Source organism: Crotalus tigris, unplaced genomic scaffold, assembly GCF_016545835.1.
Source record: "Crotalus tigris isolate CLP2741 ecotype Arizona unplaced genomic scaffold, ASM1654583v1 scf7180000024167.7108832, whole genome shotgun sequence".
NCBI lineage: Eukaryota > Metazoa > Chordata > Lepidosauria > Squamata > Viperidae > Crotalus > Crotalus tigris.
Window position 1 is genome coordinate 6,671,108 of NW_024100417.1, and position 72,089 is coordinate 6,743,196.

At 40.5% G+C, this 72,089-nt stretch overlaps 1 long non-coding RNA gene across 1 annotated transcript; it reads left to right on the forward strand.

The window, feature by feature from the left end:
- The first annotated feature begins 3,235 nt into the window (after positions 1-3,235).
- Positions 3,236-48,763, forward strand: LOC120299012. The gene is made up of 2 exons (XR_005554300.1): positions 3,236-3,329; positions 48,324-48,763. It is a non-coding gene; the product is annotated as an uncharacterized LOC120299012 (long non-coding RNA).
- The last annotated feature ends 23,326 nt before the right edge of the window (positions 48,764-72,089 follow it).

The following is a 72,089-nucleotide window of genomic DNA, read 5'->3' on the forward strand; positions in this document are numbered from 1 at the left end:
AAAAAGTCTGGATAGTGGACGTGGCAGTGCCTGGAGATAGCAGAATAGAAGAGAAAGAACTGGAGAAGATAACAAAATACAAAGACCTACAAATAGAAATAGAAAGACTGTGGCAAAAGCAAGCAAGGGTAGTACCAATAGTCATAGGCTCCTTGGGTGCAATCCCAAAACAACTGGAGCACCACTTGAACACCATTGGCATTGACAAATTCGCTATTAGTCAATTGCAAAAGGCAGCCTTATTAGGAACTGCTTCCATCCTGCGACGATATCTGTAATACCATCAAACATCCACATCTGCCTATCCCAGGTCCTGGGTAAGGACTCGATAGGTAGACAAAATGCCAAATCCAGTCTGAACATCTGGCTGACTGTGCGATGATCCATATAATAATAATAATAATAATAATAATAATAATAATAATAATAATAATAATAATAATAATAATAAAGTTGGAAGGGACCTTGGAGGTCATCTAGTCCAACCCCCTGCTCAGGCAGGAAACCCTATACCATTTTGGACAAATGGCTGTCCAGTCTCTTCTTAAAAACCTCCAGTGTTGGAGCATTCACTCCATTCATTCTGGAGGCAGGTTGTTCCACTGGTTAATTGTTCTAACTGTCAGGAAATTTCTCCTTAGTTCTAGTTTCTCTCCTTCATAGTTTCCATCCATTGCTTCTTGTCCTGCCTTCAGGCGCTTTGGAAAATAGCTTGACTCCCTCTTCTTTGTGGCAGCCCCTGAGGTATTGAAACACTGCTATCATGTCCCCCCTCGTCCTTCTCTTCATTAAACTAGACATACCCAATTCCACCAACTGTTCCTTATAGGCTTTAGCCTTCAGTCCCCTAATCATCTTTGTTGCTCTTCTCTGTACTCTTTCTAGAGTCTCAACATCTTTTTTACATTGCAGTGACCAAAACTGGATGCAGTATTCCAAGTGTGGCCTTACCAAGGCATTGTAAAGTTGTATTAACACTTCACGTGATCTTGATTCTATCCCTCGGTTAATGCAGCCTAGCACTGTGTTGGCCTTTTTGGCAGCTGCAGCACACTGCTGGCTCATGTTTAAGTGATTGTCCAATAGGACTCCAAGGTCCCTCTCACAGTTACTACTATTTAGCAAGGTACCCCCTATACTATACCTGTACATTTGGTTTTTCTTGCCTAAATGTAGAACCTTGCTTTTTTCACCATTGCATTTCATTTTGTTAGATAGTGCCCAGTGTTCAAGTCTGTCCAGATCCTTCTGTATCTTAAGCCTGTCTTCTGGAGTGTTGGCTATTCCTGCCAGCTTGGTGACATCTGCAAATTTGACTAATTCCCCTCATCCAAATCATTGATGAATATGTTGAAGAGCACTGGACCCAGAACAGAGCCCTGGAGCACCCACTACACACTTCCCTCCATGTAGATGCAGTTCCATTGAGGACCACACGCTGAGTACGGCTGGTCAGCCAGCTATGGATCCATCTGGTGGTTATGCTGCCTACCCCACATTTTTCTATCTTGTCAAATAGTAGGTTGTGATCTACTACTGAAAAACTCTGCACCAAGTGGAAGATCAAACAGGTTCCTGGCAAACCTAGCAGACAACTTTGTCTCTCAAAAGTAGAGAAGGGAACTAGGGGATTAGCCATTTTGGATCTAATTCTCACTAATAGAGATGAAATGATAGAAGGTGTTGAAGCCATAGGAACCCTGGGAGGAAGTGATCGTGCAATATTAGAATTCAACATTATAGAAGCATAAGCAATAGAACACAGTCAAACTAGAGTCTTGGACTTCAAGAGAGCTAATTTCAATAAACTTAGAGAGGGCTTGGGAAGGATTCCATGGATGAGAATCTTCAAGGGGAAAACAACTCAAGAAGCTTGGGAAATTTTGAAAAATGATATAATTAAAGCACAGTCTAGCACAATACCAACAAAGAGGAAAAACAACAGCTCTCAAAAGAAACTAGCATGGCTGCATAAAGAACTCTCTGACAAATTGAAAGATAAAAAGGACAAGTATAGAAAGTGGAAAGAGGGGAACATAACTAAGTCAGAATATCAGCAAATAGCCGAGCCTGCAAAGATGAAGTGAAGAAAGCCAAGGCAAATCTTCCAAACAATGTAAGGAATGACACCATTAGCTGGTGCTTCTTGATTCATAGGATGGCCATCTTGGTTGAGTCTAGGATGGTTCCCTGTGACTAGAGTTATTCCCTGCATGAGAAGGCAGAGTTTATACATGCTTTCAATATTACAGGAAAATTGTAAGGACCCACCCCACTTTGCATCTTAAGAAGACAGAACTCTTGGAATAATTCTTCCAACAGGCATCCTTTATTAAGAGAAAATGGTTACAGGCATTTTAGACAGGACTTGGGGTCCAAGGTCTCCCATTCAAGGTTTTGAGGGGTTCCCCAGTAGACCCACCCAATCACCCCCCTCTTCCAGTGACAGTCTCAGGCATTACACTCCCACCCCCTTTTCCTTACTGCCGGCTGGATGGAGACTTCAAAGAAAACTACATGAAAGGTAATAGCCCCATTCTTATGGTTAGTCCTTTTGGTGATACACACATCCAGTTCCTTTCTTCAGAGAAAACTACATGAAAAGTAATAGCCCCATTGTTATGGTTAGTTCTTTTGGCGATACAAACATCCAATTCCTTTGAAGTGTATCGAAGGAAGTGAGGGCCATAAAGCCCCTTTGTTCACCCCCTTCCCTTCATCGTATGACAGAATCCATAGAAGGTAGAAATGGGGTTTTTTATAATTGATAACTAGAGATGAAATATAATTGGATTCTGACAAAAATGTTTGAATAAGACCTGGAATGAAACTGGGAACAGATTTTGAAATTACTGTTGAAAATTATTTGTAATTGATTAGAGTCAGAAACCTATTTCAAATTACAGGATAAAAAAGAGTGGTGGAACTGATAGCAAGATATCAAGGTTTCTTGATAATTCATAAAAGCTTATGAATTTTAGAGGCACTTTATGAAATAGGTTAAATTCCTAATATTGTTATACTTAAAACACATAAACTATTTTAAAAGGGGAAAATTATACTTAAGACTAAAATTATACTTTAAGACTATTATGTATCTTTTCTACATTAGGTGTAGCAAAAAGATTACTAATAGTTCTTGTTGTTAGGAAACACTTTGCGTGTTAATTTTACTGACTGTATTTTATAGGACTGACATAAAATTTTTGTCTTTTTATTTCTATAGATTTTATGTGCAGATCCAAACAATTCCAGAAATTCTCTAGAAGAAATAAACTTACTATATCTGAAATGTGGGAGTGGGAAAGTTCTACATAAATAAACTTAAGGTATTATTACTGGCTTCCAACTAGAATAGCAAGGTGTTCACTATTTGAAGACTTACCTTCTGTTTGAAAGGCTCTGCTCTGCTCACTGAATGTCTCAGCTAAATATCAGTATTCCATTGGAAGGCTTTGCAGCTCTGACTTATTAAGAGTGGATGCAAATTTGTGACGTAATCCACATCTCCTGCCAGTTTCTTTAGCTATGGGTAGGGCTTCCTCCTCTGCAAATTTGAGTTGCCCCTCCCTCCAATTAACTACAGGATTCCATTTCTTTAACCACACCAACCCCAAGACTAATGGGCACTCCATTCCAGGAGCTACGATGAAAGCTAAAGTCTCTATGTGGTTCCCCAGGTCGATGCATAAGGGTCCTGTGGCAAAGCTAGCAGGTACCTCTCCAACAACGGATCCATCCAGCTGGCAAAATGTAATTGGAATCTTTAATCTCCTGAAGAGTATTCCCATCTTCCCCACCATGCATTGGGTACCACCTGAGTCCAATAGGGTGGCTAGTTTTACTGTCTTTCCAGTGCCAGGAATGGACAGTTCTAGGGGCACTGTTATGGGGTCAATTGGCCCACTCACCAACAGGTCATCCTTGTCATTGTCCTCCCTTTCTCCAGGGTCACCAGCTTGTAGGACTGGAGCTCGACCTACTGGACTACAGTCCCAAGGGAGCTCCATGGCCTCCGCGGACTTCATACCAGTTTTTCTGGGTCATGAGTGAGGTGTTTCAGCCGACAGGCAGTCCGCTCTCTTAGAGGGCATCTTGCTGTGGCAGTCAGCGGCATGATGCCCCTCCTTTCCACACTTAAAACATGCTGTGTTGTGAGGCAGGGGGGGAGTGGCTGATGCAGAGTCTCTTCATTTCTCTGGTTGCGGCTTAAAACTTTGCCTCACCGGACAGTGTAGGTGTTTCTTCAACCCAAGAAAGCAGAACTCTTGAAACAGGCATTGTCTCAAAAGGAAACTTTTATTAGGGACTAGTGATAGCAGGGAATTCACGGTGAGATCTGAAGAAAAGCCTGTGTGAGAAATATAATTAAGCAAGCAATATGCCCCCTCCCACCAAAGTCATAATATCTATTTGAAATCCAGCCAATCCACAGGTGGCTTGGTGTGTGGTTAACTGGCATGGTAGGCACTCATCTCAAGGTCTTCTCCAGCTTTTGTTTCCTTTTAACTGTCTCCCAGATAAGGAGATGGAGATGCATGTTTGATACTAGCCCAATCCACCTCTAATTTCCAATATTAATAGCAAAGACCTATAGGGAAATTGCAACAATGAGGTTTTGAATGATAAGAATAAGCTACTACCAAAATTCATGAAGCAGAGCTAAAGCATGTCCCTGATCTCTTATCTTGCTTTGTACTTCCAAGTACATGAAAGTATCTCACTAATATTGAATCCATATGTGTTTATGTCATAACAGTAGGATCATCTGTCATTTACCCATACTATTTCAAAACCCCATCTAAATTTTATAACTACACGTGTGCAGAAAGATCTTATCCATGCATTTCAGAACCATAAAGAGAATTCTTGAATCCATACAAAGACATGGGCATTTTCTGCTAATGGATTTCTTTTCAGAATATACTGTATGTATCAAAGAGCCAAAGTTGATGCACAGGTAACATGAAAGATGGGTTCTATTTCTTGTCTGCTATCCAAGAGATTGATCAGGTTCTTATTTGACTTTTTAGAGAGGGCAGCAGTAGAAGGTAATTGTCTTCAGCCTCACAAATGAAAGATATCACTCTAGTATAATCCAAAGTTTAAAATAATCAGATGAACCAATGTCTTTCATTCAAAACAGCAAAACTAATTTAAAGTATAATGTCAAAAGTTATTTCAGTATTTTAAGATTTGCAATTCATCCCAGTTATAGTGCTATTGACTTCAATGTCTATGGAGATTCTCGGTCATTCAGGTCATGGTTGTCCCAAAGGTGCTTTTTCAAGAGGCAACTGAACTTTCTTGTTTTTCTTTGAAGACATTTCACTTCTCATCTAAGAAGCTTCTTTAGCTCTGACTGGATGGTGGAGAATGGGAGGATTTATATTCCTTGCTGAGTCATTTGCATTCTTTTAGAGAGTCCTTGAGGACACTTGGAGGTTTATCTGTGTCCTCAAGGAGCAACGTGGTATATGCCAAACAATGCAGTGAAACATGTGCAGATCTGTATATTGGGGAAACAAAACAACCACTTCATAAATGCATGGCATAACATAGGAGAGCAAACCCATCAGAACAAGATTCAGCAGTCCATTTGCATTTAAAAGACAAAGGCCACTCTTTTGAAGACAGCAAAGTCCACATTTTGGACAGAGAGAACTGAAAGAGGGATCAAAGAGGCCATCTATGTCAAAACTGAAGGGCCCTCTCTCAATAGAGGGGGAGAGATACAACATCAACTATCTCCAGTCTGCAACACAGTGCTTTCAGCAGTTCCAAGAAGTCTTTACCCCCATTTGCACCATTCAGGTGACCTTGAGGACACAGATAAACTTCCAAGTAGTCTCAACAACTCTCTAAAGAATGCAAATGACAAGCAGGCCACAAGGAATAAAAATCCTTCCATTCCCCATCATCCAGTCGGAGCTAAAGAAGCTTTTTGATGAGAAGTGAAACATCTTCAAAGAAAAACAAAAAAGTCCAGCTGCCTCTTGGAAAAGCACCTTTGGACAGTGGTGGGATTCAAATACTGTATGTGAACAACTGGTTCTCTGTGTGGATGCCACTTCCGGAAGTCCATTCTGGGCCTGGGCAACAAAGAATTAACTACCGGTTCTGCCGAAGTGGTGCAAACTGTCTGAATCCCACCATTGCCTTTGGGATATTAACTTCAGTGAACACAGAGTAATAAAGAAAAGAATTGCAATGTTGTAAGATGCAGAAAGAAAGCAGAAGAAATACAGAAATGATCATTCTGTCTCTGGGTATCTCAAAGCCTTAATAAAGCCCTGGATAAATGCCTGTTTGGCTTCTGCAATATTACAGCCTCAGTTGCTTTCAGGTCATTCACTACAACTTTGATAATATTTATTTTTAGAATGCCATTATTTAATGAATAGTTTGCAAAATACAGTCCTGCTGTGTTTTATTCCATTTCCTTAATCAAATTATTTTCATTAGTCATCCTGCTTGTTTCTAGTCTCAAACTATACTCACCAACCTCATTTATCAGTTGTCAGTCTATAAAAAGCGGGCTGCCTTTCTTAGCCATCTTAAATATCCTTGTTTATTTGTTAATGTACAATATATCTTATCAAAGGACAAGGATTCACAACAAAATGTTATCTTCCAGGTATTAAGAAATTTACCTCATTTTCTCTCCCCCCTCTCTTTAAAAGTTTATTCTGAGAATAGGACAAAAAGTTAGGATGTTCTTCTACATCAGCTAGAGCTAGATGATATATATGATAACTTTGACTTGAAACATGAGCATGTCTATTCACTTTAGTTTATGCAGCAGTACTGCTGTCATCAGAGGATAATGGTCTTTGATCCCTTAATCTGGAAGGCACACCATCTCTTCTCTACAGTTCAGCTGTGCTTTATTCTCCTTCTAACTCAAACTGATCTTCAGACTTTTTTTTTTATAAAAAAAAATTATTTTCCATTTATTCATCATACAAAATACAATTTACAAAATGAAATAAGTTCATGACCATTGGTACTGCCTGCCCATTCCCCCCAGGCTGCCTCCACCCTCTCTAAACTTTCCCTACTTCCCTCCTCTTTCTCTCCTCCCCTCCTACTCTCTCCCCTCCCCTTCTCCTCTTACCATCCTACTTCCTCCCTACACCTTCCTCCCCTCTCATCCCTCTCAGACACATTGACGCAGCATAGGGGAAATGCCCAAGCAGCACCTCTCCCATAAACTACCATATCTATATTATCCTTACCCATCCACTCACCCACCCACCCACCCTCAGCTCCCCCTCCTCACTTCCCAGAGCAGAGTACAGGGTTATTAATAACAAAGTTAACAATAAAAAAAAGAAAAGAAAAAAGAAAAAGAAAGAGAATATATATATATATATATATATATATATATATATATATATATATATATATATCATACTTAACCTTTAACTCCTATTACATCATAAGCAAATCTCTACAACATTTACTAAAAAATTTACTCATAAAATAAATGAAACTTTGTAGTCTCGTACTTTTTCTGAATATAATCTATCCATCTTCTCCATACAATAATATATCTTTCTTGTGTATGATCCTTCAAATAAGCAGAAATTTTTGCTATTTCTGCAAAACTAGAAACTTTAAATATCCATTCTTTTAAAGTAGGCAACAAATCTTTGTTCCAGTACGAGCCTACTAGTAACCTTGCTGCAGTTAATAAATTCAACACTAAAATAGTTTCTTTGTCATTTAAGTCCACAAAAATACCCAATAAAAATAATTGAGGAGTAAACTTTATCTTCCTTCTAAAAATCTTTTGAATGTTCCACCAAATCATAATCCAAAAAGCCTTTACCTTTTTACAATTCCACCAAATGTGAAAATATGTTGCATCCATATTACCACATCTCCAACATTTGGGTTGTAAATTAGAATACATACAAGATAATTTTTAGGATCTAAATGCCATCTATAAAACATTTTATAAAAATTTTCCCTCAAATTTTGAGCTTGTATAAATTTAATATTTCTGATCCAAATTCTCTCCCATAAGTCCAATGGGATCGGTTCCTGGTTATTCTGAGCCCATTTAATCATACAGTCTTTAACCAATTCTGTTTCCGAGTCTAATTCTATTAAAGCATTATAAATTATTTTTATATGGGCCTGACTCTGATCTTTAATCTGAATAACCAAATTTTCATCTTCTAATGTTATTCCCTCTTTCTTATCTACAGTCCACCTGTCCATTATTTGTAAATATTGAAACCATGACTGTAGAATATTTTCTTGCCTTAATACATCTAGGGATTTTAAATGCCAGTCCAAGGCTGACCAAATTAATAATTCTTTATACGAAATTTTATCAAAATTCATCCCCTTAGAAATTCCCTCAATTGCATGTCTGGGAATCCCCCAGATAGGTATTTTATAATTTAACCTATGATAATACTATTTCCAAACTCGAAGTAAGGCATTCCTCAAAAAGTGTGATTTGAAAGTCCGATCCACTTTCTTATTAAAAATTAAATATGCATGCCAACCGTACATTAAATCCCACCCTTCAAGAGAAAGAATATCCTTGTTTGTTAAATTGAGCCAATCACTTGTCCAAGTTAAAGCGGCTGCATCATAATATAACTTCAAATTAGGTGCCTTAAGTCCTCCTCTTTCTCGGGCATCCTGCAAAATCTTAAACTTAACCCTTGGTTTTTTCCCAGCCCAAATGAATTTGTTGATACCCCTCTGCCATTCCTCCAAATTTACATCTTTTTTTAAAATAGGTATCATCTGAAACAAGAAAAGAAACTTTGATAGAACATTCATTTTTATAGCTGAAATTCTCCCCAACAGTGACAATTGCAATTTTTTCCAATCATTTAAATCCTTTTGTACTTTTGCCCATAATAATTCATAATTATTCTTATACAATTTTCCATTTGAAGCAGTTAAATATACTCCCAAATATTTAACTTTTTTACCATCTGAAAACCTGTGGCTTTAACCAAACTTTCCTTATCATTAACTGACATATTCTTGGGTAATATCTTAGTCTTGTGATTATTAACTTTAAAACCAGAAATCTTCCCATACTGTGTTATAACTTCTAATAGACAATCAACCGCTTGAGTCAGTTGTTCCAAAATTAAAACCAAATCATCCGCAAAAGCCCGCAATTTATACTCATTCTTTCTTATCTTTATACCCTTGATTACTGTTAATTCTCAAATCTGGATCAACAAAATCTCCAATGTTAAAACAAATAACAATGGAGATAATGGACATCCTTGTCTTGTCCCTTTTTCAATATTGAAAGTCTCAGTCAGTCCCCCATTAACAACAATTTGAGCAGATTGTTGCTGATATATAGCTTTAAGTGCTTGTAAAAACTTATCCCCAAAATTCATTTTCTCTACCAATGAAAATAAAAATTGCCAATCTAATTGGTCAAAAGCTTTTTCAGCATCCAAAAATATAAAAGCCACAGGAATCTGATTGTTCTTATCCAAATACTCAATTAAGTTAATAATTTGTCTTACATTATATTTCATATATCGCCCTGTTATAAATCTTGATTGATCACTATGAATCAAATCCTTCATAACCTGCATTAATCTATTTGCCAAAATTTTAGTGAAAATCTTATAATCAATATTTAACAATGATATTGGCCTATAATTCTTGGACTCTGTAAGATCTTGATCCTCCTTCGGAATCAATGATATAAACACTCTTTTCCAAGAAGGAGGAACTTGTGCTCCCAACAAAATACTGTTAAACAGCTCCTTTAATGGCTCCATCATTTCTTCAGATAAATTCTTATAATACGTTGACGTCAATCCATCTGTTCCTGGAGACTTTCCCACCTTTAACTGCTTAATAGCTAAATCAATTTCCTCCACAGGAATTAAACAATTCATCCCATTTTGCTGTTCCTCAGAAAGTTTAGGAAAATGTGCTGATTGTAAATATTTATCTATATCCATTCCCTTTATATTATCACTTGAATATAGTTTTGTATAGAAATCTAAAAAACTCTTTTTAATCAAATTTTGCTGAAAAACCTCAGTACCTTTATATTTTACTTTCTCTATAATCCTAGCCTTCTGTTTCTTTTGTAACTGATAAGCCAACCACCTCCCAGGCTTATTCGCATTACAAAAAGTATTATATCTCATATAATGCAGATTGGTAGCCACCTGATCTGCCATCAACATATTAAATTGTTCCCTAAGCATCTTTATAGAAACCTTTAAGTTATTATCAGTTGGATTAAGAACAAGCGCTTCTTCTTTTAATTTAATCTCTTCTATTTCTCTACGTTTTTGTAATCTTTTATCCCTAAAAACTTTATTTAAATGAATCAAAATTCCCCTCATGTACGCCTTACTGCTGTCCCAAACCATGGGCAACGATGTACCCTTATTCATATTTAAAGCAAAAAACTCCTTTAAATACTCTTTACATTTTTGTACAAACTCTTCCCGAGTAAACAAATTCTCATTCAGTCTCCAGGGTCTTTTGTTCCCATCTTCCAAATATAGCTCCATCCACACCGGACTATGGTCTGACAAAATCCTGGGAAAGATTTTTAACTTCCTCAGAAAATCACTAGTAATCAAAAAGAAGTCAATCCTTGAAAATGACTGATGTCTATCTGAATAAAAAGTATAATCTCTATCACTCGTATTCCTTTCTCGCCAAATGTCAATAAGCTCCAACTCTTCTTTCAAATCAAAAAAAGTTTTGGGTAATTTAGTTTGAGTAAAAGTTTTAGAAGAGCTCTTTTTATCTATAGTTAAGTCCAAAACTCCATTCCAGTCACCCATCAAAATTACAGATTTATAATCCAACTGGGATATATTCCCATGCAAAAACTTATAGAATTGCTTCTGTTGTTGATTAGGGGCATATAATCCAACAATAAGAACTTTCTTGCCTTGTAGTAATAATTCCACAAAAACATATCTTCCTTCAGAATCAGTCTCAATTAATTTAGCCGATAAATTTTTCTTCACATAAATTACAACACCCCCTTTTTTCCCTGGAGCTGGAGCCATAAAATGTGATCCCAAACGAAAGTTTATCAAGAATTTTGAATCCTTTGAAGTTATATGAGTCTCTTGCAGACATATCAAGTCATTATTATGTTGTTTCAGATAGTGAAAGACCTTTCTCCGTTTCTGTGGTGAATTTAAGCCGTTAACATTCCAGGTCAAAAACTTGGCCATCTCCACTGGCCTGAAGCCTCTGAAGCATGGCCTGTAGATCAACTGTCGAGGATATTTTATGTCTTGCCCCTCCCACAGGCTCTGTAGTAACCATTCATTCTACTTTATCACCACTCTTCTGCTGCTGCTCTTTTTCTTTACGTTTGTGGGCAGCTCATGTCATCCTTTGATCTTTTATCTCAAAATTCTGTACAGGCAGCACCGCTTGTTCCATGACCATCAGTGAGGAAGCTCCTGCCATAACAGGCTCTTCAATTCTTGTTTGTGGGGGTGAAGACGGTCTTGCCTTTAAAATAGAGTGATAAAAGTCTCTTGCCTTTGAAACTGTGGTTAATCTATAACATATCCCATCATAATTCACTACTATTCCTCTTGGAATCTCCATCTAAACTGAATTTGACGACGTTCTAACTCATCAGAGAGAAAGGTGAAATCTTTTCTGCCTCTTAAAATTTTTGGAGGTATTTCTTTTAAGATTATCACATCTTGAGCTGCAATTTGAAACCTCTGTTTATAAAAAGCCTGTATAATTTCATTGCAAATAGATCTTCTGGAAAAATAAATAACCACATCTGTTGGTAGGTTTCTCTGTCTAGCAACCCGTGAGTTAACTCTAAAAAAATTTTCTATCTCATTCCCAACTACTTCTGGTCTCCATCCAAGGTTAAAAGCAATATCTTTCACAATAAGCATCTTTAAATCTTCCTGCGAATTTTCTTTCAGTCCCCTGATACACAATGCAAACTCCATTTCTCTGTATTGTGAGATGGTTTGTTCATCCTGTGTAATTTCTATCTTATTCTCCACTTCCTCCATTCTAGCTTCCAGTCTTGTTGCATTTTCAGTAATCTCCTCCATTTTATCATCAATCCTTTCAATATGCAGAGCAAGACCTTGAAACGCAAATAGAATATCATCCCTAACTTGTTTATTTTTTTTCTCCAGTAATTCTTCTGTAATAGCCCTCTCTGCAATTATAAGATCTTTTACCTCCTCTTTAATATCCAAAGCATTCATTTTTAAAGCCTCTTGTAAGTCTTTAAGAGAAATTGCAGGAGGAGAGGACAGTGGGGGTGATTTTGGTTTAGACTGAGAAGCAGGTTGAGTCATTGGGGAGGAGATAGAAGCTTTAGGGACAGAGACCAAACGTTTTCAAGCCATTCTCTTAAATTCAAAGGAGCAATCTTGCCTCTATAAAATCACAGTTCTTTAAATAGTAATAGAAAAAAAGGGAAAAGAGAAAAAAAGAACAAGATTCTTGCCTCTATATTTAAAATATAAACTATATCCAACTTTTAACTTTGTTGCAAAATCAAAAAAGAAAGACAGTCGCCATTTTGCCTTTCACTTTCCCTTTCTTCAAAAGGGAAAGTAAACAATAAAAAGAGGAGAAGATACTTGCAGGAGTTAAAGTCACAATCAATCTTAAATCCACTTTCTCCTGGTCTGCTCCGTCTGCGTTTAAGTACTCACAAGCAACTGAAAAAAGCAGATGCGGGAGCGGCATCTTGCTTCATCCCAGACTTCGGGACAAAGACGTCCTGGAGTGCAGAGTTGGCTCAGGCTCTGCGGGAGCTCTACCCTCCGATCCCCAAAATTATAGGGATCCAGGGGAGCTCTTACCTCTACCTGAGTAGCTCTTCTCTTCCCTTTCTCCCAGGGAAGAGATTCAAGCCACGGGACAGCTGATTGTCAAAGTCCCGCCGGCTTTTACATGATCTGGGAACAAGCGGCTTTGTAAAAAACCGCCATCGTCGCTGCTCGATCCACCGGAAGTCACCGATCTTCAGACTTTTTTGATACCTGGCCTTAAAAAGTATTCATTTTCCATAGGATTTAATTGGTATTTATATAATTAATTATTATATACTGAGTAAAAAAAAATTCTTAAAGTTCTATATGAAGCCAGAATGTTGAAGTGTCACCTAGAGACAGAATGCTGAGAGTGAAATGTACTACATGAGATATTTTGCTCATTGTGCAAAATGCAAATGGTGCATCAAATGTTAAAATGTTTTATAAAATAGAGAGGCAAGATAACTATGGGGAGACATTAGGAAAAAAGAATAAGTGGCAGAAAATAAACTGAAAACAAAAACAGAAACAGAAACAATGTATAGCTCAAGGGAAAAATGTCCAAAAATAGCAAATTGAGCAAGTATCACAAAAAGACAGCAGTTGGTAGAAAATCATGAAAAAAATCATCCTTTTCAATATTTTGCAAATCCCTCAAGATTGGCTATGCCATCAGGCCAGGTTGGGGGGTCCCAGGGACTGGAAATGGCTCCCTTAATGCAGCTAATATCATCATAATTCTTGTACTTGCTTTATTGCTTGTTATAGTTTTTAACAATGATTGTTTTATTATATTTATTAATTTTCCTTTTTAGTTGTGTGCTACCCTAGTCATGTTCTTATTACATGGGCAGCGATATAAATATGAGAAGAGAGAAAGAGAAAAAGACTGCCATGAGGATGAAATATAGTCACTATGGATTCCTTCAGTAAATTTATACTGTCTTAAAAGAAATCAGAGTATAGCTAACCTAGTGTGATGGCTTACTCAGATGCCTCTCAGGATTCCAGTTGGGATGAGGAAGAGCCAGTTCCAGGAATATTGGAGGAGGATGTGGAGGAAGGTCTGGAGGTTGCCACAGGCTCCCAGCTGCAAGGCTGAACACAGTGGGACAATGACAGGAGGAGTGATTGGATGAGCAGCATCTGAGTTAGGAATAGGAGAGACACAGCTGCAACTGGGAAGCCCAGAGGCTTTGGGAGGAGAAGGCACACAGCTGCAGCTGGCCAGGAGACATGAGGAAGAACAGCCTCCTCCTAAGGGCTGAAAGGAGGCAGGGCTGAGAGAAGGCAGCCATAATGAAAATCAGCCAGGCTACTTGTGAGGAGGCAGCCTTGCCCCTCTTGATGGGTTGCACCAAAGAGCAGCTATTTAACTCAACAAGTGGAGTGAAATAATCCTGGGAACAATACACCCATTTCCTTGCCTTGCTTATGTCTTTGCCTTTTGCCTTGAACCTTATTTCCTGGTTCAGACTGTGTACTTTGGACTTCTGCCTTGTGCCTTGACCTCTAAACTTGCTTCACAGATTTTGTCTGTGCCTCACAAACGTGTTTTTGCCTCACAGGCTTGCCTTAGCCTTGCCTCTGCCTTATGAACTTGCCCTGTAGACTCATGTTGGGTATTTTCCTGGACTGAACTGTGAATTCCTAGGGTAGAGGTAGGCAACCCAAAACACTTAAAGAGCCACTTGGACCCATTTCCCACCAAAAACAAAACACTGGGAGCCGCAAAACCCTTTTGATATTTAAAATGAAGATAACACTGCATATATCCTTTTTTTACCTTTATTATAGGTGTGTGTGTGTTTGTGTGTGTGTGTGTGTTTGTGTGTGTGTGTATGTGTGTGTGTGTATATATATGTATATGTATGTGTATGTATATGTATGTATATGTATGTATGTATATATGTATGTATATATGTATATACACACACATACACATACACACACAGGTAAAAAAAGGATATATGCAGTGTTATCTTCATTTTAGACATCAAAAGGGTCTCTCTCTCTGTCTCTCTCTCTCCCTTCCTCTCTATCTGCCCTTGGTCCGCCACTCCTCTTCCCCCACTCTCTTTCTTTCTTTCTCTCTCTCTCTTTCCTCTCTCTCTCTCTCTCTCCCCCCCTCCTATCTGCTGCTCACATGGCAAGCTTCAAGCTGTTGTCCAACAAGCTCAGGGGTAAACAACCTCGTCTCTTTTATGACTCATGGACTTCAACTCCCAGAATTCCTGAGTCAGCCTAGCTGGGCTAGCTAGCTCTCTCCTGCCCTTCCTGCTTCCTGTTTCCTGCAGAGATGCAGCAAAGGGAGGAGCTCTGCCCAGTAAGCTTTTCAGCTCCTCGGGGAACACTGTGAGTGCATTCTCTTTTACACATACACACAGACACACACACAAAAAAAAAAACACAAACACACACACAGAGAGAGAGAGAGAGAGAGAGAAGCAGGGAAGTGCAATTGTCTCTCTCTGTCTCTGTCTCTCTCTGCAAAGGCAGAGGAGGCTGGGAGCCACAGGGGAAGGCTCAAAGAGCCGCATGCGGCTCCGGAGCCGCAGGTTGCCGACCTGTGTCCTAGGGGATGCATGATTGTTGGCATAAGGATTTCTGGAGAACACTATTTGAGGCTTCGAAAGCCTCAAATAAGAACTTTAGCCTATCTGTGACATGTACCTGTGTGAGTGAAATCAAGACCTATTCTTCACAGGTGTGTGTCAATATTATGTACTTTTTCAGTGTGGTTTTGAGGAAAAAAGATTTGGTAAAGGATTTCATTAAGTAAGGAAGAATATTTGGCATGAAGTTTTAAGCAGGAACTGGAACAATTCCCAAAAATGTCACTCTATCCTTATCACAACCCCATATTGTTTTGTGACATATCACCTAATCTTTTTTGCACTGTGTTCAAATAAAATTACCTTTATTGAGTCCATCTTTGCATCTTTCTTACTTATATATCAGGAATGGTAGAAAAGATTTTTGGTTCTGCTTTGAGAGGAAACATTTAAGGAATAAATATTGAATTCTGAAAGAAAACAGATATATATTTTTCTGCTATTTTAAGGATTAACAAATTTTAGACCTAATTAGCTACTGTTGCACAGTTTGAAAAACTATCACTTAGTTTTTGTTGTTGTTAGTTGCGAAGTCATGTCCGACCCGTCGCGACCCCATGGACAACATTCGTCCAGGCCTTGCTATCCTCTGCCATTTTCTGGAGTCCATTTAAGCTCATGCCTACTGCTTCAGTGACTCCATCCAGCCACCTCATTCTCTGTCATCCCCTTCTTCTATTGCCCTCAATCTTTCCCAGCATTAGACTCTTCTCCAGTGAGTCCTTCCTTCTCATTAGGTGGCTAAAGTACCTGAGTTTCAACTTCAGGATCTGGCCTTCTAAAGAGCAGTCAGGGTTGATCTCCTCTAGGACTGACTGGTTTAATTGCCTTGCAGTCCAGGGGACTCGCAGGAGTCTTCTCCAGCACCATAGTTCAAAGGCCTCAATTCTTTTGTGCTCAGCCTTTCTTATGGTCCAATTTTCACATCCATACATTGCAACTGGGAAAACCATGGCCTTGACTATACATACTTTTGTTGGCAGGGTGATGTTTCTGCTTTTTAGTATGCTGTCTAGATTTGCCATAGCTTTTCTCCCCAGGAGCAAGCACTTTTTAATTTCTTGGCTGCAGTCCCCATTTGTGGTGATCTTGGAGCCCAGGAAGATAAAATCTGTCACTACCTCCATTTCTTCCCCATCTATTTGCCAGGAATTGAGAGGGCTGGATGCCATGATCTTGATTTTCTTAATTATAGATATTTATAAACTGTTCTAAATTAGTTCTGCAGATATGGCTTATTTATGTTTGATTTACTCAGTTGCTGTTTTGATCCACATATACTGAACATGTTTAATGTGTGCTTGTGTGTGTATCCTGTCATTTCGTTGTTTATCCAAATAAAAATTAAAGTCAAAAAAATTGCAATAATGTTGGGAGTCTAACTCCCAGTTTTTGCCATTCTTTGCCTAATTTATTCATCAATTAATCCATCTCATTTCAATTAGATATATAATTATATCAGCATATATAAACATCTTAGTTTCCCTAGAAATCATAGCAATTTTTGAATCTTTCGTGCTTCAGGCTTCAGAGGTAAGGAGCCCTTATCATTCTAGAGCATATGGCTAGATAGCTGCTTTTGACTTATTAAAATTTATCAGACTTTGCACGAGTGAGCTGTTGATTGCCTAACATTAATTCTTTGAAGATTTAAACCCATGAAATAGCTCTAAGTTGTCAGCATTCATAATTTCTTAGCTTTACAGATTCATTGTAGCCACTGACTTGATGTTTGCTCCTGTTGAAAGAAAAATCTTCATCAGGGTCCAATCTAAGTTGGAAATAAACAAAATGGAGACTGCTTTAGAAAGAAGGTTCTAGTTTATTGAAGACCAGAACCACAAGAGCATGTGGCTCTGGAGCAGCTGAACACATGGTGCTGGGAGTGGTGGGTTTTTATATCTTCTTGGGCTTTTGTGTTTGGAGTTGTTCCTGTTCCTGTGGTATTGTTGTAGAAATGAGAGACTTGAGTCAGCTCTTTTGGGAAAGGAAATTGTTTATTGCGCAGGTTCAGAGAGCTAATTACAGCAAAAAGGGTTTGAACCTCGAACAGGGGCATGGGTGAACATTCTTATACCCCTTAATACGTATGTATTTCCTGATCATGAAATATTCCATACATGGTTATATTCTATAGTTCCTTATTCTAAAATAGGAAAACTACCAAGCAGTTTGCAATATAACATGTGCATAGTTAAAAACAGGATATTGGGCTGATCTGGCACTTCTAAATTTATGTGTCGTCTGGTAGACAGGAAACCTCCTTCGCACCCACAGTTTCTGCTAGACAATCAGTATTTTTCCAGCTTCCCACTTTAGTATGAACATGAGGTTCGGTGTGCCCTTCTGGTATTCTAATGGTGGTGGGTTAATCCTATTATGTCCTAAAGGTCGTGTCCTGCTTCCCTGGAGCTGTGGCTGATGGCTATGTCCTGTTTGGATTTTTTGGGTGAGGGGTTGTTGCTTCTAGGGATCTTTGTCTTTCTAATCCCATCAGCTCCAAGCTTCTTGGCTCCAGTCTTTCTGAAAGGATTATCAAATCTGCATTTCTACAGACCTGGCCTGCTGAGTTTCTGGTTGGGGCAGAAAGACTTGGTTGGGTTTCTTTTTTCTTTCATTTAGTGAGCTTGTAAAATGTAATAAAATTAAAGTAATGGTGCAAAGAGTTGACTGGTTGCCCAGAAAGTGATGTAAAATAGTATTATTAAGTGAATAAGGCTACAGTTATAAAGAAATTAGAAGAAAAATTGGTGGAAACTTAACCAAAGGTGGCATTTCTACTGTACACTTTTCCAAAAAGGTTTCCACAATTTTGGCCACTATTGTATTGCTATGTGAATTACAGCTGGCTATAATTACAGCTGGCTATAAATAATAACATTTAGGCAGGAAAAAATCAAAGGTACAAGTACAGATTAGGCGAGATCTGGCTCATAAACAGTAACTGTGAGAAGGACCTTTGAGTCCTAGGGGACGATCACTTGACTATGAAACACCAGTGTGCAGCAGCAGCAAAAAAAGCTAATACAATCCTGGGTTGTATAAACAGAGGCATAGAATCAAGTACCAAAATATTAGTACCATTTTATAAAATCTAATAAGACCACATCTGGAATACTGCAACCAATTTTGGTCACCATACTACAAAAAAGATGTTGAGACCTTGGAAAAAGTTCGGAGAAGAGCAACGAAAATGTTCAAAGGCCTGGGACTAAAACATATGAAGAATGTCTGCAAGACTTGGGTTTGGCTAGTCTAAAGAAGAGAAGAAACACGGGCAACATGATAGCAGTATTCCAGTATTTGAGGGGCTGCCACAAAGAAGAGGGCGTCAAATTATTCTCCAAAGCACCAGAGGGCAGAACAAGAAACAATGGTTGGAAACTGATCAAAGAGAGAAGCAACCTGGAATTAAGGAAAAACTTCCTAACAGTGAGGACAATTAACCAGTGGAACAGCTTGCCACCAGAAATCGTGGGCGCTTCATCACTGGAGGTTTTTAAGAAGAGACTACACAGTCACTTGTCTGAAATGGTATAGGTTCTCCTGCTCAAGTAGGGGGCTGGACTAGAAGACCTCCAAGCTCCCTTCCAAATTCTATTCTATTCTATTCTATTCTATTCTATTCTATTCTATTCTATTCTATGTAGCTGATTTTATTACTTCATAAGTGTTAATCTAACCAGGCTTATTAAAGGTTTTGCTTCAATAATATTTGTTTTTATGCAAACTGACATATAGCCTTAGCCTATTGTTTTCAGTTTTACTCTTGAACATTATTGTCTTTTACCTACTTTGCTCTGTGAATATAGGAATCTTGCTGTAATGTATTGAGGAGAATTATTTGGAAATGTTGAAAAAACGGTCATAAGACTCTGTCTGTTAAGGGCTAGACTTTCTGTTTACATGCTCATTAACTTGTGTTAAAGAGGGAACTAATACTTGAATCCTATTGGCCACCACCTAGTGGCTGAGTGTATAAGTAGAGGTGGAGCAACAGTTAGCCGGGCTTCTGTTTAAACTGTTAATAAAGAGTTGTTGTTCACCTGCTGCCTCGTGAATGCCTCACCAAGCACCAAACTTAACAGTGGTGACGAAGGTGGGATGTGATGCCAAACTCAAAGAGCTGAGTCACTAAGGGGGTAAGCCAAGCAATGAGCCTTGGTTGGGGCCGCGTTCCCCCCCATTCCTGCCAGTACAAAAACACTGGAGAAAGAGTGCTCCCAAGGAACCGTCCCTGGGAGATTAAAAGAAGTCTTGGCAGCACAAGGCATTGCGGGGCCAAAAACGCCGAAAACAACTCACCATGGCCAAACTCGGGAAACTCTCAGAGTTCAACGTTGCACATCCACAGAGGTGGAGCTCATATGTCGTGAGAGTCAAGAATTATTTGAGAGTCAACCAAGTTTGTGAAGACGGTTTGAAGGCTGCAACGCTGCTGTGCATCTGTGGCCAGGCGACGTTGAGTCTGTTGCTTATTCTGAACTTTAAAAAATGCTCAAAGAACACTTTGAGCTGAAGCTATCGGTCATCGCCTGGAGGCATGCCTTCAAACAAAGAGACCAATGATAGGGTGAGTCGGCTACAGAGTTCATTGCCGCCTTGCGCCAAGCGGCCTGACCCTGCAAATTCAATGACTTCGAGGAAAGACTGTGAGACCGCTTAGTGTGCAGATTGAGAAACAGAGAGCTCCAACAGAAGTTGTTCACTAAAGAGACTACATCGTTCCAAGATGCCCTAAGAGAGATCACAGCCGAAGAAGCCACCAAGGAAGCCATCAAGGCCTTATGGCTCTCCAGGAGCACTCCCTACATAGAGGCCGTCCATCAGGAGGGCGCTGAGAGGATTGAAGACTCCGAATCGGATCAAGAGATCGATCGGTTACAGTAGCCACTAGAAAGAATACCACAATGCCCAGTTGACAAGGCAGTTCCCTTCTCTCGATGTGTGGGGTGTGGAGGCCGACACAAATGTGTGGAATGCAGGTTCTGCACAGCAATGTGCTGGGCATGTAGCATACAAGGCCACATCGCCGCTGTCTGTCAGGGTCATCAGAGAGAAAACCCACCAGAAGAGTTTCCCTGGAAAGTTACCGGGGGTCCAGGGCAACACAGGGTTGGCTATTGCACCAGTTGAAGGAGAATGCATAGAACAGGTGGCCATCACCCACTTAGGGAGAAGTTGCGGCTCAAAGTCAAGCTGCATGGAGTTCCATGCAACATGGAACTAGATATGGGATCAGCATTCTCCATAATTTCCCAGGGAACCTTCAAACACATTTGTAGTTGCTGTGGCAAAAGAGTTAAGTTCAAGCCGTCGAACCTCATGTTAATGGATTTCCAAAACTCTTGAGTAACAGTTAGAGGGGAAGCTACACTCAAGGTTCAATTCAAGGGATTTGAGGGCCCCCTGGAAGTCATAGTAGTTGAGGGCAACCGCACAAGCCTCATCATGCTTGATTGGTTTGATGCATTGGGAATCAATGTGACTGGAATAAATAGCACACATGCAGTAGATTTATCGGCAGTTTGCCAAGAGTTCGCTGATGTTTTCAGCCCCAACTTAGGAAATATAAGGGACCTCCCATAGCCCTTCGGCTTGATCCTGCCATAACTTCAATACGGATCAAGCTGCGCAGAGTGCCTTTCACCCTCAAACAGAAGATCGATTCAGAGCTGGATAAGCTGGTGCAGCAAGGCAACCTGCAGCCGGTTGATAGCATTCAGTAGTTATGCCATTTAAGAACAACGGAGCGATGCAAATATGTGCAGATTACAAGTGCACTATCAATAGAGCACTCCAACAACATGCATATCTGGTGCCTGTAGTTAGCCACATTTTGGTGTCACTACAGGGAGGTCGCATATTCGCCAAGTTAGATTTGGCTCAAGCCTACCAGCAACTGCCGGTGGACGAGGCCACGGCGGAAGCTCAGACCATAGTTACTCACAGGGGAGCTTTCAAGTTTAAGCACCTATAATTCTGGGTCAGTGTCACCCCAGGGCTTTTCCAGGGAGTGATGGAATGCACAATCAAAGGTATTCCAGGAGTGTGCCCATATTTCGATGATGTCCTCATAGCTAGGGAATCAGTTGAGAACTTGGCAGAACGGCTCAAGGCCATCCTTCAGCATTTCTGAGAAGCAAGGCTGAAGCTGAAACGGGAAAAATGTAAAATTGGGGTAGCTTCAACTGAGTTCCTTGGATTCCACATAGATGCCAAAGGCATTCATCCTGCTGAATCCAAGCTTAAAGCAATTCAGCTGGCCCCAAGTCCTAAATCTAAAGGGGAGCTTCAAGTTTTTTTAGGACTGCTCAATTTTTATCATGCATTTCTACATCACAAGGCCACAGTGGCAGAGTCGTTACACCGGCTTTTGGACAAACATGCACAGTGGAAGTGGACCAGCATCCACAAGATATGAGCCGAGGTGGCGCAGCAGTTAGAGTGCAGTACTGCAGGCCACTTTAGCTGACTGTGTTCAGCAGGTCAGCGGTTCAAATCTCACCGGCTCAAGGTTGACTCAACCTTCCATCCTTCCGGGGTAAGTAAAATGAGGACCCAGATTGTTGGGGGCAATGTAAATATATATATACATTGCTTACTGGTGTACACCGCTTAGAGAGTGCTCGCACTTAAAGCGGTATATAAGTCTCATATATAAATAAATAAATAAAGAGGAGTTTTTCAGCAGTCAAATCACTGCTGTCTTCAAACTCAGTTTTGATGCATTTTAATGAAAAGCTGCCTGTCTGCATCGCTTGTGATGCCTCACCATATGGGGTTTGGGCTGTGCTGAGTCATTTAATGGCTGACCGAAGGCAAATTCCAATAGTCTATTACTCAAGGACCTTGTCCTCTGCAGAGCGTAACTATGCCCAAATAGATAAAGAGGCCTTGGTTATAGTGGCAGGGATAAAAAAAGTTTCATGACTATTTGTATGGTAGGCCCTTTAAGGCCTTCACAGACCACAAGCCACTCCTGGGGTTGTTCACAACGAACAAGCAAACACCCCAGATCATATCTCCTAGGACAGTGGTGGCGAACCTTTTAGAGACCGAGTGCCCAAACTGCAACCCAAATCCCACTTACGTATCGCCGGGTGGGCATGGCTATGGTGGAAATGGTAGACTGGGGGGGCATGGACATGGTGGGCATGGACATGGTAGGCATGGCCAACTCGATGTTGCTCTGATAGGTGGGGCAGTGGGCAGGAGGGTATCTTGCTCAGCGGGTGGGGGGCATGGAGAGGCTCCTGAGCCCCGCAGCTCTTCCGAGAGGGGGAGGAGGGGCTGTGCTGGGATTGGGGCTCCTCGTGCCCTCCGCTGCCTGGCAGGGCAGGGGCACGCTCAGACATGAGGACGTACATAGGGCTGCTCCTCACTTTCCATGCCTGCTTCTGCCAAAAGTTGCTCCCTTTATAGCAGTGGTTCTCAACCTTTTTAATGCCGTGATCCCAAACCGGTCTGGGGACTACTCAATCGGTTGTAAGTCGAGGACTACTCAACTGGTACAGCACCGTTTGCAGAATGGGACTTTTGGCAGGCTCAGCAGGGCAGAGACAACCTGGACAATTCCTATTGGCTTTTGAAAGCCAATAGAATTAGACTCTATTCAAGAGAGTCTATTCTATTGGCTTTCAAAAGCCAATAGAATAAAAGGGAGTAGCACAGCTAAGGAAAAGGGGGAAAAATGGCGGACTGCATTGTTTGGCGACCCCCGTGAAATGGTCGTTCGACCTCAAATGGGGTCCCGACTCACAGGTTGAGAACCACTGCTTTATAGCCTCTTGCCTGTTCCCAGACTGTGCATGTGCAGAGAGATGTGCATGTGCAGCTCTGCGGAAAGCTGTGCATGCACGGAGAGGAGGAGGCAGCAGCTTGGCCCAGCAATGGCTCGCGTGCCACCAGAGTTGGAGCCATAGGTTTACCACCACGGTCCTAGGATGTTGAGGTGGTCAATATTCCTTTCAGCATATGATTACAGTTTGATTCATAAACCAGGCAGGGAAATGGGCCACACAGATGGCCTTAGCAGACTGCCCCTGATGCAGTTAGAGCCCAGCTCCACTCCAGCCATGTGCATCTGGCTATCCAGGACCTGCCTGAGTCTCCCCTTAATGCAGGGGATGTTGCTGCCAAGACAGCTTCAGACACGATGCTGAGCTGTGTGCTGAACTGGGTGCTCACAGGATGGCCAGAAAATAGTCCCGGGCCTAACTTTCAGAGTTTCAGTAAGAGGAAGGACGAGTTGTCAGATCACAGGGGGTGTGTCTTGTGGGGTAGTCAAGTGGTAGTCTCGAACTCACTGAAGGCTAGAGTCTTAGAGTCGCTGCACTAGAGACCTCAGGGAATAGTCCAGATGAAGGCACTAGTGCGAAGCTACCTTTGGTGGCTTGGGCTGGATAAAGACATTGAAACTCAGGTTCACAGCTGCCACATTTGCCAGCAATCTAGACCAGAGATGCCTCACACCCCAGTCCATCGATGGGAAACCACACATTCCCCCTGGTCCAGGATCCACATCGATTGTGCAGGATCTTTCGAGGGACAAATTTTCCTCATTGTGGTGGACAGTCACTCCAAATGGTTAGAGGTCCCACCTGTCCCTACTATGACTACTGCCAGGACCATACAAGAACTGCACAGGATTTTTGCCACACATGTTTCTGACAATGGGGCTCAGTTTACTGCTTCTGATTTCCAGTCCTTTTTGAGGCTAATATGATTAGGCATGCCACATCTGCTCCCTTTCACCCGGCTTCAAACAGCCAAGCAGAGTGCATGGTCAGGATGATCAAAGAGTCCTTAAAAAGGATTGTAACCAGCAATTGGCAGCATAGGCTAGCCGATTTCTTACTTTGCGAATGCACAACTCCCTGCACTTCCACGGGCAGAAGCTCAGCAGAATTAAGATGGGGCCAGCGTTTGATCACAAAGCTGGATCACCTGCATCCTGATAAGAGTTGCATCACAAACAACACAGCCAAAGATACCATGGCGCTTGCAAGTTGGTGACCCAGTTTGGGCACCGAACTACAGGCAAGGGGCACTGTGGGTGGTAACTGTGGTTTGTAAGGTGACTGGGCCACTTTCTTACAAAGTGGTCCTGGAAGACGGTCACATGCTATGCAGGCACATCGACCAACTGCAGCAGAGGTTAGCAAACCAGCCAATAACTCATGACTCTAGTGACAGTCTAACTCAGGAGCAGCATGATCGCAGTAGTGCATTAGATTCTGCCAGCAACGGCAGAACCCTCTGACTAAGAGACAAGACTCTAGTGTCTGGTGAGTCAGTCCCAAATACTGATACTTCAACCAATGGACAATGCCAGCAGATGGCTCCATTTTCTGGACAAGTGGACTCTGTTCCACCTGTGGACACTGGCTTGGATCTACCAGGACAGACCAGCCACAGAGACTCGATTCTACACGTAACAGATGGGTCTCATAGCCTCGGTTTACCAAACCTGGCAGGCAAGCTGACAGACCAGGGGCCTCCAGCAGTTCTGAGGTGTTCGGAGTGGGCGAAAAGGCCACCATCGTATTTAAGGGAATATGTTCAACAAATGGCCTTATGAACTATCTAGGGGGAAGGGGTGTAATTTATTTTGCTGTATTCAGAGAACAAGCTGGCTTCCAGAAGTCCAGGGAGGAGGCCTCCCAGGCCTAGAACGGCCCATTAGAAATGCATGGATGCCACTTCCGGAAATCCATTCTAGGCCTAAGAGACCCAGGCCTACATTGAATAAGAGAACTGGTTGTTCAGGTATTAGAATTCCACCACTGCTAACACCTATATCCAATGCATGCACAACTGCTGAACTCCACGTAATAAAATGGTTTGCATACTAAACCATTATTTACAAATCAGACAACATGGTGTACAATTCCCTCATTCTTTCATAAAGGATTTATTTTATAGTACCAAACTGGATAAGGGGAAATGTACAAATGGAAAAGTATATTTGCTGGATTGTCTGTTAATCTTGCAAAGAAACCAAGTGGAATGAAGGCCATTGTCTTTTAAAATTATCTTCTGTAATTTTACCTAGCCTTTAACTTCCCCTTTAACTTCCCCAAAACTTTACTTCTGAATTAATTTGAATTAATATTAATATTAAGAGAACACTTGCCAAAATATTGGATGGATTTTTATTTTTAATGCAATAATCTGTCAGTAAGAATCTGAAAAACATTTTGTGTTTTTATAATTTCGAACTAGTATCCTCATTGAAAAAAGATTACTCATCAGAAAAGGTCAGAACAGGTGTTTTTAGAAGATAACAGCAAGAGAGATTTTAAATGCTAACAAAGACAAAATCAAGGCTCTTGTCCTTTCTAGTTACTGCTTCCAATACAATATATTAAGCCTTTTATGTATTGCTGTTTTTACCTTATTACACCTTTCCACTTGGATATTTACTGCCATAAGGCTCACATTTCAAACTAAATCAAGGACTTCATGATAAGAACTTGGTTTCCCCTCCATTTCTTTTTCAGCTTCCCTGAAAATTTAACCTGCAATTACTTAGCACTTAATGTAATTCAGAAAAAAAGTTCAGATTCTCTCTTTGCCTCAGAGTATATTATCTTTCATAAACAGAGCTGAAATCTGTTTTGTCTTTCAGTTTCTTATATGTGTATGTGTATGCGTATACGTATATGTATGAAAAACACCTCATTTTAAGGAATTATATCCAGGCAAAACCTATATTTAAAATTCAAAACTTAAAAAAATATAGTGAAGATCATAGAGAATTTTTAAGCAAGTTAATAAGAGATTAAAGAAGCAATAAAAACATAAATATAATGTAGTGCAATGCCCAGATAGGCTGATAGCACTATACTATAAAAAGCTTGAATGAGCACTGGTGGAACCACTATTGATGAATGAAATTCAAATAACAGAAGCAATACCAAAGAAAAAAGTATATATAACACTAACACATTTTTTTAGCTTGTTTTTCTTATAAATGTTCTGTATTTTCCCCTTTTTCTGTTTTACTAAATTTAATTTTTAAAAAGCCCTTCTCTTGATCACTAAAGTCTTTCATTATGATGATACAAGACATTATTCATGGATCAAAGTTACTCACTAAATGCTGTACCTGTTTCTGCTGGATATATATAATGGGTGGATTTTTTATTCCATGTTTGGAATTGATCAAATTGCCTATTTTTATTCTTTCTTTTTGCCTGAACTATAAACATTAGTCTTTTAAAAAAGGAGGGAACCAAATTACTCTGTCTTTAGAAAGGCCACTTCCATGTTTGCAGACAAGTTGCATGAATCTGATCATTGTGATGCCACTGAATGCAAGAATTTCTTTCAGTGCATCCTTCAATTGCTTAATTCTGTGAATAAACTACCTTGAAATGGCTTGAGAAATTCTTTTCCAGATCTCAGCTCTTTCTTCCAGTATTTTGCAAGACCACGGTTAATAATAACCAGGGCTTTTTTTTTGTCATAGAATGCACTGGAACAGAGTTCCGGCACCTTTTTTTGATGGATTTTTCAGAGTTGCGTTCTTTTCCTATTGTTTCCTTTCCTATCCTCATTTATTTTTGAAAATGCCCCGCTGGCGGTATGGTGCGAATGGGTTCCCCTCCGGTCTGTCTGCCTCCTCTAGGAGGAGCCATGAGGTACCTGAGCACCACAGCCAGAGAATGGCTTGATTGGCTGGGTCAGACCATGTGGTGTGGAAGCCAATGGTGGTGATGGTAGACACATAAACATGGAGGCCATCTTTCACGAGAGGTTGAATGAGCTTTTTGCCTTCCCTTACATAAAGTGGGGTGTGAGGTTAAAAAGAGGCAAAGTGAGAGGAAAGAAAGGTGGCTGGCATGGAAGCTTGCCCGACAGCGAAACTTTGCTGTTTCGGTTACTTGGGTAGTTCAAAGGCTGGGATGTCTAAGAAAATCTCTTTTTAGTCTTTTATATTTTATGTTCAAACTGTAGAGAGGAATAATAAGAATAAAGCCAATGTCTTGTGATTTGGCAGTATTATTATTAATAATAATATATATTAACTATGCATTGGTCAGATATAAAAGTAGACCTACAGTATGAGATTTAATCAGATCTATTTATTAAATTGGGTTTAACTTAAAGGTAAATTAAAAGTAATCTGTTCACTGACAAAGTTTTAACTTTAATTTGTTTCAAGTCAATATCCATATTAAACTCCAAATGTAAATTTTCCACCTTGTTTGACAACTTCTTAAAAATAATTCAATCTTTTACAAGCAACTAAATTTTGTTTTATTGGGCCAACTTCATTCCACATAGAAAGCTGACATTTCCACTCATTAAACTAAATGGGTATGCCAATGGTAAATGCCCCAAAAGATTAGTAAAATTCCTTCTTGTAATTTAAAGCCACACATTACATGGTACATTAATAGTATTAACTTACCTTGAACAAAACCCTAGTCTTTTAGATACACTAAACATTGAAGGGATTTTTTTTCAACTACAAAGGTAAACCTTATAGGGTAGGCAAGGAAGGTTGTATGACGTGTGTGAGTTCCGGCACCTTTTTTTTTTTTTTTACAAAAAAAAGCACTGATAATAACTGATAGGTGGATTTCCTTGATTCTTTTCTACTCCTATCCATGCCACGTGGAATTTCTATAGTAGCTATCAAGTGCTGGGCTGTACTTAACAGGTCACAAATGTGATAGTGCTTTTGAATGTTTATGGTATTTTTTTGATAAGGCAAAATATTTCTGCAAGGTATCTTCATCTGGGATACAGAGAGTAGGTCTCTAATGGAAGTGAAATCTGCTCTTTTATTTTATTTGATTGCTGTTTATTCTGCCTTTAATGTTCCAAACTCCTCTTTTCCCAATACAGTAACTCTGTAAGTACTAGTTACACTATACCTGTAGTAATATTACTACCTATTACAAAAATCAGCTAAGATAAGGTAAGTGTTGGCTTAGATTTAAAAAATAATGCATTGCCTTCCTGAATTTGTAATATGAGTCATGTAGAGTTTTGGAATCTCATTCTAAAATAATGAAAAAAGTTATTCGTTCAAAACATGAAGGTCATGAAATCATGAATTGTGATTAATGCTGATGAACCACAGTCCCTTCTGGATTTTTACTAGGTCATAGTGTTAAATCAGCAAATGATGTGCTAGAATTTCATATTAAGAACAACCCAGAGGACTGTAGTCTTTCATTAATAACTGCATAATGTTTGGAGTGAAAACGCACATTTTGAACAACTAAGTTGTGCCCAATAATGTACATTCTCCAAATATTATTTAATTATGGATTGTTTTCATCTTCACACAAAGTTTCTTATATGAGAAAACTCTGAAAGTTAAGAGAATAGCTATTCTAATGAAAAATATTGTTTATAGGGACTACAATATTTTTTTATATTTTAGCAATATTTATTTAAAAGATATTTCTTTGTTGCCCTTTTTCTATAGAGAAAAAAGCAAACAAATCAGGTAATATAATCATAATCAAAACAAGTAATTAAAAGCAGAGGTGATAAATTAGTTTGCCTTGAGTTTGTTAATCAGCAAACGGCCTACTTAAATTAAAACATACACACTGTTTTAAGAAAGTGTAAGAGAGCTATAAGGAAGAAACTGCATGGTTCTTTCCAAATGTGGAATGAGGGTCTATCCCTCGACTTTAGGGACAGCGACTGGAGCTTGGGACCTCAGGATGGATAGGTAAAAATTGTAGTTTTGGGATTAATGTCATGATTCTGACAGATGAAACCCTTTAAACGAACTTTAAGGCATTGTTTTCCTTAAATAATATTTTATTCGGGAAACAAAGTATCGGTACTACATAGCTGAACCCCAAAACTAATTTCCCCTCCCCTGGATACAAAGTAACAAAGTATAATTCCCACCCCCATTAAACAATCATGAATCACATTCCCCAATTAACTTGAAGCACAGGCTTTCTCCACAGCTCTCCAGCCTGCCAAACATTATCAGCTCTGGACCCAGTTTGTCCTTGGATTCCCATGGCAGAGTTGATATTATTATGGCTAACTGAACTCTCATCCCAATCCTCCCTCCCAGCACCAACTGATTTAAAAGCATAGAGAAAATGGCTGCATTTTCATCTGTTGTCAAAGCAAGAACATCCGATGTTAGCAGCATTGACATCTAGGGTCTTTGAGTTTTCTGAAGGGAGGCCCCAATTTTCCAACTAGTTAAAACTTATCAAGCACCATGTCCAACCTGAGTCCAACAGAGTGGTTAAAGCCATTTTCCTGCCTGTACCCAAGGTTGTCAGTTCTATGGGCATGGTTATGGGGTCAATCGGCCCACCTACCAATGGATCTTCATCATAATTTCTCTCTGACATTCCCAACTCTTTGTCTGGTATAGTCAGAGCTCTACCCCCCACCTTTGGGGCTCAGGGGAGCTCCACAAAGTCCGAGGACTTAAGGGCCATCCATATCTTTTGAGTGCTGGCCGGATTTGCTGCTTGGCTTCCCCCCAGAGGTGCAATCCAATTTCCTAACTGGGGTCTTGCTATGGCACTCCACGGTATGGTGCCCTTCTTTGCCACACTTGAAACAAGTGGTAGAATGTGGTTGGGTTGTGGAGGCTTTGCCAGACTCTCTCTTTCTCTCAGGCTGGGTTCATCTCCATGGCTTCATGAGATGGTACAAGTTCTGACTCTGGTCAATTTCTACCTTTTCAGCCAGAAGACACCATTCGTAGAGGCAGGCTGGTGCCCCACAAGCCACACAGGCATTATACATGTCATTGTTCAGCCTGTACTGGAAACAGTTTATCAGGATGTCTTTGGGACAGTTCAGGCAACAAGCCAAATCTCAAAATTCCTGAGTGCGTTATGGCTTTGATGGCCTCCATCAGTAGATCAGCACCACACCCACTTCATGACCTAACCTTGCAGCCACCAGACTTACCATTCACCAAGACCACCCCTGCCTGCGTGGGATAGTTATGGCCGGTGGCATCATGGTGGGGTCTCACTCCTTGCCACCCCATGCTGTGGCATGGGGAGGAAAAGAAGAGGAGAGATGAGAGAAGCTGCAATGGGAGCTTCTTGCAGCCTTCCACAGAGCTTGGGGCGGGAGCTCAGGGAGGCAGGATGTGATGCGATCGGCAGCACATTGAGAAAAAGCAACAAGTACTCAAAAAAACCCAGCTTTCATTAGTTTGCAGTTCCATCACCGCAGAAGGTGTCTCTTGAGGATGTGGGGCTGCATGGAGAGGGAGTGGGCCTCCCTCTGACCCACGCACTTTGCCCTCCTGAACCCACCATGAGCAACCTAGCCAAGGAGAGTGAGCACAGCAGCAGCAGCAGCCTCAAGGAGGAGGTAAGTGCAGCCAGAGGCCGCTCAGAAAAGTGGGGCTGGAGTGGGTTGAGCTGCAAGGTCCTGGTCTCCCAGGAGCTTGAGGGCTGGGCTGGGTGCTTGCCCTCTGCTGCCCAGGGCTATGGGCAGCCTGCACCACCATCTGGAAGTCCCCCGCACAGCTCAAGAGGGATGATGAGGCTTCTCTGATGGACCATGCCCTGGTGCCCACCCCTCTCCACTGGAGACCCCTGGATTCTCCTCACAGTCCTGCCCGCTCCCCCACAAGCAGCCCCCAGCCATTGACTTTGTTTGTCAAAAGATTACAAACGGGGATCACATGAACCTGGAACACTGTGACCATCAGAAATATGAATCAGTTGCCAAGCATCCAAATGTAAATCATGTGACCCTGGGGATAATGGTCATGGTCATAAGTGTGAAAATGGCCATAAGTCACTGTTTTCAGTGCTGTTGTAACTTTGAACAGTCACTAAGCGAACTGTTGTAAGTCAAGGACTGCCTGTAGTTTATCACTTTGTTCCTTTTGGGGGGGGGTCATCAAGTTTTTGACACCTTGCTATTGGTACTCGAATATTGCTTTATCCTAGAAGTGGTATAATTGGTGAAAAGGTTGAAAAGCCCTGAATTAGGGAATTAGCATAGACATAGCATACTTCGATTTCAGTAAGGCATTTGATAATCTAGACCATAATCTACTTCTTGGTAAGCTAAAAAAATGTGGGAATAAGCAACATCACCATCAGATGGTGTCAACCATCCAAATATCGAATTCAAAATCAAGGAATCTTCACGGCTTTGAAGTACCATAAAAGATAAATTTTATTCAATACACATCTTGGAACTGAAGAAGCAAAACCAGCTCTGGTTTTCCCCTGCAAAAATCTGGTTAGTTAACAATAGCTTTCCATAACCCCCACCTTCCAAGCATTCATGTTGCCCAATTATTCTTTGGTTTTTACGAGAACAGTCCACTTCTTCGTCAGACTCCTGCTTTTCTGACCTTGGCTCTCAAGATCCTTGGATGGCTACTTATAATCGCATTTCCTTCCCACACTTTCTAACCCTCCCCTCTGTTTCTTCTTAAAGAAAGTATCAGGTCTCACCTAGTTTCATCTGCGTTGCTTGAAAGTTGCTTTTGGCTTTGGCCGTCAGCAGTTTTGTGTCTGGCCATATTAATATGGCCAGCCATTCCCCCACTAGTTTAGAAGACTTCCCCAAATCAAACAGAAGGGCCGCCACCCTCCTGCAACCAAACGGGGGTCCCCTCCTTGCTCGTCGCCTCTATGGGGTGACTTTCAACTCTTTCCAGGGTCCCCAGCGAGGCAAATTAGAACATGAAAGATGGAACCCCATTTTCCTATGTCCATGGCACTACGACATCAAGCCAGGAGTCTGATTTTTTTTCCTTTCTTTCTTAATTTCTCTTATCATTTTTTGTCTCTTAAGTTTTTGTAATTCTCCTGGTAGCTCTGTAATCCATTTTGTCAAATCTTTTTTCTTGTCCTCAGACTTATTTTGTGATCTTAAAGTATAAGTTATATTTTCCATGTCCATTATTTCTTATAAGTTTTTTTCCACCTGGGTTAAGTCATACTTTCTTCAGTTGTTAGGTTCCATCTTTAAATCTCTATTCTCTGGTTCATCAGTTGTGTCTTTTATCTGCTCACTCTCTATTTTTATTTTCTGAGAGTTTTTTGTTGTAAAGTTACATTAGAGATGCATTCAATTATATTTTCAAAGTTATTTTTAATTTCCTCGTAGTTTGAGATCATTGTTGTTTGAATTAGTTGCAACATAGCATATATCTCCTCCTGGAAAGTATTTGTTTTTTCTTGGTATATTCTTTCTGCAGATCTCTGATTTTCCATGATAGCCAAAAATCAGGCTTTTCCTTTCTCTGCAGACAGCTTTAATGTCACAATTGAATAAGTATTTGTAATCCAGAAAGGTCAATTTTTTTCCTAAAGTTTATAGTTCTCTCTTTGTAGATAGCCTGAGATGTTTTCTTTTTGTCACAGCTGTTTTCTGTTATTAAGACATTGACGGTCACCCAAAAATAAAGTATCTTTTCCTGGGCTTTGCTAGTTCCTGTATTGAAGCAACTACTATATTTTCATCTACCACTAGAAGTCAACACTCATTTGTTTTTCAGTTTTCAGTTTTCAAAATAAACAATTATTTTCTTCTATTTTCATTATTTAAAAAAGAAATCTTAACACATTCCACCAATTTCAAACTTATCCAGGATTAGGTCTTATATTCATTTCATTTCATGAGCCGAGGTGGCGCAGCAGTTAGAGTGCAGTACTGCAGGCCACTTTAGCTGACTGTGTTCACCAGGTCAGCGGTTCAAATCTCACCGACTCAAGGTTGACTCAGCCTTCCATCCTTCCGGGGTAGGTAAAATGAGGACCCAGATTGTTGGGGGCAATGTAAATATATATATACATTGCTTACTGGTGTACACCGCTTAGAGAGTGCTTGCACTTAAAGCGGTATATAAGTCTCATAAATAAAATAAAATAAATAAAATTTCAGTATATTTCTGTCCCCACTTAAGGGTTTAATTCGTTGCTTCTGTCTGTAGGAGGGTGGGGCAAAGATCCCCCTCCTCCTCACTTTCAGAGGCTTTTTGCTTCTTGGGGTGTTTTTTTCCCCAGGAAATCAGTTATCAAGTAGAAGAGAGAAAATCACTGTCCTTACCCAGTCAGTTTAAAATAGTGCTTTTGGGTTTCGGCTGCTTGTAGCTTGGGCTAGACTCTGAAGTTAAGCTAGCCTTTCTCCTGCTGGTTTCAGGAGAGCTTTTCCTGGACCAATTAGATCGACTGCCATCTCTTCGCACTCAGCGGGACTTCTCTCCTTCTTTATCGCTTCTATAGGGCGACTTCAGATCCATTTAGGGTCCCCTAGCAGACAGAAATCAGCCATAGGATGTGAAGCCCCACGATCTTTGGCTGCTGTGCCACTGTGCAAAACCGGAAGCCTCTAAAACAGGGGTGTCAAACTGCCAGCCCACGGGCTGGATGCATCACAAGGAAAGTGTGTGGTCCTCAATGGAACTGCCTCTATATGGAGGGAAGTGTGTAGTGGGTGCTCCAGGGCTCTGTTCTGGGTCCAGTGCTCTTCAACATATTCATCAATGATTTGGACGAGGGGAATTAGTCAAATTTGCAGATGACACCAAGCTGGCAGGAATAGCCAACACTCCAGAAGACAGGCTTAAGATACAGAAGGATCTGGACAGACTTGAACTCTGGGCATTTGTTAGAACACTATCTAACAAAATGAAATTCAATGGTGAAAAAAACAAGGTTCTACATTTAGGCAAGAAAAACCAAATGTATAGGTATAGTATAGGGGGTACCTTGCTCAATAGTAGTAACTGTGAGAGGGACCTCACAGTGGACAATCCTAGTGGACAATCACTTAAACATGAGCCAGCAGTGTGCTGCAGCTGCCAAAAAGGCCAACACAGTGCTAGGCTGCATTAACCGAGGGATAGAATCAAGATCACGTGAAGTGTTAATACAACTTTACAATGCCTTGGTAAGGCCACACTTGGAATACTGAATCCAGTTTTGGTCACTGCGATGTAAAAAAGATGCTGAGACTCTAGAAAGAGTACAGAGAAGAGCAAAAAAGATGATTAGGGGACTGGAGGCTAAAGCATATAAAGAACAGCTGCTGGAATTGGGTATGTCTAGTTTAATGAAGAGAAGGACGAGGGAGGGACATGATAGCAGTGTTCCAATATCTCAGGGGCTGCCACAAAAAAGAGGGAGTCAAGCTATTTTCCAAAGCGTTTGAAGGCAGGACAAGAACCAATGGATGGAAACTGATCAAGAAAAGAAGCAACCTAGAACTAAGGAGAAACTTCCTGAAAGTTAGAACAATTAACCAGTGGAACAACCTGCCTCCAGAAGCAGTGAATGCTCCAACACTGGAGGTCTTTAAAAAGAAACTGGACAGCCATTTGTCCAAAATGGTGTAGGGTTTACTGCCTGAGCAGGGGGTTGGACTAGATGACCTCCAAGGTCCCTTCCAACTTTACTATTATTATTACTATTATTATTACTATTATTATTATTAATCATCAGCCAGATGTTCAGACTGGATTTGGCAATTTGTCCACCTATCGAGTCCTTACCCAAGACCTGGCATAGGCAGATGTGGATGTTTGATGGTATTACAGATATCGTCGCAGGATGGAAGCAGTTCCTAATAAGGCCACCTTTTGAAATTGACTAATAGCAAATTTGTCTATGCCAATGGTGTTCAAGTGGTGCTCCAGTTGTTTTGGGATTGCACCCAAGGCGCCTATTACTATTGGTACTACCCTTGCTTACTTTTGCCACAGTCTTTCTATTTCTATTTGTAAGTCTTTGTATTTTGTTATCTTCTCCAGCTCTTTCTCTTCTATTCTGCTGTCTCCAGGCACTGCCACATCCACTATCCAGACTTTTTTGTCTTTCTTACTGACAATTGTTAAGTCTGGGGTGTTAAGTTGCAGGTACTTGTCTGAATTCTGAAGTCCCAGAGCAGTTTAATTTTATCATTTTCTATGACTTTCTCTATTTTATGATCCCACCAGTTTTTGCTTACAGGCAAATGATATTTTTTGCACATCTTCCAATGCACCATTGTTGCTACTTTGTCATGCCGCTGCTTGTAGTCAATCTGTGCAATCTTCTTGCAACAGCTTACCAAGTGATCCACTGTTTCTTCAGCTTCTTTGCATAGGCGGCACTTACTGTCTGTTGCTGTCTTCTCAATTTTGACTTTATATGCATTTGTCCTTAAGGCTTGGTCTTGTGCAGCCAGAATTAGTCCCTCGGTCTCTTTCTTCAATTTTCCTGCTCTTAGACATTGCCAGGTTTTATTATTATCTGCTTTCCCAGCTATTTTTTTCATGTATTGGCCATGTAGTGCTTTGTCTTCCATGCCTCTATTCTGTTCTTCATTTGGTCTTTCTTGTAGGCCAGTTTGGTCTCTCCAGTAGTTAGTAAGCCTTCCTGATATACTAATTTCAGTGCATCTTCATCATTGTTCTTCAGATATTCTTCCAAAGCCATTTTTTCTTCTTCAACCATCTGATGTACGTGTAGCATTCCACGCCCACCTATTTGCCTTGGTAGATAAAGTCTGTCAATGTCACTGAGTGGATGAAGGGCATGATTCATTGTCATTATTTTTCTGGTCTTCCTATCCATTGCTTTTAGTTCTGCTTGAGTCCAGTCCACTATTCCAGCTGTGTACCTAATGACTGGGATTGCCCAGGTGTTGATTGCCTTTATGGTATTTCCGCCATTGAGTTTGGATTTTAAGATCTTCTTCACTCTCTTGATGTATTCACCTCTAATCTTTTTCTTGACTTCAGTGTGCTTGATGTTGTCAGCTTGAAGGATACCCAAGTATTTGTAGTAATCTTCCTCATCCAGACTCTTAATGTTATTTTCGTGGGGCATCTTGATTCCTTCAATTTTCACTACTTTTCCTTGTTTGATAGTAAGCGTGGCACATTTGTCCAAGCCAAACTCCATAACAATATCTTGGCTATATATACGGACAGTGTTGAGCAGCGATTCTATTTCAGATGATGTTTTTCCATACAGCTTCAGATCATCCATATAAAGGAGGTGGGATAGTCTGGCCGATGTTTTTGATGTTTGATAGCCAAGTCCTGAGTTATTCAGTATTGTTGACAGAGGAAACAGTGCAATAACAAATAGTAATGGTGATAATGAATCTCCTTGAAATATTCCTCTCTTGATATTAACCTCTCCCAGCCTCTCACCATTGATCTGCAACTGTGTCTTCCATTGTGCCATCGATCTTTGCCCAAATTTTCTGATGTTTCTACTGACTCCTGTTATTTCTAGGCACTTGATTATCCAATCATGTGGCAGAGAGTCAAATGCCTTTGTGTAGTCAATCCATGCCACATTCAGGTTGGTCTTCCTTTTCTTGCAGTTTTCCAAGATCATTTTGTCTATTAGGAGTTGATCTTTTGTTCCTCTGCTATTGGGGCGGTTTCCTTTCTGCTCAGGTGGAAAGGGATTGTTTTCAACTAGATGCTGTTGTACTGCATCAGCTACCACACCAGTTAGTAATTTGAAAGTTGTTGGTAAGCAAGTAATTGGCCTGTAGTTGCCTGGTGTTGCCCCTTTTGCTGGATTTTTCATTATTAGGTAGGTTTTCCCAGTTGTTAGCCATTTTTCAATTTCTCCTCCTTGTAGTATATTGTTGAACTGCTTGGCAATGAGTGGGTGTATAACAGTTAGATGTTTCAACCAAAACCCATGCAGTTCATCTTCAAACCTGGTGCTGACCAATTTTTGATTTTCTTGCTCTTTTTTCTACCATTTTTGTTGTTATTACTAGTTCTTTCATTTCAACTTCTGTTTTATTTGCATCCACCTCTTTTAACCAAGCCGCATCCTTGTTGTATTTCTTTGGGTTATCCATATCTGCTTCCAGAACTGCACTGTTTCTTCCTTGTCAGGTACTGACTGATTCCTTGCAGTTTCTCCATTGATGGATTGGTAGAAACGTTTCTGATTGGATTGAAATTGGAGGTTCTGCCTATAGTTTGCAATTTGAGCTTCATATCTACTGATTTTCCTGGCTATAGCTGTTATTTGTTGCTTTATTATTTCCAGTGCTTCCTTGATCTTCCTTGTTTCTAAGTGGTATTTCTTGATTAGGTATTCTTTGGTCTTCTTGTTCTTCAGCTTCTTTTCTTTCATCTGTTCTAGCTTGCTTGCATGTGATCTTACTTGCTGATCTTATTTTCTAGTCTAACCTTCCATTTTTGTGTGCACTGTTTTGTTTGTTTTTTTCTTTGTTGATTTTGCATCCAGGTAATTCAGTTATAACTGCAGCTGTGCTGTACATTAGTTGGTTTGTTTTCTTGCAGTGAATTGGTGCTTATACTTGCTATTGCAAGTATTTGCATCTTTTATGCTTGTGCTAGCTGTTTCTTTGAAACAAGCTTCAATGCAGGCAGCCTTATTCTGTTGTTTTTGTGCTGTTCTAGATGCTCAGTTTTCTTTGTTTCAATTCTTTTTATTTCTTTAGTTAGAGGGTTTTGTTCTTCCTGAGGAAGAGGTGCCTGGTTTCCAAATGAGAACAGTTGTATATCTCTCTGGGAATCTTCACTGCCAATTCTCCTATTTTATCTACATTCTGAATTAATTCTGGTAGTTTTGATTTCTTTGCCACATCTTCCTCACAGTACACCAGCCCCACAACCACGTCAAGGTAGTGCCTCACTGGGGATCAAGGTAGTGCGTCACTGGGGGATTATTATTATTGTTGTTGTTATTATTATTATTATTATTATTATTATTATTATTATTATTATTATTATTATTGATCATCACACAGTGAGCCAGATGTTCAGACTGGATTTGGCATTTTGTCTACCTATTGAGTCCTTACCCAGGACCGGGGATAGGCAGATGTGGATATTTTATGGTATTACAGATATCGTCGCAGGATGGAAGCAGTTCCTAATAAGGCCGCCTTTTGCAATTGACTAATAGCAAATTTGTCAATGCCAATGGTGTTCAAGTGGTGCTCCAGTTGTTTTGGGATTGCACCCAAGGAGCCTATTACTATTGGTACTACCCTTGCTTGCTTTTGCCACAGTCTTTCTATTTCTATTTGTAGATCTTTGTATTTTGTTATCTTCTCCAGTTCTTTCTCGTCTATTCTGCTGTCTCTAGGCACTGCCACGTCCACTATCCAGACTTTTTTGTCTTTCTTATCGACAATTGTTCTTCCTGAGGAAGAGGTGCCTGGTTTCCAAATGAGAACAATTGTATATCTCTGCTGGATTCCTTCACTGCCAACTCCCCCTGGTTTGCCTCTACATTCTGTATTATTTCTGGTAAGGCTTTGATTTCTTTGCCCTGGGTAAACCTTTGCAGTTCATCCATTTCTGTTTTTGTGAATACTTTATTTTGTATTATAAATCGGCGTTGATCTGCTAGTGTCTGTTGTGTTATTTCTGATTCTGGATGTTGTTCTTTCCAGAACTGGTGCATTCATTTTAGATATCCTCTTCTTGTTGGACTTGATCTGTAGTAACAGATCATTATATCTTTGTTTTCAATCACTGTGTATCTGCGATGGGTAAACACCTTTTCTTCCAGCAACCAGCTGCTGGCCCTGGTTGCTCAGCCAACAGTCCTGAGTCCTGTAACCCATTTTTCACCAGATATCCAGGAACTCCAATATCTAGAGCGGACCTTGTTAACCCGGGTGACATCCGAGCCGGTATGGCATTCTGAAATTTACGTCTCACCATATTTTTTATGGGAGAGACACTCTTTGTCTGACTCCTCTGATGAGACCTGTCCAGTATGGTTGAACCTCTGGCATAGCTCTCATCTTCCTCAGAGTATGCAAGCCCCACAACCACGTCAAGGTAGTGCCTCACTGGGGGATTATTATTATTATTATTATTATTATTATTATTATTATTATCCCATTGCCAGCAATGGAGAAAAGTTCTGATACATCACACGACTGCCCCCATAGCTACATTGCTAGCATCAGCTTATATTACAAACGACTTCAAACACCACCGCACCACCCGGTCTTTAACAGTTCCACAGTGGGTAAGGCTATCTGTGCAAAAGAGGGGATGAATTGTTGGTAGAAATTGGCAAACCCCAGAAAGCTCTGCAGTTCCCTCCAGGTTCAGGGAGCTTCCCACTCTAATATGGCTTTCACTTTCCCAGGGTCCATTTCCACCCCTTCACTTGATATGAGATATCCCAAATAGTCCAAATTATTTTTGTGGAAATCACACTCGAATAATTCAGCATAAAGTTTAACTTTCAGTAGTTTCTATAGCACTTTCCTCACTAGTTTCATGTGCTCCTCTATTTTCTCAGAATAGATGAAATATTATCCAGGTAAACCAGCACCCCTTTATACAGGTGCCAATGCAGCACTCCATTAAATAGCTGCATGAATGCAGCTGGTCTCCTTGTAGTCCAAAGGGATCACTCAGAACTGGTAGCATCCTATGAGGCAATTAAAAGCAGTCTTCCATTCATCCACCTCTTTGATCCTCACACCTCCCTCAGATCCAACTTGGTGAACACCTTGCCCTTGGACAGGTCCCCAACATGTCCTTCATGAAAGGGAGGGGGTACATATTTTCCATGCACACCACTGTTAATCCCCTTGGAATCCATGCATAAACTCAACAATTCATCCTTTTTCTCCTTAAAGAGCACCAGTGCTGCCAAATTAGGTTAAACCTGGCTCAATAGCATAACTGTGTAAGGGATCTTGAAGTCCTAGTGGACAATCACTTAAATATGAAGCAGCAGTGCACAGCAGCAGCCAAAAAAGCCAATGTAATCCTAGGCTATATTAACAGAGGGATAGAATCAAGATCACGTGAAGTATTAGTACCATTTTATAAAGTTTTAGTAAGATCACACTTGGAATACTGCATCCAGTTTTGATCACCATATTATAAAAAAGATGTTGAGACTATGAAAAGAGTTCAAAGAAGAGCAACAAAGTTGATTAGGAGCCTGGAGACTAAAATATATAAAGAATGGTTGCAGGAATTGGGTATGTCCAGTTTAGTGAAAAGAAGGAGTGGGACGACATGATAGCAATGTTCCAATATTTGAGGGGCTGCCACAAAGAAGAAGCACCAGAAGGCAAGATAAGAAACAATGGATGGAAACAAATCAAGGAGAGAAGCAACTTAGAACTAAGGAAACCTTTCCTGAAAGTGAGAAAAAGTAACCAGTGAAACGGCTTGCCTTCAGAAGTTGTGGGTGCTCCATCACTGGAGACTTTTAAGAAGAAACAGGACAATAATTTGTCTGAAATGGTATACAGTCTCTTGCTAGACAAGGAGTTGAACTAGAAGACCTCAAAGGTCCCTTCTAATTCTGTTATTCTGTTATTTTGTTAAAGTTGGTTGGATGGTTGTTTGGTTGGTTTAGTTATTCTGTTTGCATTACTCTTCAGAACTTTAACCTTGCTGCCTATGCTTCTTGTTCTGATGAAAGACTCAAAAAAAGTTGTCTCTTTATATTTTCTATCAGAATTTAATTTACTCATAGAAATCTAGGAAGAAAGCTGGCTGCAGGAGAAACCATCACACACCAGACATGGTATTCATTTCTCCTTTCATCTTAATTTAAAGAAATTAATCCCGAATTAATTAGTTAAAGAAATTAATTCAGTAGAAGTGCTGTTCACCTGCTGTTTCATGAAAACAGTTATTTTGTCCAGAATCCAAAATCAACCTATTTCTTGGACCTGTGAGACACTGTGTAAATCCTCTCTTTTATTGGAATTTGGCTTCAGTTTATTGACTATTATTTAATTCATTTAAATATTCAGGCACTGGTTATATCTGCAGTAACTCACTTCTTTCTAATGACAAGAATATAAAACTGGATCATCCAATAGAATCATACAGAAGGTTTACAAAGATGACATCATGGAACTACATGGGACTCCATACCATTGCAGCTATACATAAGCTCTCTAAAGTTCTCCCATGAAGCCAAATGTGTAACTAGGAATAGCATCCTAAGAATAGAATGGGTTGTATTCCAGATAGTCAATCTAATGTTACCACAATATTTTTTTTTAATTTGATGGTATCAAAAGCTGTATGAACATACAGCAGAATCAGTAGAGTTACACATCCCATTTTTCTCAGGAAAAATCACATATCAGGGAGATCAAAATCAAGGCTGTAACTGACTTGACTATATCTAGATATCTGCAAGAACGCCTAAAACCACTTAACCATCACCCTGTTAGTTATTTTGCTCAAGGGAATTATTGTGATAGTGCAATAATTCTTAGTACTTTTCATCTAGAAGTGTCAGATTTGAACCATAAATGATACTGTGATTGACATACATAACAACCACCACATATGACAAATACACAGACTCTTCCATCAAAACACAAATTTCTTATGAATACTTGTTCAACTTTGATGTAATTTGATGAAAATACAGTGTATTATTATATGATTGCTGGGGCTTTGTAATTTACACTGATGTTGCTAGATCAATCCAGCACCATCTCTATCTGAAACATAATACTACTCTGACCTTTGCCAAAAGAGGGGCTTTTGTCTTACAAAGGAGCTCATTAAAAGGACAAAGTTCCTGGCTTCTGGTTAGGCATCGTGGCAGGATGGATGCAGGAAGATGGAGCTCTGTCTTTCACATTTGATTTTGCCCCACTGGGGACCCTAAAAAGGGTTGAAACTTTCTCCAGAGAGGCGACAAAGAAGGACGGGACTCTCATTGATTGCGGAGGGGCAGCAGCCCTTCCATTTGATCCAAGGAAGCCCTCCAAACCAGCAGGGGAAAGACTGGCCATATTTGTGTGGCCAGTCAGAAGCTGCTGACAACCAAAGAAAATAAGCACTAACAAGCAACTTTTGAGCAATGTGGATGAAACTGGGTGAGACTTTATCCTCTCTTTATGACTTTAATACTTTTTCCTGGAAAAAAACACCCAAAGCAAAGAATCCCTCCGATAAGAGAGGGAAGGGGAAATTCCTCCCCATTCCCTCAGGAAAAGAAAAGAGGCAAACTAATTGCTTGGGGAAAAACAGCAATTAGTTTCTGTTACAAGATTAATTTGGAATCAATACAGATATATAGCTTTGAAATTTGGGGATTAAAAATGCTTTTGAGACTTTTTTTGAAAAGAGACTTGAAAAGCTTGCAATATAAATTTAGCTGGAAGACGTCATCAATGACATCTTGCGGTGAACAATTTATTTATTTTTTTTATTAAAATTTTAAAAAATTTTACAATAAAAACCCCCTTCCCCAGCGGTGAACAATTTATTATGCTTAAAGGAAACTTAGCTTGAAGCCCAGACTCAGATAAGACTTTTTTTAAAACAAGTTTTATTATTTTTTCAAATTTTAACATCCAGATACTTAGGAAGCAGCGTGGTGCTAGGGAAATCAGTCAATAACAAAAACATTCATATATATCTCAGGTTACATCAATAACATTCCCTCACTGTTTCCCACAAATATTATATCATATTCATGTTAATAAGTTTCTAACTAGGCTCCATCAATCAATACATTTATCAATAGTGTTTTAATTATATATATCCAAGTCCTGTTTAGGGGTTTTATTTAATTCCAATTTATATATTCTAATTTAGCCTTTTATAACCAATGTTTAAACTTCAGATAACCTTGATTTCCCTCATTTCATTATAATATAATTAACATAACTAGAATACACATATTATTCCAAAATTTACCTTCTTTATAGACAAATATATTCTGATTCTCATTCTAATAACTTCTCCTTTAATAACAAAATATCTTTCATTATCACAAATCTATTTCCATATAACAATTAAAGTTATAGTCTAACACAGAGATGTCAAACACAAGGCCCAGGGGCCGGATGTGGCCCGTGAAGTGGTTTCATGTGGCCTGCAAAGCCATCCTGGAAACAGTGAGGGAATGGCCCCCTCTGCCTTGGTCCTGGCCCAGGCTGGCCGGGAGCCAATGTACAATTTTGTAGTGGCCATCTATGCTGAAACATATTCAGTCTTAGCTCCACAAGGCCATCTGGAAACAGCGAGGAACCAGCCCCTGCTGCATCGGCCCTGCCCCCTGGGTGCATGCTGGGGACGTGTCACCCTTTGTGAGGAATGAAGAAATGCACCATTGCCTGGAAGTGGCCAGCAAATGGCCTTCACCTATTTCACATATCCAGCTTGATGGGCTCCGGGGAGGGGTTTTGGCAGGCTGAGCTGGGTGGCACAAATCCAAAAAGAAGTGTGATGCCACCCACCCCCCAGTCTGCCTGCTTTTGGCAGGCAGCAGGGCGCTCTCCTCACAGCACCGAGAGGCTGAGCTGGGCGGCGTGAATCCAAACAGAAGCACGAGGACGCCCAGCCCCCAGCCTGCCCAGTTTCGGCAGGCAGTGAGGCACTCTCCTCACAGCACCAAGAGTGGCACAAATCTGATGAGAAGTGCAATGCTGCCTAGCCCCACTCTGCCCAGTTTCAGCAGGCAGCAAGGTGCAAAGCTGACGAGCTTTGCACCGCCCGGATCAACCTCTTCTCAATGATGATATCTTGATGATATCCTGATATACAGCACGAATATGACTGATCACATAAAGCTAGTGAGAGAGGTGTTAAAGAAACTATTGAATGCCAAGCTTTATGCCAAATTGTCAAAATGTAAATTTCACCAAACCCTATTAGACTATCCTGGCTACAGAATTTCCAACGAGGGTATTGAAATGGATCCAGTCAAGGTGAAAGCTATAATCGAATGGCAGCCCCCAAAGACTTGCAAACAGCTCCAGAGCTTTCTGGGTTTTGCCAACTTTTATCGTCAATTCATCCCCTCTTTTGCCGAGATTGCCCTACCTCTTACAGAACCACTCAGAACAGGCAAAGGAGGAGGGAAGCCATGACCGGGCCAACCACTAGCATGGACAATGGGCTGTCAAAAGAAAGAAAGAAAACTGCTCAGTGGCTAACGAGGGAAAAATCCAACCGGCTCACGCAGGAACCTGATCAACCCGAGGTGGCGCAGCAGTTAGGGTGCAGTACTGCAGGCCACTTTAGCTGACTGTGTTCAGCAGGTCAGCGGTTCAAATCTCACCGGCTCAAGGTTGACTCAGCCTTCCATCCTTCCGGGGTAGGTAAAATGAGGACCCAGATTGTTGGGGGCAATGTAAATATATATATACATTGCTTACTGGTGTACACCGCTTAGAGAGTGCTTGCACTTAAAGCGGTATATAAGTCTCATAAATAAATAAATAAATAAATAAACAAACAAATAAATAAATAAACCTGTTGCTCAGACCCTTCTCAAACCTGGGAAGAAATAGCTATGGACTTTATAGTAGACCCACCTGAAAGTAGTGGAAATACTGTCATCTGGACTGTAATAGACCTGTTCTCAAAGCAGGCTCATTTCATCACCTGCAAAGGACTCCCATCTGCCCAATGACTGACCAAATTGTTCCTGAAACATCTACCGGCTGCATGGCACCCCTAAGCGAATAATTTCAGACAGGGAGGTGCAGTTCACAGCGAAATTTTGGAGAAGTTTCTTTACATTAATTGGATCATCTCAAGGTTTGTCATCTGCTTTTCATCCGGCCACCAATAGGGCCACAGAAGCCGCTAACAAAATGATGGAGCAATATCTTAGATGCTACGTTTCTTACCAACAGATGAACTGGACTGATCTCCTCCTTTTTGTTGAGGTGGCGTACAATAATTCTGTGCACAGCAGCACCAGCTACACACCTTTCAGAGTGGCCACAGGAAAAGAGTTCAGCCCAATACCTGAATATCCTCAGTTGCCCTCTGCTTCCCAGACACTTGATCAAGTGAGGGGGGGGGGAAGAAGTTTGGAGAAAAACAAAAACTGCTTTTAAAAAGACTTTTGAAATCTATAAAAAGCAGGCTGATAAAAAGAGGGCTCCCCAAAGAACATTCCAAGTTGGGGAAAAAGTCTATCTGTCAACTAAATATCTAAGCCTCAAATTGCCCAGCAAGAAATTGGGACCTAAATTCTTGGGGCCTTTCCCCATAGTAAGGATCATCAACCCAGTCACAGTAGAACTAAAACTCCCTAGACTTTTAGGGAAAATTCACCCAGTTTTCCGTTTTAGCTTGTTGAAGCCTTATCGGGGCTCCACTTTAAGACCTCCTTCGAAGAAGGCACCTGGACCCCTCGTAGTTGCGGGACAGACCCACTATAAAGTGAAACGTATTCTTGATTCTAGAATCTTTAGAGGGAAATTGCAGTACCTAGTGCAATGGAAGGGATACCTATTGTCTGAAGCCACCTGGGTGAAATTGAGTGAAATGAAAGCTGACAGATTGGTCAAAAGGTTTCATGTGAAACACGCCAACAAACCGAAAGATAACCCTTAACATATGCTTTTGTTTACTTTACAGGATCTGTCCTTCTTGTAAGGGGGGCCGGATGTCAACACTGCAAATATTGTATATTCTTGCTTTGACAATATGCAGAACTGTCTGGTATTTTGGGGGTTAATACAGAGCAGAAGGGGGTGGGGGCAAAGCCCAGGAAAGAAAGAGGAACGAAAAGTTTGACCTTCACACTAATTGGATAATGTGATATATGACAGCTAATTTAGGGAGGAAACATGCTGATAATTTAACTGCTCAGAGGAAGAGAACTTAGATCTTAGCATAAAGCCTCTGTTATGCCTGTGCTGACATTTTGTAATAATAAATGACTTTTAGGAAAATCAATGCTTGGAAGTTCTTTGAAGTGTTTCATTAGCCGGAACCATAACATCGGCACTGTGAAGAGATTGCCCTGCTGCCTGCCAATACCGGGCGGGCTGGGGGCTGGGTAGCATTGCGTAGGTAATGTTGACTCTCACGCTGCTCATGGCATCACCTCTCCCAGAGCCCACCAAGCCAGATATGTGAAGTAGGTGAAGGCCATGTGCTGGCTACTTCCAGGTGATGGTGCATTTTTTCATTCCTCACAAAGGGTGACACATCCCCAGCTGCATTTATTGCCTGTTTTTCTCCCTCCTCTCAAATATTTTCCCACCACTCTGTACTTAGGAAGGAAGGAAAGAAAGAAGGAAAGAAGGAGAGGGAGGGTCTGAGGGAACTCCTGCCTTAGTCTGCCCTGCTGCCCTTTCACCATCCCCTTGCCCCCTCCTCCTGGCTTATTCTGGGGTTCTCCCATCCTATTGCTAAGGAAGCTTTGGATACAAAGCCGGGTCTCCTCCCATGGATAGGGAATGGGCCTCCCTCTGATTTTGCCCTCGTACCAATCATGAGCAACCTGGCCAAGGAGAGCAAGCACAGCAGCAGCAGCCTTGAGGAGGAGATAAGTGCAGCTGGGTCCCCCCCTTGGGCAAGTGGGGCTGGGCTTGGTGACGCGGGTGCTCAAAGGCCAGGCTGGGCATTTGACCTCTGCTGCCCAGGGCTCCGGGCAGCCCGCACCACCATCCAGCCCCCCCATGGCCTGAGAGGAACAGTGAGGCTCCTCCAGTGGACCATGCCTTGGCACTTGCCCTGGCCCACCCCCTTCTGCCATTCCCAGATCTGTTTCACTCCTGCCCAGGCCCCCACAGGCCCCCTTGACGTGAACGATGTAGAGTTGGCCACACCCACCCACTAGGCTGCACCCACCCTGGCCACACCCACCTAGCCACCTAGCCCCCCAAGGGCAACCGCACTGCTGATGTGGCCCTCAATGAAATTGAGTTTGACACCCCTGGTCTAACAGTTAATTTTAACTCCCATTATAAATCTAAGTCCTAAATATTAAAAAAAAACTTATCTCTGAAAAGCTGCTTTGCCCATTAAATAGATTTCTAAATCCCATTTTTAAATCTAACTCTGGCTTTCCTTTTGTGCCAAGTAGGTTTCCATGCCAGTGCCTCTAAAACCTAGGATGTATCTCCCTTCATTCCTACACCTGTTGTTTGAATCAAGGGAGAACGTCCAGTTATCAGTCTTTCAAAAGAACTGGTCCCTTTGTAATTGTTAAGTTGTTGCCCTAATAATTCAAATCTCCATGTTTGGTTTAAGGTATTTATAGTCAGTCTGGTCCTCTTCTTCTTGCAATTTCACCTGAGTAAAGTAGAGAGTCATATCCGGTGTTGTTGTTGTTTGGTTATCTAAAATGTCTAAGTTCTCTGCTTTTGGAGTTACAGGTGCTGTAGTTAAAGTCAGTGATTGAGCATCAAAGTTCTCAGCCACTTGTGCATGTTGTATTAAGTCTTCTTTAATGTTAAATTGTTCGTCTTCTGTTATTTTTGGGGTTATAGGTTGATCAGTTTGAGTTTGAGGTTCAATTTGTAGTCTTGTAAAAATGTCTTTGGCTTTCATTCCTGCTTCATGGATTTTTTCAAGGATAAAGTTTGTAATTAAGTTGTGGATAGGGTTCATCCATTTCCATGGTGATTAAAGATAGTCCTTTAGTGGAGGCTATGTTTAGTAAAACTCAGCCATTATCCACCTCCACAATTTGTAAAAATTATTGTCACCACCCAGCTGTCTTATCTTTTTTGATAGTATGAAGGACAAATCAAAGTAGTCAACAAGCACAATTGAAAAGAAAAATTCCAGTTGCTATGCCAAAATTTGCCACAAGATGTCCTCAGCAGACCACAAAATTTTTTCCCAAATGCCAAATAGCCCCTTATTCAGTTAAAACACACAAAAAAGGTAATATTTTACAAAGTTAATAGTTAAAGAAGTTAAAAAAGATGCTAAGTCTCTATAATAAAAAGTTTTGGGCCCCCAAGGTGTCCACAAAACAAAGATCAAATTATTTGGTTGTTGAAGTTAGTAGTTCTTTCCTTTTCTTTCCAAGCTGTAAAATCCCACATATGCAAACACCGCTGAATTGAGAGCAGGGAAACGAATTTGAAAAAGCTTTCACAGGAAGGTAGTTAGGGAAAAAGAGAGGTTAAAAAAAGATCTCACCCAAATCCTCCACTCCTGCTTCATATGCTTAGCTGTTATTGGGACTTTCGGCTGGTGCAACATGTTAATGGTTGATCTTTTCTTCGTCAGTCCTAGGGAGCTGCCTCAGATCAAACAGAAGGGCTGCCGTGATCTTGCAAGGATCCTCCCCAATGGTGGTCACCCCTCCAGGGCGACTTTCGACCCTTTCCAGGGTCTTCTGACGAAGGAAAAACAGACAGCAGGGAAAAGCCTCCCCCTGTGCATCCAAAGGCATCACAATCCGGAACCAGAAGTCAGATAAGACTTGGAAACTTTCACTTTTGAAGACTGCAGCTGGGAAAATGGGGGGGGGAACCCTTGGGCTGCTTATCTGTGTGGCAGAGACGATAAACTATTTTGAAACCTGTAAACCAGCCTGCCTGGATTACAAATACAAACACTAACTGATTTTTAGAGCCTTGTCATGGAGCTATTTCTCTGGTAGAAGAAACATGCATTACTGATTGAGATGATGGAATACTTTGGATTATAAACCTTTGATTGATGAACAACTTTGAATTGCTTTTTTCTCTCTGGAATGAAAGGATATGATTTTCATTGGACAGAAAAAATTGAATTTTGCTTATATTTGTTTAGGGGAGGCCTAAGGATGGACTGATAGGCTGGCTTGATAATTTGGAGTTCAAATGACAATTGACTGAAACTTTTTAAATCGTTAAATAGATCGTACTATAAAGACCACATATAAAAACAAAATGGATGTTCCATACTTAGCCTTAAATGGTAAAAAACCATCCCTAACACTAGTCTTCAAAGCCAAAATCCAAGCAAAAAAGCATTGACTTTCTGGGAAATCTGGCAGGGAAGATTGCAAATAGTGATCACATGACCACAGGACACTTGGAACCATAGTCCATAATCCCTTTTCCATGGCGGAGTGTGTTGTTTTGTGATTGTCAAAGAGTGTTTTAAAGGCTGTGAAACACTCTTTCCAAAACTGTCCTTAATTTGATTTGTCATAAAGTAAATAGACATAAGTCAAGGGTTATCTGTAACAATATAACATTTCAGTTTCTCACTTTTTTTTTTAGAAACAATTTAAGAGCTCCCAAGTTGATATAATTAAAATTTCTTACTTTTGAAAAGTTAGTACTGCTTCGGTAAAGCATTTTTCTGTGAAGCATTCATCTTTATTACTTTTTACTGACAACAATAAAAATTAAATAATAAGAAAATAAACTTTTGATAGCCTTTAGATAATGACATTCCTGCTAAGATGCAGGTTAAGAATATCCTGCAGCTTAAAACAGCTGTTATTAGCAAACTAAACATTGTTATTTTCCATTTCTGCACACTAAATTTCTTTAATGTACATCAATTCTTCTATTTAATAAAAAAAAGATTTAATTGGGTTTGCACTTTTTGCACACTTCTTAAACAAAACTGAAACTGAAAAAAGCTTAGAATGATTTTATTCTATTAAAAAGCTATTATGCTACTATTTGTGATATGTAACATATTTCTCTCTATTTCTTGTTTTTTTCTTTACAATGAAGTTGAAATTGGGGAAGACAAGGAGAAAACAAGGTAACTCCTACTCTCACAGAAAGATAAGTAAAATTATCACTAAGTGACAACAACAAACAGACAGCCAAAGTGATAGTGAATGGAGATTACACTGAGAGCTTTGAGATAAGAAAAGGCACGAGGCAAGGGTGTCCACTATCTCCATTATTATTTATCTTTACTTTGGAAGTGTTAAATAGAAGGATTAGACAGGACATAGAAATTAAAGGATTGAAAATAAAAGACGAAAATATGTTACAAGCACTTGCCGATGATCTTGGAAGAACCTTTAGAGATTCCTAAGCTATGGGGAAAGATAAAAGAGTATGGAGAAATGGCAGGATTAAAAATAAATAAAGAAAAAACTAAAGTAATAGTTAAGAACCTTACAGATAAACAAAAAAGGCAAATGCTAGAGAAAAGAGAGGTACAGATAGTGGAAAAAAGTTAAATACCTAGGTATTCATCTTTCGGCCAAATGCTCATCAATAAAAGAAGACAATTATACAAAATTATTGAAGTAAATAAAGCTAGACTTGTAAAGATGTAAAAATCTGCAGCTGTCAATATTAGGAAGAATTGCTACAGTAAAAATGAATGTATTGCCGAAGATTTTATTTTTATTTCAAACAATTCTGATAAAACTTGAGACATTTTTTTTTCAAGATTTAAATTCATTAATTTTGAACTTCATTTGGCAGGGGAAGAAAGCTAAATTAAAATGAAAACACTACAAGATGCTAAGGAAAATGGAGGCTTTGGGCTGCCGGAATGGGCGTTGTACTATCAAGCGTCTGTTTTAACATGGGTGAAAGAATGGCTAATGCTTAGAAACAAAAGGTTGTTGTACTTAGAGGGACATGATTTACAATTGGGGTGGCACACTTTCTTATGGTATGGGAAAAACAGAGTCCATAAGTATTTTCAAAATCACTTTGTAAGAAATTCCTTGTTAACAGTATGGAAAAAAATTAAAGCTAAAATATATCTAAAAATTCCAGGGTGGTTATCAATGATGGAGGCATTTGTACATCCAAACTTGGTAGACTTTGAAAAAATATGGGCATATAGAGATATTCTAAATATTGATGAGAATTTAAAATCTAAACAAGAACTGGAAAACCAGGGAATCAACTTGTCATGGTGGGCACATTTACAGACACAAAGTAGATATGAAAAAGATATAAAAATGTATGGATTTTATAACGATTAAACTGTGTTTGATAAGATTTTGTTAACCTCAGATGAGAAATTAATTAAGAAAATGTATAATTTTTTGTTAATTTTGGGAATGGAAAGCAAACAAGTGAAAGAAACAATGATAAGATGGGCGAAAAATTTTGGCTATAATATAGAACTAGAAAAATGGCAAATGTTATGGGAGAGAAACTACAAACTAACAATGTCAACTTTATATAAAGAAAACTTGTATAAAATGTTTTATAGATGGCACCTGCCACCAGCAAGATTAGCAAAAATGTTTAAAAATATGTCAGATAGATGTTGGAAATGTAAACATAATATAGGCATGTACTACCACATTTGGTGGACATGTGACAAGGCTAAGGCTTATTGGAGAAAGATACATACGTGGTTAGAAAAAATATTGGGTGAACAGGTTGATTTTAAACCTGAACTGTTTTACTAGGTATAATGCCTGAAAAGATTAATAAGCAGAGTCTATATTTAATCTTACACATCACCTCAGCAGCAAGAATAATTTTCGCACAATACTGGAAGAATGAAGGATTGCCATCAGAAGAAGAAATAATCAGGAAAATATTGGAATGTGCAGAGATGGACAGACTAACTATGAGACTGAAAGATAAAGAAGACACAGACTACTATCAAATTTGGGATTTATTTTATTGTTGGTTAAGGAAAGAATGAAGGATTAGGAATTGAATATGTATTAGCATAGCTAATCCCAGACAACTCGTTGATTGGAAAAATTAACATATATTTATGAAAAAAACCAATAAAATCTTTATTTTTCAAAAAAAAAAAAATATCACTAAGTCCTTGCCCTAAACTGCACAACTGTGAAATATTCACTTTTTTTTTTGACAAAAATCACATCACTAGTTTGAAGAAACTAGGCAAGGGGAGAACATGAGAATGTCTGAAAAATTAACTTTATTGGGATCCCAGGAAGAAGACAACCCTGTATAGGCTTTTTAGTATCATTCCAGTTACTTAATATCTCACTTGCACCTGGATAAAAAATCCAAAAATAATGCAATCAGACTAAAATACAGCTTGGCTTCATTTTTCCTGAATTCACTTTCCAATAATCAGTGTCCACCACATTGACAAGAAAGAAGTAATCCTAAGCAATCCTTCTCTAGGACCAAATCGTGTTATAGAGGTTTTGAGTTTTAAGAGATCACTTAGAGAAAACTTCATCAATGAGTTTATTCCACAGCATCTATCTCCTGCTATTGTCACAACAGTTTTTTTTCTTTACTTGTTTAGGATACAAAGTGTAAAACAGAAATCAAGAGAAATGAGAACTGACAATACTCCCATAAGTCATAATGTATGCATGCAAAGAGGATAAGGGAAGAGATAGCTAAGCAAAGATAAATAAGATCAAGGACAAGTTTTTAACAGTTGATACTGTTATTGATATTGCAATAAAGTGAACCACTATAGTTACCCAACAAAGCTAATTCCAGGTAACAGTCTGATTTTAAACCAATACTTCATTATTTTTCTAATTAACAAGAAGATATTCCCAAATTCTTTTCTTATCACAATTTCTTTATACAAGGGCAATTCGGAAATAAACCTCCACTTGGCTATCAATGACAGACACTCACAAATACAGAACTTTTATTATACACATTAGAAATCTACAACCATTACATTACTTTTCGACATAATCGCTATTCAAATTGAGGCACTTGTCATAATGTCTTACAAGGTTTGAAATTCCTTAGTAGTAGTCACTCGGTGCCAAATCTGGGCTATGGAAGGGGTGATCAAAAATATCCCTATGGAACTGCTTCAAAAGTTCTTGGGTGCATCTAGCAGTGTGTGGGCAAGCATTATTGTGAACATCATACCAGAAGTGGTGCCATAAAACAGGGCTTTTCAACCTTTTTACCGATTGTACCACTTTTAGGATATGGCAATATTCGAGTACCACCTAGCAAGATGTCAAAAACTTGATGACCCAAAAAAACAAAAACCTGTTCAAAGTTGCAATTGCACTGAAATGACTTATGATCATTTTTCACACTTATGACCATTGCAGCATGCCCAGGGTCATGTGATTTATATTTGGATGTTTGGCAACTGATTCATATTTATAATGGTCAGTGTTCCAGGGTCGTGTGATCCCCTTCTGCAACCTTTTGACAAGCAAAGTCAATGGCAGAGCTTCTGGTGGCCAAGTGCTAAGGCGGGACTTTCTTTCCTCCCTCCCTTCCCTGCCTACCTTTTTCTCATTCCCATCTCCTTCTGAAGGAAGAATTTGAACCCCCCCCCCATATTTTCCCTCTTCCAAATATTGATCAAACAAGGAAAGGCCTCCAGAGACAGAAAAGACAAGCTGCTGCGTGAACTAGCTTAAAAAGGCACATTCCCCTTTAAGAATTAGCTAACAAGAAAGGAAAGTAAGGAGCACAGCCGGCACTTAAGGAAGAAAAAAAATGTAAGTACTGGCTGCAGGCTAAGGCAGCCTCCCCAAATGGCTCCATTCATAAGTAAAGGAATGCTACAGGCAAAATCCATTCAAGAGAAAAATATTTCAGAATCCCTTGCAGCAAAACTTACAGCTAACAACAGCAGAGCAATAGAAGCTAACACCAGCCATCAGCCAAATAGAAATTGCCAAACACTCCTTAAGAACACAAAGCCCTCATTGCACAAATCCCAGAACTTCAAAGTCACAAAAGCACAGAAGAATCCTTCCATTCTCCATCTCCTTCCCTCCTCTGTGCCTCACCTCCAGCCATTGCTGCCTTTTATCAGTCCTTTTGGAGGGCGACCCCTCCCCCGCTGCATTTCTTGCCTATTTGTTGCTGCCAGCACAAGTGGCTGCCACAGCAGTTGTAGATCGGCTCATGGCCAGCCTGCTTGATCTCCTCTCCCCCCACCCTCCCCCTCCTTCTTCCCCTTCAGTGCAGCTGACTCTACCTCCTCCCAAGGCTGCTGCTTTGTCTCTCTCTCCCTCTCCTGCCCAAACTGCCTCATAGGCTCTCCTGTCTCCACTCCCCTCCTCCTTTCTCATGGGGGAGGATGAGCCAGAAGTGAGCCTTGGGCCTTTGCAGCTCCAGAGGACTCTCTCATTGAGAGTCCTTGCCTGAGCTGGCTCTTTCCCTCCCCTACTACACTTGGCTAGGCAGCGCTGCGTACCACCTGCCACTCATTAATGTACCACAAGTGATACGCGTACCACCGGTTGAAAAGCCCTGCCATAGAAAATCCCGCCAAATGTGAAGATGCCAAAGGAGTACTGCTAATGAAGTTCATGGAGAGTGGTTCAACCATCAATTCAGAAGTCTACTGTGAAACATTACAAAAATTCAGATGAGCCATCCATAACAAGCATTGCAGCATGCTGACTTCTGTGTGTGGTGTTGGTTCACGATAATGCTCGCCCGCACACTGCTAGACCCAAGAACTTTTGAAGCAGTTCTGTTGGGATGTTTTTGATCACCCTCCCTCCTATAGCCCAGATTTGGCACCAAGCAACTACTACCTTATAAGACATTATGACAAGTGTTTCAATTTGAATGGCAATTATGTCAAAAAGTAATGTAACGGTTGTAGTTTTCTAATGTGTATAATAAAAGTTCTATATATGTGTGTGTGTGTCATTGATAACCAAACGGAGGCTTATTTCCAAATTGCTCTCATAATTTGTATCTGATTTATATAACCATTAAAATTGTTCAGCCAGATGATAAGCACACAGCTCTCATAAAAAGATATCACAATCAAGTCAATAAATATTCATATATGGGGTAACGGTGGACATGAAAAAGTTTGCTATTTGTAATTTATTAACCATATTTATAGGGCCACCCATCTATCTACTGAATCTCTGAACAGGGAGCAAAATAAAAAATGGCATCAAACACACCCACCCCAAAAAACCCAAGTTGAATCTTCCCCAATTAGCAATCTCAAAATATACACCATATATATCAAAAATATATATATACCATATATATATATACCAAATATATATATATATACCATATATACCATATATATACCATATATATCAAAAATAAAATGAACACCAAGGTAATAAAACTATAAAAGTTTAATTTAAAAACGCCAAACTTTCGCCGTCACCTGCCGGCATCATCAGGGCTAAAGCGCCAGGGAGTAATTACCACTCAGACCCGAGGGGGAGAATGGATTAAAGGATAGAGACAACCAGAGAGGTAGGGAGCTTACTCCACCTACCTTAGAATCCAAGGAAAGAAAGATAGATGAGGATATACACGTAATTAAGAGGAGCAGGAAGAAACGAACCGCCGAAGTACAATTTAACCAATTAGGCCCGATGACGAGATCAAGGAGCCGGGCGCAGACTTTGGCTTGCTTATAAGAGACTCACTCCCTGGCGCTTTAGCCCTGATGATGCTGGCAGGTGACGGCGAAAGCTTGGCGTTTTTAAATTAAACTTTTATAGTTTTATTACCTTGGTGTTCATTTTATTTTTGATATGAATATTCCCAGGGTTCATATTTTTAGCGTTATTAACCATATATATATATATTTACACAAAACTCCATTAACTAATATCCTGGTCCCAATGCCTCGGACAGCCCTTTGAAAGGGGCATCTGTAATACTGAAGCAGTTGCCTTTACAGAAGGGCACACTGCCTATCTGTACCAATTGGAATCAACCTCAGAGGAAGGAGAAAAAACATTTAAGGCAACTCATTCTTAACCCTCTCAGCTGAAGTATATCAAGAAGGCTCAGGATGGATATTCCACCCTTAATCTGAGACAGGCAAGGATTATCTATAAGTGGGATTAATACTGTCTCAGTACTTTACCCACACTTGAACTACAAGTGTAACAGGTCCAGATAATTCATTTCTTCCAAAGCCCAACCCAAAAATGAAAGGTTGAGGACTGAGCAAAAATTTATCCTCTCTTGCCCAGTTCTCCAGCACCTGAACCATGTGAGTTTGTTCATGGCATTGTATAGAGTCCAGGGCTATGTCCTCTCTATGCTGGCTTTTTTCTGCAGATTTTCTGAATTTTAGATTCAGCTGCTTCAGGCATCATCCTGATTCTTCTCTCTGCTTCTTTTATACTTCTTTTCTTTGAATTCTATATGCCAACCTTCAAGTGCTTCCTCAATCCTTCCTCCTCACTTCTCCTTTCTCTGCAAGTACTTACGTATATAAGCTGGATGTCATAGTTCCAACAGACAGACAAATAAAGCAGAACTCCAAGGCTTGCAAATTCCTCAAAGAACATGTTTATTAGTTACAAAGTATCGGCATAGTCAAGAGTGAAACCAAGTCTGGATACACAAGTAACAATTCTCCAATACAAAGTTAAATGCCCCACTCATAAAACTATGCAAGCAACTACATTCCCCAATATGATTATTTGGCGGGCTTTTTATGCAACGCCTCATCTCTAGTCTTGGGACCTCTAGTCTTAGTCTCTGACCTTGGTTCCCATGAGACAAAAGATTATTTTGACCAATGAAGCACCTGGACAAACCCCCTCCCTCCATTCTATGTGGCAACCTAGAAGGAGAAGGAAAATGGCTGCAGCCATGCTTATTTGTAGAGCTGACACTGGACAACTGACTGACTACTGTAGAGAAAAAAACTGTGACCTTGATAGTTTCATAGCAGTTCATTCTTCCACAAGCAGTTAATAACAGAACCAGTTAATAACTTTTGAGCACTAGTTTGCTTGGAAAAGGCTGATTTAACCAGTTTAACAAACTTTGTAGTTTTACTCAAGAAAAGATATATTATCCAACACATGAAGTCAGTTTCTTTTTTAAAAAAATGTTTTATTAATTTTTTACAATAACAATCCTTAGTGCCTAGTGTACAGTGTGTTGTCTTGGTTCATATATTTTGAGAAAATCAATCAATAGTAGTTGATTAACAGTCAATAATAATTAATTTTTGTAATTCCATAATTAGTGTATTAATTAATAGTATATTTCTCTGATCTTCCCTTCTCCCAATAGTATTCTCCTTCTTCAACCTTAAACAAATATAATTCTTAATATTTGCAATGCATAAATGATTAAATATGAACATTTTCTTCCACATTTGTACCAGCAATAATAGCATCCATGTGACATTTTTTCTTATCAACTTGTGTTGTCTTTATAAAAATCATCTTATTAGTTCACCACGTATCCTATTTTCATAATTCTTATTCTTATTGATTTCCCCTTAACTTTCAAACAATTCTTATCAGTCATAATTTTCTCAATATTAATCATCTAAATATCCAGATTTTCCATTTAGATATCCCATCCCAATGTTTTCATATTTCATGCATTACAAAAGTACTATACTGCTTATCTATCTTATAAGATCTACCTATAACATCTTTTCTGATCAGTTTAAATTTCACTTATATTTGTAAAAGTTAATTTGTTAAATCACTATATATCCTATTTTCAAAATTCTTATTTAAGCTTAATTTCCCCTTAGTATTTTGGTCATTCCTTAGTCCTAGTTCTCTTCAACTTAATTTACCTTTAGATTTCAAACTTTTCATCTACATACATCATCCCAATATTTTTACATTTCATATATTATGAAAAATACTATATTACTTATATCTCTTATCCCTCTTATTGTAGGCCCCTTTATATCCAAAGTTATCTTTTTTTTAACTGTATTCAAAAGGTGTTTGCTCATGTAATACTCCATCTGGTAGGGTGAGTCAAATCTCTTGAATCTGTCTCTAACCTTCTTTTGCCAAGTAGCTTTCCAAGTTGATATATTCCACTTGCCAGAAAGTTCTTGTATTTTTGTAAGTATTGTTGGGAGTGAAGAAGTCAGAATGTGTAGAATGTATGTTTTATGTCTCCCAAACTCTAATGGCAGTTCTATAGTCCATTTTGTTAGCTCTTCTTTCTTATCCTCAGGTTTGTTTTAATGTTCTGGTGAATAAAGTATATTTTCTATTTTTATTGTATCTTATCAGAATCTTGTAGGTTTCTTCCTGTTTGTGTTAAATTGTAATTCTCTTCATTTGTAGCTTTGCTGATTAAGTCATTTTCTTCTAGTTTGTGTTCTATTATCTGATCTGTTTGTTCATTCTTTACCATCACTTTCTGAGTGTCTTTGATTGTAGGTTTAGATTGGAGATGTGCTCATTTATGTCGTCAATGTTATTTTTTATCCCCTCATGGTTTGAATCCATTGTCATTTGTATCTGTCATAGCATTGCATACATCTCCTCCTGGAAAGTGTTTGTCTTGTCTTGAAATGTTGCTTCTGGAGGTCTTTGCTATTCCCAGCTAGATTCTTCAGGAATGAGTATTAAATGTGGTTTTCTGTCTTAATTTTTATAAGTGTGCAATATCCATGTTGTCTACCTCCTTCAAATAGTATTTCATCAGTATCGTAGTCTCTATAATTAGCCTTATCAAATCAGCCAAACTCAGGATCCAAACAACCCAGTTTTGTATAGTTCTTATCTTTATATATGGTTTTTGTAATCCATGGTGTTTCCAATTGTCAAGGCATCAGTAAAATCAGCATTTTATAACAGTTCTTTTATTCAGGGGTCAGTTATCAACCAGTCAAAATTGCAATTCAGTATATTTAGCCACCTTGAGTCCTTCCTGTAAATTCCCCCCTAAAAGATTAGCCAAGAATCAAAGTTTTTCTTTTTCTGTAGACAATTCTTGAGTATAAACAACAGTCAGAATATTTCTTTTCCTTCAGACACTATTTAATCTTATGGCTGGTCCAGTATCTATTCTTTCTTTGTTCCCACCCAACTATCTTCTTGAGGGTTATTAAAGTTCAAGGGAACAGATTATTCTTTGTTTCTGGGCATCTTGCCAATTTTTCAATAAGTGTTGTTAATGTTCTATGTTCTAATTCTCCACTAAGTATCAATAGTTGCTTGTTTTCCAGCTTTTTCAGACAAAAAAAATATTCTTATTCTTATTATTTTTATAGATTTATCAAAATCCTTTGAATATAATCTTAGCAGGCTTTTTTAGTTTCTAGATTTATCCAGACTGTAGTATTTAATTTTTTATTTTATTTCTTTCCCCCTTAAAGATTAATTTGCCGCTTTAGCCTATGGGGGAGTGGGGGTGTTGCCCTCTCCCTTCACTTTTGGAGGTTTTCTTACATTGGGGATCTTTCCCAAGGACTTAATTATGGAGTAGAAGAGAGAAGACCGTTACTCTCACCAGTTCCAAGCACACTGTTCAGCGTTGTTCTGGTTCATACTCTTGAACTTTGGCTGCAAGTACCTTGGGCTAGACGCTGATGTGCAGCTAGTCTTTCTCCTGTCAGGTTAGATGGCTTCCCCTGGATCGAACGGAATGACCGCCATCATTCCATGGTCATCGGGGCACCCCTCTTTCTTCGTTGCCTCTGCAGGGTGACTTCAGACCCATTTAGGGTCCCCTGGCAGGGCGAAATCAGCCATGGGGTACGGAGCTCCATCATCCGGCGGCCCTGCACTATGGCTCAAAAACCAACAGTCCTGAAGTCAGTTTCTATATTGTTAAATATACCCAATAGAAAATTGTGGCAGAGCTATCTGCCAAAGAGATGACACAATGACAACATTTTGCTAAATTCACTATTCCTCTGATGCTTTCTAAAATGAAAATATTGAGGGGGATTTTCAAACATACCTGTTTTGGCCACTGACCACCATCATAAAAAATTGTCTTTCGATATTAAAGCAAACAATCTTATAATCTGTATCAGAACTGACAAAGTGACTTTGAAGTTAAGAAGTAAAGGAAGTAAAGGAAAATCCTAAAATTTCCTTACATAATTCCTTGCAGAAAGAATAATTTGTTTAAATTGATGTCAAATAAGAAGCATGTTGAAGTTCTTAACAAACTGAAAGAGTTGATACATTTCTGTTATCTCCTTTCTTAAACAAGGAGTTACTTGAAAATTCAATTATCTCTCAAGATATGAATGCAGATGAACAATGGCATGGGAAACAAATCAGTTTTAGAAGATGATCAATATTTGTTCAATATATTAAAATTTATTTGAATAAGTATTAGGATTACTGTTGAGTCCTCGACTTAATGGCGAATGAGCACAGAACATCTTGTGGTTCCAACAGGTCTTTATTTGCAGTCTTTTCCACTCCGTCACAGCTCTGAGGCTCGCAGGCCTCTCAGCTCCTTTTAACAACATTCCCCGGGCAGAATGGCAACAATTAGGCGCGCTCCGTGCCTCGCACATGCGCGCAATGCCGGCGCCACCCAGTCTGGTCCCGGGCAGCTTGCAACTGCCCGGGACCATTGCAACATCCTGAGCCTGCCTTTTCAGGCTCAGGACACAATACCCCTTCCCCCCCGGCTAAGACTTATAAACTATATTGGTAGTTATACGCGACCTCAACACGAATGTGGTGTGCCAACCCCAAACCTGCACATCTATTGCAGCTGTGCAATACCCATGCCACAAATGGTACCGGGCTATAGTTCTGGGATTAATACCCAATGCCCATACTTCCAATTTCCACAACAGCAGGCACCCTCTCACTGTTTCTGCTTTGCCAGCAGAGTTACAAAGTCCTCAAGATACTTGGGAGATCTTTTTACTCTCTGTGACTTCCTTAGATTCTGAGAATCCCCTATTTCCTCTTCCACAGAGGATGACATGGAGTTACCCCCTCTTTCAAACCCTGGTGGTCCCCGTGAACTGTGCCCCATTGCCTGGTCTGCTTGCTTGCCCACTGGGCTCGTCAGACCAGGACTTTGCTCTCCCATGAACCTGGTTGACCTGCCTAATTGTAGGCTCTCTGGCCCCTCTGTAAGCCTGCCACTGTTTGGCATTTCTGTAGAGCCTTCCAAGCCCACACTGGACCTATCAAGGGAACGCATCCCTTCACTCCCAAGCCCTGTAACGGGATTGTCTTGGGTTTCTGCAGTGCTCCAAAACTCAGTTGCCCCCCAATCTGTGCCGGAGGTGTCAGAATTGGGATTTGCCTCTCCGACCACCTCCCTGTGTGAAGGCTTCCTTCTGGAAACAGTAGCAGTACTGGGCCAACTTGACTGTTTGTGTGCCAGCTCTCTTGCAGTGTTTGGGTTATTAGGATGCTCCCGGTTATTCTTCCTGACTGGAGTGCTGAATGGTAGTTGTGAATGATGAGTATGCCCCCTGGGTGACTCCCTGGCTGGAGTAAGCACTGGTGCCTGTGTGGTTTCTTCTTCCCTTGGATTCCTGTTTGGAACACTTACAGACCCTTGGAATAGGCCATCTGTGGCCTCTCAGTTTGGCCCCGGCTGCTGCCAACACCCTTTGCTTTGCCCATAGTGGCCCCCCTGCCCCCCTGGAGAAGGCCCAGGAGGTCCAGAGGGTAAGTCCAGTCTCATACGCAGCTGGTCGATATGCCGCCGAAGGACATGACCGTCATCCAAAGAGTCCCGTATGACAAAGGGCCAGTAACCTTGCATACTACAGCAGGAACCCACAAGTGACCAGGACCGTAGTTACGGGTCCATACCGGGGCACTCACTTGCAGATACCGCGGTGCCCTGGGTTGAGTGGCCTTAGGAGGCAGTCTGTCCGGGTGCAACCTGTCAAGTTTGGTGATCAGTTTGTGCCCCCAACGGAGTTCAGCTGGGCTCTTCCCAGTGGAAGTTGAAGGTGTTGTGCGGTAAGCAAGAAGAAAGTCTGCCAACCTGTGGTGCCAGTCCCCGTAGGTCAGTTTCTTTAAAGCATCCTTGGTGATGCGGACCATCCGTTCAGCCATACCGTTGGTGGAGGGGTGGAATGGTCCAGAGGTGGCATGACGAATCATGTTGGCCTGTAAGAAAGCTTGAAACTCAAAAGAAGTGAATTGAGGACCATTGTCAGACACCAGGACATCAGGAAGCCCGTGTGCAGCAAAAATCCCCCTCAGTACTTGAATGGTCTTGGCAGCAGTGGTTGAAGAGACAGGTACAACCTCAAGCCACTTTGAATACCTGTCAACAAGGACCAAGAAGAATTGACCCTGAAAGGGCCCAGTGTAATCAATGTGCACCCTAGACCAAGGTGACTGTGTTTCTTCCCATCTATGTACAGGAGCCTGGGGCATTTCTGGACGTGAGCACTGACACAAGTGGCATCCATGCACCTGAGCCTCTATTTCCCTGTCTAACCCTGGCCACCATAAATGGCTGCTCGCAAGCGCCTTCATTCTGACAATGCCAGGATGGCCCTCATGAAGGGAAGCCAAGACCCTAGGCCTCATTGAGGTAGGAATAACAACTCTGCTGCCCCACAGCAGACAACCCTGAAAAGTGGATAACTCATGTTTCTTAAGCCAGAAACTCTGAAACTCAGTCCCTGGACAACTCTCAGGACAATATACGAGTGAGTGTGAGGTCCGTGGCTGATTCAGCAGCCACATCCCTGGCATTTAAAGGTGACTCAGGCAACACTTGAATAGAAAGGATGTTGATGGCAGGGGCAGGGTCAGCCTCTACCATTTATAAAGGTAATCTGCTAAGGCCATCAGCATGGCCCATTTCCTTGCCAGGTTTGTGAACCAAAGAAAAGTCATAAGCTGACAGAAAGATGGACCATCTCAACATTCTGGGGGGAGATGATATGGGGGGTTTGTTTGTTTGTAGTAAACAACCCCAACAGAGGCTTATGGTCAGTGTAGACTGTGAAATGTCTGCCATATAGAAAATCATGGATTTTTTTAATTCCAGCAACAATGGCCAAAGCTTCTCTGTCTGAGCGTAGTTTCGCTCAGCAGAAGACAAGGTTCTGGAGTAATATGCAACAGGAACCTGAGTTCCATCAGGTCTTAGATGGCTAAGTACTGCTCCCACCCCATAAGGGGAAGCATCACAAGTGATGCACACAGGAAGAGTTTCATTAAAATGTGCAAGCACGTCATTGGATGTAAGTAAGGCCTTAATCTCATTGAAGCTTACTTCATGTGCTTGTGACCACTGCCACACTGCCTGTTTGTCCAAAAGCCTATGAAGTGGTTCAGCTACATTAGCTTTGTTAGGTATGAATGCATTATAGAAGTTCAAGAGGCCCAGAAAAGCTTGTAATTCAGCTTTAGACTTAGGCCTAGGGGCTTGCAGAATAGCCTTTAATTTAGACTCAGCAGGATGAATGCCCTTGGCATCTATTCTGAATCCCAGGAAATCTGTAGAAGACACTCCAATTTTACATTTGTCTTTTTTAAGCTTGAGGCCTGTTTTCCCGAAATGCAGCAGAACAGCCCTCAACCTCTCAGCTAAATTTTGAGTGGATTCTCCTGCTATTAAGACATCATCAAAATAGGGGCAAACCCCAGGTATACCCCTTAAGGTATTTTCCATTACGCTTTGGAAAATTCCAGGAGCCACATTTACTCCAAATTGTAGTCTTTTGACTTTGAATGCCCCCCTATGAGTTACAATGGTTTTTGCTTCAGCAGCAGCTTCATCAACAGGTAACTATTGATAAGCCTGTGCTAAATCTAGCTTTGCAAAAACACGCCCCCCCTTGAGGGAGGCCAAAATATGACTGACTACAGGTACAGGATATGCATGCTGTTGCAATGCCTTGTTTAGAGTGCATTTGTAATCTGCACAGATGCGAATGTCCCCATTAGCCTTAAGAGGCATGATTATGGGAGTTTCCCAAGGGCTTGAGTCAACAGGTTCTAAGACAGCTTGCTGAATCAATTTGTCCAATTCAGCATCAATTTTCCCTTTCAAAGCAAAGGTTAATCTTCCATGCATGCACCTACAGGGGTATCCCTGATCAGCTCCACGAATGGTACCACCTGGCTATAACCTTAGAAATCGAGCTGGACCATTACCTACAGAGGCAGACCCAAGAAAGATGCCACGTGGCCTGACGTCCCCAACCTATCACAGCCTCTGGTTTTCCTCAAGCATCTACAGGACCCCTGATTAGGTGTTTAAGGTGTGGGCAGCTTGGACATTGAGCAGCTGATTGTCCGGTCCCATTTTCTCCAGCTAAGAGTGTGCCTACTGCCTCTGCAAAGCCCAAGAGAAGACCTCGTGCAGTGTGAGAGAAATTGAATTGAGGTAGCCAGGAGCAAGCTGTGCAGATCACTTCTTTCCCCCCCCCCAAATGAAATGGAAGACCCTGGTGGAGCGCTTGCCTGCACCTGTCCCCTACGACAGCGACAGTGTCCCCGATGGCGAGTCAATCCATCCTTCCTTTTGCCATCTCTGTGAAGCTTTTAGTCCCTAAGATGGGTGCCCAAATGGACTTGCATGTTTAAATTGACTCAGGCTGTACCAGATGCCTAATCAACCTCCCCATGGTACTTAAACTAGGCATTCATGACAAATTATTGCCCATAGCCATGAGGTTTGAACAGGCAGATGGATCTCTTATAGGGGGAGTTCCTGCCACTTACCTAACCGAACCAGTGTGCCTGGAAATGGGGGAGCATTGAGAAATCATTCGCTTTGTACTGTTCCCAAAAATGACTGAGACTGTAATTTTGGGATTGGCCTGGCTTGATAAGTGGCGCCCTATGATCTGGTGGGAAAAGGGAGTGAGGACTTTGAGGTTAGCAACGGGGCCCTTGTTTCCTACTCTGGCAGTGAAATGCAGGAGTTACTGCAAATGAGGACCAAGGGCAGTCCCTTGAGATTCTGAAAGCCATGACAGGCCCTTTGCCTGGGACTCAGTTCATCCCAAGTGAATACCGGGACTTAGGTGATACATTCAGCAAGAAGGAATGTGACATCCTCCCCCCCCCCGAACAACTGATGTGCCATTGAGATCTTGCCAGGCACCAAACTTCACAAGCCCAAGACGTACTCTATGACCCCCCAAGAGTTGAAAGAGCTGAGAGAATATATTGATAAGAATTTAGCCAGGGGATTCATTCAGCCAGCTAAATCCCATGTAGCTGCCTATGTGCTCTTCAAAGAGAAGGATAGATTACTGAGGCTGTGCATTGATTTTAAAGGGTTAAACACTGTCAGCGTGGAGAATATGCACCCCCCTCCTTAATGAAAGACATGCTGGCCCATTGAGCAAAGGGAAAGTTTTTTACCAAGTTAGACCTAAGAGAAGTGTACTATCAAGTGAGGGTTAAAGAAGGTGATGAGTGGAAAACAGCTTTTAACAGCCCCCCTGGGGAGTTTTCAATGTAAAGTTATGCCTTTCGGTTTTCAAGGGGCTCCTGCCGTATTCATACAATTGATCAATCAGCTGCTGCATGACTACCTGTACAAAGGGGTTCTAGTCTATCTTGATGACATCCTCATTTACACAGAGACATGGCAGAGCATGTAAAATTAGTGTGTGAAGTATTCAGAAAACTGCTGAAAGCCAAACTTTATGCAAAACTCTCCAAATGTGAATTCCATCAAACAAGTCTAGACTACCTGGGATACAGAATTTCCAGCGAAGGTAAAGGCCATGCTAGAATGGCAGCCCCCACAGACCCATAAGCAACTTCAAAGTTTTTTGGGGATTCGCAAACTTCTACCGGCAATTCATTCCCTCTTTTGCTGAGATAGCTTTGCCAATTACTGAACTATTAAAAACTGGAAATGAGGGGGAAAGTCACAACCTTGTCAACCCTTGCCATGGTCTATAGAATGCCAAACTTGTGTTTGAGAACTTTAAAAGAATGTTTGCCGCCGAACCTGTTCTCAAACACCCCACCCTGATGAGCAATTCATCATCCAAGCCGATGCCAGTGATATAGCTGTGGGGACAGTTCTTCTACAAAGAAATCAAAAGGGAGACTTACAACCCTGCACCTACACCTCCAGGAAATTAACAGACACTGAGCAAAGATGGGCTGTTTGGGAGGAGGAAGCTTTTGCAGTGAGATGGGCCCTGTTGACTTGGAGTCATTTCATTGAAGGGGGCAAGGTGCCTTTTGAAGTAAGGCTTTGAACCCCCTCCCCCCATAAGCTATCTCCCAAACAGGTCCATTGGGCGCAGTATTTTTAACCATTTAACTTTACTTTAAAGTATTTCCCTGGGGGAAAGATTTTTTTGGCTGTCACCTTGTCCAGAATGCCCCAGTATAAAAGCCACCATGTGGAGATTGTGAGCTCTATCATTCTGTTACCACAATCAGTCTCTCAAATAACCCCTGGAGGACAAGTGTAGGCGAAATCACCTGAGCCATCTAGCCCTTTGATGAAAAAAACTTAAGGAGGAATTAAAAACCGACTCCTTGTTCCGGGCAAATAAAATCTTACTGACTTATCAAGATGAGCTAACTTGGAAGGGATCAAAGCTATACTTGCCAGAAACACTTTGAGTTCAAGCATTTCAGTGCAGCCATGACACCAAACAAACTGGTCAATTTAGGTTTTTAAAGATTTACATCTGGTCATAAGACAATTTTGGTGGCCAGGTATGAAAAAGGATGTTGAAAGTTATGTGAAGAGCTGTGCAACTTGTGCAGCCATGAAAAAACAACCTGGGAAACTTTTTGCAGCAGGTAGCAGACTCCTTCCAACTCTGGGAGGAGATTGCCATGGATTTTATTGTGGTATTACCAAAAAGTAGGGGAAATATGGTAATATGGACTGTCATTGACCTTTTTTCAAAGCAGGCTCATTTCATAGCCTGTTTTGGTCTCCCCTCCACAGAAAACTTAGCCAAACTGTTCCTTAAACATATCTACCATCTTCACAGAGCACCAAAAAGAATTATTTCAGATAGAGGAGTTCAATTTACTGCAAGGTTTTGGAGGGACTTTCTTAAGCTGATTGGATCCACACAAGGACTAGCGTCAGCTTTTCATCCGAATACAAATGGAGCAGCTGAAAAAGCGAACTCAATGGTGGAGCAGTACATTAGATGCTATGTTGATTACCAACAGACTAGCTGGGCTGACTTCCTCCCTTTTGCTGAAGTAGCTTATAATAATACCATGCATAGCAGCACTGGACTTACTCCTTTTAAAATAGCTACTGGTCAAGAATTCATTCCTATGCTTGAGTACATGCAGGAGCCTCCGACCTCTCAAACCTTAGATCAGTGGGTGACCTCCTGGAGAATTGTTTGGGACAATGCAAAAAAAGGTTTAGTGCAAGCCTCAAAAATTTACAAAAAGCAGGCACACAAGAAACGGTCTCCTCAGAAGCTGTTTCATGTGGGGGAGACAATCTATCTCTCTACAAAATACTTAAGGCTCAAATTACCTAATAAAAAATTAGGACTAAAATTCCTCAATCCCTGCCCCATAGTTCGAATTATAAACCCTGTTACAGTAGAATTAAAGCTCCCTTGTCTGTTGGGGAAAATCCACTCTATTTTCCACTGCAGCTTACTAAAACCTGTCAAAGAATCCTCCTTAAGACTGGTTCCTAAGAAAGCACCTGGTCCCCTTTTGGTGGAGGGGGAAACACATTATGAAATTAAACAAATTCTTAATTTTAGATTGTACAAAAGGAAATTACAGTATTTAGTTCAGTGGAAAGGATACCCACTATCAGAAGCTACTTGGGTAAAAAATACTGATATCAAGGCAGATAGACTAATACAGAATTTTTTTGATAAACATCCTCATAAGCTTTGGGGAGGTTCCTAACTCTAACTTTTGTTTATCTGCAGTATTTGTTCTCTCTCTAGCGGAACCCGACTATCAACACTGCAAAAATCCTGGCCAAAGCCATTTTGTTTCATTTTTAGTTGCCACAGGACTGGGAGGGGGGAGGGGTGATTTTAATATTAGCCTAAACAATATTTTGTCCCGTGGGAACCAAGGTCATTGCTGCTGGGGAATTTGGCAGTCTGAGCCTTCCGTTAGAAAGCCCGCCAAAGTATTCTATTGGAGAATATAGTTGATTACATAGTGCTGGGATGGGAAGTTCAACTTTGTAACATTGTAACACTTTGGAGGAAACTCCAAAATTGGTTTCACTTTTGACTGTGCTGATACTTTGTACCCAATAAACATGTTCTTTAAGGAAACCTCCAGCCTTGGAGTTCTGCTTTTACTGGTCTCATCTATCAGAACCATGACACATACATGCCATGTGGCTGCCTGCCCACTCCATTTCACCATCTATTTTTGTTTGCCTACAGCCACAGCTGCGACAGGGCAGGCAGCCATATGGTGCATCCAGCAGGCTAGATCACGTGCCTCCCCCCATGCCTCTGCTTCCACCTGCTGCCAGTGTCACCACCATGAAGATGCACGAACGTCAAGAGAGCTGAGGGTGGAGGCAAGCAGAGCCTGACTCTTTTCTATCCCTGCCCTGGATCAGGGAATCCAGTGAATGAGTGGGGCTGGGGGCTGGCCAGAGCCTCAACTATCAGCTGTCTCTCACCCTTACCCCTGGGTGATGGAAACCCTGGGTGATGGAAGCCAGGCTCCTCACAGGTGAACCAATCCAGCTCGCCCAGGGTCAGGTTGGCCGTTGCGGGAGGCAGGGACCAAGCACTCAGGGACCATGTCATGGTGCCACCCCGTCCACCCTCATCCTCCAGCTCCACCACACATGCAGAATGAGCCTCCCACGACAGCCAACCTTACCCTGAGTGAGCCAGATTGCTTCAGCTGTGAGGAGCCTGGCCTAAGGTTTCCATCACCCAGGCTTCCTGAAGGTGATGGGAACTTTAGCCCGCCACAGATGCAGAGTTTAGCTGTGCTACAAAATTGAATGTACCTGTAAAACAGTGGTGCACCCCGAGCGAGGAAGCATTGTGAGCTTTGAGGGTGCGAGTGTCTATATTTCTGCCACTCATGCGCAAAATTCATACTGCACTTTCCTATTGGCATGCCAGGAGGCTAATCGTGGTAAATACAAATCATTTTTTAAAAAATAAAAAATAAAGGGACAGATTACAATATTGATGTTGGATGTAAATAAAAAGGCAGTTTCCAAAGCCTTCCTCCCCACCAAGTGAAACCTGAGTTGCCTCCCAGAGTGGGACGTCTCGGGATGCCCAGCTTTCTTTCCTGCTCTTCTGCAGAGGAAGAGAAAGCTGGAAAAGCCTGCAGGGCAGTGCAGGCCTCCTCTGGAGGCTGCTTTGGGGTAAAGGTGAGAGAGAAAACCTGATTGTTGAGGCTCGGGTCTTGATGGCTGGCTATTAAATCATTGACTGTTCTTTCCTTATGCTGCAACAAACAACAGCCAATGATTTAATAGCCTGCCATCAACACCCCAATTAACATCTGAAAAGCCACATAAACAAGGACCATATAAATATCACATACAGAATAGCCCAAAGCTAGAGAGAGGTTCCATGAAGATGGCTCTAGCACAAGTCCGAAAGCTCAGAAGACTAAACCTCTGGTCCCAGTGACCCAGATTGGATCTGACAAAAGTATTATACTCCTTCAATAGAGGAGGCAGAAAAAAAGCAAAGGAGATCCAGAACCAAGTATTTTGCATATACTTGGCAGAAGTCCTATATCCTGTATTGTGTCCAAAGTCCATAGGGGGACAACCATATTTTTAATAGGAAAAAATCATGGAAACACAAAAGTGACCTTTCAAGAATTCTGTAAGTTATAACAGACTATAAAGCTAGATATATTAACAGCCAAAAGTAAATGGATATACTTCTTTCTTAATTGCATTTTTCCTGAAAATCAATGTAGCGAGTAAAGAGAGACTAATTAATCAAGAGGTGTGATTATGGACCAGTGTGATCCAACTAACACATTAACCCTGGATTTATTGCAGTGGTTTCAGAGACCAACAGTTTCCTTCATATTAACAGTGGGCAGTTATTTAGAATCCAAAGTGCTGCATAGCACTTTTGTATCTTTTGGTGCAATGCTGCCCTCCTGTGGGAGGAGGGGAACCCACATCTAGCACTGTACTAGTTTTCAAATGACAGTTCAAAATTTTCTGCAGATACAAACACTGAAATCAAGTCAAGTCAAATCTGCCCTTACTGATATAATGCTCTATCATTAAATGGTTATCAGAGATATGCTTATAGATCTTTTGAATGTCTCTCTAGATTTGGAATTTCTAAATTTGCCTAAGAGTAATTTTGCACTCTAAAACAATACCCATAATCTGTTTGAACTCAGTGGAATTTTCTGCTAAATAGGAGTATAGGGTTGCATTGTTAAAATTTAGCAATGTGCCAGTTCCCCCCCCCCCTTTATATATAACCATGTATATATCAAAGATCCACTGCTTTTGTCTTCCATAATTTTCCCTACAGTCATAACGTGCTCTTTCACCTTTTCCATCTTCCATCATTCTTTTTATCCATATATAGTTGTACAAAAACTTTCTTATTTCCCTTATTTTCATTTTATTTGTTGTTCTGATTGAAGTCCACAATGTTATAATGAACCAGAATTAATTAGTTCTTTCACTGTGAGGGTGAAAGTTTGTTCTCCAAATTTGTGGGTTGGTTTCCTAACGTTTCATTACCAGGTTAGATAACATCTTCAGTGGAGTTTAGGGGATGTCAGTGTCAGTGTTCTGTTTATAAGGGCTTCAGGTGTAGGTGTGTCAAGTGAGGGTGTATAATGTGTAAATTGGGCTAACATAATTATACTGGAAAAGAAATTGATATAAGCAGCACAACCAATTAGGCATCATTAAAATCATATCAATTAACATGTAGACAATAGCATCAATTCATGACAATCACCATTAACCCTTATAAGGGTCAGGAGAACTATAGGGGTGATAAAGGTTGTGTAAAACAAATTGCAAAAGTATCTTCAATAAACTGGCTATATTAAACCTAGAAATAGAAAAGAAATTCCATCAGAATGTCAGAAAGTCAAGTTGGGCTTAAACTATATCAGGCTTTGTATATCAAACTGAGTGCCTTGAATATAGCTCAGAAAACCAGGGTAACTCTTTCAACATCTCTACACATGGAGAAAGTGTAGATATTGAATGAAAAAAATGCATACCAACATTTGTCCACTATTTGCTTGTATGCTTATAGGAGCTCTCAAAACCTCCAAGGAACAGTCACAGAAATGTGCAAATGAAATGCATAGGGTATTTTCCCATTTACAGTATCTTCCTAAAATGAAATGAAACTTTCCAAGGACAAAGAGGAGCCTAAACATTTCTCTAGAAAACTCATCACTCTCTTCGGACCCTGTAAAAGACCCTCAGTAACATCCAGCATGGTATTTTGCTTCACATTTGTTTGCAATAGAGGACTTCAAATATTGCAGCATGTCATTACCAATTTTCAAGATATTATGGGCAATTGTACAGTGCAGTCTTAAGCTTCTTCTGCCTCAGTTATGTTCTAGGCTGAATTGTAAATCCACTGAATAAAATTTGATTCTGACAGTCAAGGTATTGATTTAACAACTAACCAGCTTATGTAATGTATGTAATGATGGGAATGACTCAGCAGGGTCTGTGTCTCTTTAAGAGCCTTTATATAAAGGGAAGGCTCTGCTGATGTGTTCCTTCTTCTTTCATTTCCTACTGTAACTGTGGTTTATTGGATCCTACTGTATTAGCTCGTGTATGTATATTGTTCCTGGTGTGTGATATTGTAGATAGTGTAAGATAAACCACCATTTACTATAGACCACTGTTTACTGTGTTTACTCCTGGGTTATCTCATGCAATAAGACTGTGCATGCTCTGACACAGACTGTGATGCTCGGATAGAAATGCTAGTCATACAGTTAGTCTACATTGCAGATTACTATAGGTCTTCACTGGATATTTTTTGCTTTTCTAGCCTTGCATCATCACCATGTTACACTGCCTGTGTGAACATTCTCACCTAAAATATACATTGTCCTATTTCCCCAATATTATCATGTTTCTAGAGAAATAAAGATCATGGCATTCAATGGACTTTCCATAGTGCTTTGTTATTCCAAGAAAGCCATGACCCATTCCCCCAAATCCTGCACTGCTTTCTGATTAGTGTTAAATAAATAAATTGCAGTAATAAAATTTAATGGTACAATTAATGAAAGGAATAATACTATGCAGTGCAGTGCTGCAAGGCAGCATTATAAAACATATGAACTAATTACAGTATGGCAATAATGATTCATTGAAACTTTCATCAAACCAGTAGCTGTTTCATCATTTAAGACAGAGGAGTGGTCTCATGATAAACAATTTTTTTCATAATCCTAAAAAGGATTTTTTTTTTCAAAAAATGAGGAACTGAAAGGAGGACTACAGTTTCTCAGCAACTGATTGGTAGACTTAGCTTGTT